Below are 54,200 nucleotides of genomic sequence, written 5' to 3' on the forward strand. Positions count from 1 at the left end.
AGTGCCATATACATAATGCCCCCATAGTTCCATATACATAATGCTCCATGTAGACGCAATATACGCAGAGCTACCAACTGTCCCTGTGGGTGGAGGGGAGGCAGTTGTGAATCCCGCCTGTCAATCACTGCTCAGTGATGATTGGACACTCATGTGCGCAAGATCTATTCCTGGAGACAGAGGGGGCTGGGGGTATAGAAAGCAGCTCTCAGAGCTCTAGCCATGGCCATAAACCAGCAAAAAGGGGTGTGACTTTGCGATCGTTTCTGCTAAGCCATGCCAACTTACTACAAGGCCATGCCCACTTTCAGGAACTTGCGCAGCAGGGCCCCGTGGAAGTATGACTTTATAAACGAGACTGTTGGGAGGTACTGTATGATATACATAACGCTAACTGTATGTGTATAATGCCCCCCATAGTGCCATATACATAATACCCCCAAAGTGACATTTATATAATGCCCCAGGTAATACTCATCACCAACAGCGCATGGAACCCTGCATCGCATCAAACCTGCTGTGTCAATCACATGCAATTTGGATGCTTTTCGTGCGATTGATCACAGTACTTGCATAAACGAAGCCTAAATTGCATGTGAATTGCCCTAGTGTATGGGGGCCTTTAGTGAAACCAGATAATATATTTTTTCATGCTTTGTTTGCATTTATTTGTTTATATTTGTAGTAGCCCACTCTGTATATGTTATTGAATATATTTTCTAAATAGTAATAAAATAAGAATTTTATTTTACCATGAAAAGTGATTCTGTCGCAATGCCGACATAGCAGCGATCTTTTCCTTGACAGAACTGTGACGTAACACAACGGTAGTATGTGGGCACAGGTGAACTAAGTCACCAAACAAAGTCATCACAGCTAAGCAACTATGGGCCCAATTCGGACATGATCCCTGAGTGCCTAAATACAATACTTTGATATGTTAGTACATTTTTATGGCCATCTCCAGTGTAGAACAATATCTTCATATTGTATAATCTGAGCGACTATGTTCAGAGACCAGAAAAAGCATGTGTTTAGATAACTGATATATAGGGCACATACAGTACTCACATATCTTCCTGTATAAGGCTTCATGATATTTATTTATTAACAGTTTCTTATATAGCGCACACATATTTCGCAGCGCTTTACAGAGAATATTTGAACATTCACATCAGTCCCTGCCCCAGTGAAGCTTACAATCTATATTCCCTACCACATGTACATGCACACACAGACATTCGAGGGTTAATTTTGTAGGGAGACTATTAACCTACCAGTATATTTTTGGATTGTGGGAGGAAACCGGAGTACTCGGAGGAAACCCACGCAAGTACGGGGAGAATAAACAAACTCTGCACCGTTAGGACCATGGTGGGTATCGAACCCATGACCTCAGTGCTGTGAGGCAGTAATGCTAACCATTACACCATCCGTACTGCCCTGTTGTTATGATATCATTACAGTATAAAAATTCTGTTAGAGAGTATAAAAATCGCTTTGGACTGGCAGAGCTTGAGGCAGCCAGACTTGAGGGTGCACACAAAGCAGACCCTAAAAACAGACCTTTATATGGGCTTTTGCTTAGGGCTAGAGAGGAGGTCAACCTTTTCCTACTGAGTGAGGTACAACGTAAATATTTAGGTATTAATTTAGCAAGAGACAATCTATTGTTGGACTGTAACTATGGCCCTCTGATGAAGGCCTTGCAACAACTGACAAAAGATTGGTTACTACACAAGGTATCATGGCTTGGTCGCATCGCTGCGGCTAAAATGGTATTATTGCCTAAGCTGATGTACCTCTTCCATACAATCCCGAGATTATTGCCAAAACCTCTATATAATAAAATTAATCTGATTTTCTCCACAAAACTCTAAACCTAGAATAGCAAAAAGCACCCTCACTCTTCCCAAACAATATGAAGGAGTAGCCTTCCCAGATATTGAAAAATACCACTTACATGCTTGTATCCTCACTCAGGCTGCAGAATGGTTTGAGCGGACCGACCCCAAGCCTTGGATTCTGCTGGAACAAGACTTGCCCCAAAATGACGTTCCTCCTCGTGAGAAAGTAGGAAAGGCAGTCCAAGTCACGGTCTCAACATGGCATAAACCAGTTTCCTCCTCCACAACATTCTCCCTACCCTGCCCGGAGTTGTCCCTAACTGCTATCGCTAGCCTAATTCCTGGACTGTCCTTTGGCTCGTGGGCAGCCCGTGGCCTCCATTATCTTAAAGATGTTCTCCTAGATCGTACTCTGGCCCCTTTTTCTGTACTTCAAGCAAAGCACAGTATCCCAATACAGGACAAATATTTACAGCTCCGACACTGGTTGGGTAATAGTTTGCCAAGTCACACAACAGAGCTGGCTTCCCCGAAGCTTTTATTGTCCCATCTCTGCTCTCCTCACAAGAGAAGAGGCATTTCCTGGAGGTACACGCACCTGATATCGGAGTCTAGGAAGGGCAAATTGCCAGCCCAGATAAGATGGGAGGGAGATCTTTGTCTCTCCCTCTCAGGGGAGGAGTGGGACTCCATTGCCTTTTCTTGTTTCAAGATCTCGAGGTGTGTTGGCCACTCGGAAATGTTCTAAAAGTTATCGCAAAGAGCCTATCTTACCCCGGACCGCCTCCACAAAATATGGCCTAACATATCCAGGGGCGGATTGGGAAATAAATCCAGCCCGGGAAATATCTTAAAGCAGCCCTAAACGGGGATGGGGGATCTGTTGCGTGCCGGAGGCGCGCCCAATTTTTTGGGGTGTGTGGCCTAGCAATAGGGGCGTGGTCTATTTCAGTGAGGCGATGCCCCATTATCGCCACTGTGGGGGCATGGCTAGTGGCTCTCTGAGCTGCAGGCTATGTCCCCAGCCCCTCAGGCTGCAGATAGGTGCATGCGCACAGCATCTACTCTGCAGCCTGTGGGGCTGGGGAGATAAAGACAAGGGGTGACAGTGGGACTACCAACTGAACCCCCCCCCCAACACGGGACACTGCCAGCCTCAGGCAGGACACAGGAACATCCCCAAAAAATGGGAGGTTCCTGCAAAAAGCGGGACAGTTGGGAGGTATGTATACGCCGCAGGATTACCTGCAGGAGAAGGCACCCAGGCTAGTAGGTAAGTGCTGGAAATAAAAAGGTTGGCTGGTGCACACAGAGCTGGGGGGGGGAGGAGACGCAGGGGCAGGGGAACCATATGCACTTGATTACATTACACTACAGCAAGGGATGGGACAGCGGCAGTAATTGTGTCTCTCCTCGCTCACCTTCTCGAGTGCAGGGAAGGAGAGAGCCGCCGCCGATGCACAGCCTGCTCAGCTGCTGGTAAAACAAACATGACTGACTGTTAGCAATTCGGCGCTCCCAGTGCGAACAGTAAAAATATGCCCCCACCCAAATGAAAGAAAAACATAAGAATTTATGAAGAACCTATAGCGTGGCCATTCCAAAAAGGGTTTGTGGCAATGCTTATTAGACAATATGCCACATGCTATAATGCACATTACAGAATATGCCACACACTGTAATGTATATTACATATTATACCACACACCATAATGACCCTTACACATTATGCCCCATTCCTTAATGCCCATTACACATTATGCCACATACTGTAATGTCCATAACCATTATGCCACACACAGTTATGCCAAATACACATGCAATAACGTAATGCCAATTACACATTATGACACACAGTGTAGGCAGATCCAGGGGTGGATCCAAAACAAAGTGACAGGGGAGGCACCATGACAGTGGGAAAGGTTATTTGTGTGAGCTCCTGGAACAGTGACCATGGCCTCACAATAGTGTAGTCTCAAAGGGAATGATGTAGAGAGGCAGTGGACAGTGAAAAGGTAACAGAGAGAGGCAAAAGAGTGATGTCTGAAAGAGGCAGAGACCAACAGGAGAGAGAGAGGGAAATGATGAGATAGTGACAGTCCCACCGGGGAGAGGTAGATGTAGATGTAGTGTATAAAGGGGTGATGCCAGGGGAAGGCAATGTGTGACAGAGGATGGCAGGTAGAGGCATTGGATGACAGGAGAGAGAGGTGATAGAAAGAGAGAGTGGGGAAGGAGGAGGGGAAGGAATGAGGGGGATAGAGGGGAAGGTGGGGAGGGAGGGAGGCAGAGAAAGGGGGGGATAGAGAGGGAAATGGAGGGGTGCCGGACGGGGTCCCGACAGTCGGGATCCCGACAGCTATTCACCCGACGTCAGGATTCCGACTGTCAAAAACTGACAGCCGGGTTCCCGACAGCCACCCGCTATTTTCCCTCGTGGGGGTCCATGACCCCTATAGAGGGAGAATAGAATTTTGCCTGCAAGGGGCTTAGTTGCGCTCACAATGCTGTCTGGGTCCGGCCAGTCGGGATCCCGACGTTGGGATAATGACTGTCGGACCCCTATACCACACCCAAATGGAGAGGGAGAGACAAACGAAGAGGATGAGAGGGAAGGAGAGATAGAGGCTAAGGAGGGATAGAGAGGGAGAGAAGGGGAGGAGAGAGAAATGGAGAGGAGGGAGAGATCAGGGGTAAAGGAAGGGAGAGAAAGGAAAAAAAAGACGGAGGGGTGGATAGAGAGACAGAAGGAGAGACGGCGAGAGAAAGATGGAGTTATCTAACATTGGTGCAAGTGTGGTGTGAAGCAGCTTGGGAGGTAGAGGGCCATACTGCCACATCCTAAGCTGCGCTAGACCTCCCGACTTACCTCTGGCTGTGAGCTCCTGGCAGCTTTGAGGGTCAGGTTCCCGCCTCTACATGTCTGCTTCTGGCTCCCGCGAGGTTCAGACTCCAGCTCCCGGCTCTTGATTTAGGTGTCTGCTCCTGGCTTAAACTAGATTTAAAAAAATAATAATTACCTAAATGACAGAGGGGGCACGTGCCTTGGCCTCCAACCTCCGTGATGCACTGATGCTGTTTTCTTGCTGTCTTGACAAAGACCCAGATGGGGTCAAAACGTTGACTTAATTATATGATGGATTAATTAAGGACTCTGTTTTCACTACCATTTCCTGTGAGGGCTCCTTGCTGCAAGTTATAACTCTTGCTAAACCTTTGGATATAGTACAATATATATATTGACAACGGTCCATTAAAGACCGAAACGTTGCCCTAGAAGAACCCGTGTCTGTCTACTGTTTGTGATCTAAGACCTCTGAGTGCCGCTACTGCCCCTCCCCACTGTATCTAGTGCTGCCGCACTTTGGATGGCACCGGGGCCCCATACTGTCTATTACCTCCCCCCGAGAGTGCCAATCTCTCCATTCAACTAATATATATATATATATATATATCATTGAAAAGGGACTAGGAACATATTGAGATCTGTAAAATATATTAAAAGGGGACCAGACTCCCCCTTGCTTACCACCACACCCACCCCACCCAGAGTAGCGGGAGGAGCGCATCCTGGATTAAATGTGCAGTTACAGTAGCACACTTTTTACCTGTGTGCTGGGTGTGCGCCGCTGCACAGCGGGCTCTCTGTAACGGCCAGGGACAACAACAGAAATTATGGGGCCCTATAAACTGTTATCTATGCCGCCCCCCCCCTCCCCATCAATTCCTTCCCATGCTGGAACATAAACTGGACACACTCCCTCCCCCTTTGGTCTGCGCTCTATCACACTGACCCTCGCCCTGCTCTCTATCACATTGACGCTTTCCCTCACCCAGTGGCCTGCGCTATATCACACTAATGCAGTCCCTCCACCTTTGGTCTGCGCTCTATCACGCTGACCCTCGCCCTGCGGCCGGCTCTCTATCACATTGACGCTTTCCCTCACCCAGTGGCCTGCGCTATATCACACTGATGCAGTCCCTCCCCCTTTGGTCTGCACTCTATCACGCTGACCCTCGCCCTGCAGCCTGCTCTCTATCACATTGACGCTTTCCCTCACCCAGTGGCCTGCGCTATATCACACTGATGCAGTCCCTCCCCCTTTGGTCTGCGCTCTATCACGCTGACCCTCGCCCTGCGGCCTGCTCTCTATCACATTGACGCTTTCCCTCACCCAGTGGCCTGCGCTATATCACACTGATGCAGTCCCTCCCCCTTTGGTCTGCGCTCTATCACACTGACCCTCGCCCTGCGGCCTGCTCTCTATCACATTGACGCTTTCCCTCACCCAGTGGCCTGCGCTATATCACACTGATGCAGTCCCTCAACCCGTGGCATGTGTCCTATCACACTGACACACCACCTGCGTTCCATCACACTGATGCACTACCTCACCCCAGGGCCAGCGCATTATCACACTGATACACTCCCTCACCCTTCTGCCTGCGTTCTAATACACTGACGCACTCCCTCACCCTGCACGATATCCCACGACACACTCAATTGCCCCGCGCCTGCGCTCTGTTATGCTGACGAGCTCCCTAACCCTCCGTCCTGACTCCCCTACAAAATTATTCTGACCCTCCCCACTAGCACTTAACCCTCATACCCTGAGGCCTAACTCTTACCCCTCCCTCAGCCTAACACTTACCCCCCTTCCCTGAACCCAACCCACCCCCCAAATAAACACACATACCATAACCCTCACTCTTACCTTTGGAACATCCAGAGTGCAATCTGGTTGGTTTTGGGCAGGCCTGGAGCTGTGGTTGCACAGCAGCCAGGATCTCTTCCCTTTTGGCCAGGCAGCAGCAGCCATCACACCATGTAGCTCCGCCTCCCGGCCGGGTCCCGTTTAGCTCCGCCCCCATGGGTCCGCAAAGCCCCGCCCACCCACCGAGTGGGGGTGCTGGGTAATGGGGTGGGGGGCTGTTTTGGGGACCCCCCTGGTGTTTGGCCTGGCAGCAGCTGGCTGCAGCTCTTACTGCGTGCAGGGCAGGGTGGAAGGGGGAGCGGTGGGCAGAGGAAGGGGGAGCTCTCTGGCTGTCTGTGTGAGGTTGCTCAGTGACCCGCCCCATCAGGGTCACTGAGCGTCCTCACACAGAAAGCCAGAGATAGAGAAGAATGCTATTGGCTGCTGCCGCTGCTGCAGCAGAGCTATTACATGAGGGACTCCTACCTCCGGCCGCCTCCAAAAGCTAGCTACTGAAAGTGCTGCCGTGCTGCGCCCCAGTGGCGCTGGCTCCCACCCCCGCCCCGACTGGGGATGCGGAGGACAAGTTAAGCCACTGCGCCCCCCTAGTATAACTAGATATACACTTACGCATACTTTTCCAAAGCCTTTTATGCACCGCGGGAGGAGCTGTGTGCGCCCGCGCATGCGCACCAGCCCTCCCGCGGCCATTTTAACTTAGGGCACAGCCGAGGCTGGCCGTGGCCATCTTTAATAGGAGCATTTTGCTGCGGCCGCAGCAGCGGCCGCGGACAGGGAGGGTGGGCAGCCGCTACTCCTCCAAAATGTGCCGGCCCACCGGGGAACGGCCCGGTTTCCCGGTGGGCCAATCCGCCCCAGAACATATCCCAATACTGTTGGAGAAATTGTGGACATATTGGAAACATTTTCCATGTATTCTGGTCCTGTCCTCTGCTCCGTCCACTTTGGAGTGATGTTTTTCTTCTAATTCGTAATGTGTTACTGGTAGATATCCCAGCCAAGCCATTGATTGCTTTGTTCCATTTCTGCCCTGGGGGATGGTCTACTGAGGACAGCTATCTGTTAGGACAAATTTTAATTGCTACGAAAGCAGCCATTGCCCAGTTGTGGAAATCCTCTGCCATCCCAACCATACAAACCATTGAGAATAAAATACACAAGCATTACCTGTAATTGCGGACTGCATGTACTCTATAGCACCCTCATCAATGTCTTTGAGGTGGTTTAAATGGGGTCAGTATAGGGAGAAACAACAACAGCCCTTGGCTGTCAATACTCAACCAGATCTCTTTATGCTACACTCACAAAACTCTAGCCATTCTGTTTAATAAATGCGTATATTGAGATTGGCTTACCGTATCATTAACATGCACATTTACTGTGCATTGTGTGGTTTTTAATATTATCTGCTTTTAATTATACTGTCTCTCAGTTATCAATTACATGTTATTTATATGTCTTATCTGGCTCCCCCCTAACCTTTATCCTAACCCCTCTTGTATGTTTATTTTAAAACTTCAATAAAAACTATTATTAAAAAAAAAATTCTCCCCCCGGCTGTGGCATTACCCTGCTGGCTGGTTGGGCCCGGTGTTAGTTCTTGAAATACGAGGGACCCCTACTCATTGAGCCTGGTGCTGGTTTTGCAAAATCAAGGTAACCCCAACTTGCTTGTCCCTGTGATTTTATTAAACCAGGACCGGGGCTGGTTATGCTTAGGAGGGGGGACCCTACGCTGTTTTTTTTTTCACTTTTTTTAACCAAAATCGCACATGTCTGAAAATGCGCTCATTTTCATGACTGAAAATCGCACATTTTCATGACTGAAAATGCGCACATTTTCATGACTGAAAATCGCACATTTTCATGACTGGAAATTGCTCATTTTCATTACTAAAAATCTAACTATATTGCACTTTTTGCCGCAAATTCGCATCTCATTACATTGGCCAAATTTGCGATTTTAAAAAGTGAGATTTGGTGCGATTTTGGGACATGAGAAAAAATCACCACCTATTACATTTCGCCCACATTCTCAATTGCATACATAATTAAGGCAAGCTGCTGCATATTATTTTAATATGCAGAAGCTGCTTGTGTGTCGTATTTGCATCCCATTTTGAATAAGATGCATTTTACAGGGAAAAATGTTGAACAATAATATGTACAGCAATTGCCCTTTTTGAGAGATCAAAGTATTTTGTATTATTAGGGTTAGAAATAATTAAAATGTTTATTTCGTACAAATGTGCTGCAATTATGTACTTGTAATTGATTTTCAACATTGCGGAATACAACTCACCCCAAAAAAATCAAAAATCTCTAATTTGACCTTTGCCGGGCACCGCATTCTTAATGATTGCATATCATTCTTAATGATCGCGATCATTAATGCAAGGGACAGCTCTTGCGATAAGAGCTGTCCCTTGCGATGCAGCGCTGGTGCTGGACTTCCATGTCTGAGACCCGGGACTCCATCTGCACATGTGCAGAGCATGGCGCCGGCCGCAGGGCATGCTGGGAGGGATCTGTGACGGATCCCTCACACAACGCTGCGGTAAGAAGCCCATAGGCTTCTGCAGGGAATACCCAGCTTTTGCTGGCGATTCCCTCCGCAGCACTGCCACTGCAGAGGGGGGACGGAGTATAGTGTATGGGCACCTTAATACTTTAATAAATATACCCCTAGAAAAGCCCAGTAAAATAAGAATTCACTGTTTATACCAATATTTTTTCTGCCTTTTCTACCTTTTGTTGCTGTATATAAAAATTAATAACAGTAAATGTATGAACCAGCCAATGTTTTTTTTTATTATTATTTGTATTGTAGTATGCTATTGTATCTGGCTGGCATTTTTAAAAAAGAATATTCACAAAATGCAGACATGTGTAAAAGAAATGTCCCGCCAATATATTAAATACGCGTGGAAAGTTCCTAGCCGTAACCTTACCACACAGAAACTAAGAAACACAGCAATTAGCATGTGATAAGAAATCATTATTACCACTCAGTAATGGTCAGTCTTGATAAGGCACTTTGGGAGGGAAGACAAGTTTTGCCAGACACTCCTTGTTCAAAATTGAAGCTTAGTTTAAAATAACAGTGGAATACAGTTGAGGCAAAAGTTTTTAAGATACAGAAGGGGGCAACATTAATAAAAATGGGTGACTTTGAGAATAACCATCATTATTCAGAACTTGTGGAAAACGCTGCCCTGGCATGTGGGCATCATGAAAAACAGCAGAAAATTTCCGGTAAGATTAAATAGAGGCTTCTTAATTCTGCTGCATGCATCACGAAAATAATGTGTGCATTTATCTGTCAGTGACGTCTATGCAGTATTGATTGTTCATCAGACATGTTAGAACTTGTATATTAGTTATCTTTGAATAGCTTCCCTACAATTATCTTTGTATTACAGGATTAAGATAATTTTATGTATTACAGGTCGGGTATCCCGTATCCGAATTATTCCAAAAACCGTGTTTTTTGGAATAATTCAATTTTTTTTGTTCCCCCCCCCCCCCCCATCCCTCTTTTAATACTTACCAAGTCATCCGGCATCCATAGCAGGCCTTCAGCATCCTCTCCGGCGTCTCCAGCGGTCCCAGGAGTGCTTTGCGCGAGTGCGCGCGCCGGTGACGTCACCAGCGCGCCTGGGAACTTGCGCAAAGCACTCCTGGGACCGCTGGAGATGCCGGAGACGGTGCTGGTGGCCTGCCGTGGACGCCGGAGGACTCCATGGATGCCGAGGGACCATCGGGGACCCACCAGGGGCAGGTAAGTATGGCTAAAAAAAAATTATTCCAAAAAACTGAATATTCCCTTATTCGGAATGCTCGTGGTCCCGAGCATTTCGGATAAGGGATACTCAACCTGTATTAAGGTTTACCTAAACTAAGTGAAAGTAATTTGTATACGTACTTTCCCTTTTTTATGTAGTTGCAATACCTGATGCTAAGTCCACCTGACTGTAAGTGCTAATTTCACCTCTATATTAAAAGGATTTATTTTACTTCAGCTGTAGTAAAAGGATGGATACATGTGCTATGTTTACATACTGCTGGATGTCCTTATTCTTCTTTAGAAGAAAATACGTAGCCTCACATTTTAACATAAACATATACATGCTTTGTAATACAGTGTATATGCAATCTTTAAATGAATGCAATATTGCATATATTTTTTTCAGTTATTTTTCAGTCCCTGACATCTCTTTCCTTGCCGTCCCTCTCCCTGTCCCTGAATTTTAGCTGAATCGCCATGGCGTAATGTAAATTTTGACTTATTCCTTGTGAATTTTGTCTCAATCCGTGTGAATTTTAGTTTATTCTGTGGCATAATGTGAGTTTTGACTCATTTTGTGTAGATTTTGGCATAATGTGAAGTTTGACTTATTGCATGAGGTATAATGTGAATTATGACTCATTCTGTGTACATTTTGTCTCTGTGGCATAATGTGAATTGTGGCTTATTCTGTGTGGCATAATGTGAGTTGTGGCTCATTCTGTGTGGCATAATGTGAATATTGTCTAATTTATTGTGAAAAAATGTGTAAGGGGCAAGAATAAGGGGTCTACTGTTATGTTTCATAATGTTTATAAGAGGTATATGATGTGGTACATTACACTATCGATATAAATTTATACTTCGACCATTTTATGTATATATATATATATATATATATATATAGAATCACACTCACCCCATCCACAGCAACGGAAAACGGAGCAAAAACGGATCAGCACTCAGTTTCAGGTGAAATAAAGATGAAGTGTATTTACATTACACGTGGTTTTCATCAGGGGTCGATGAAAACCGGGACACCCCAGTTGAAACAGCTGTTGGGACAGCTGTCTGCACTGTTTGTTTAACATGCGTGTAATGTAAATGCACTTCATCTTTATTTCACCTGAAACTGAGTGCTGATCCGTTTTTGCTCCGTTTTCCGTTGCTGTGGATGGGGTGAGTGTGATTCTACATAACCATTTATGGACCTTGCACCGACCTTTCTGCCTACAAGTGAGTGCCGTCTTGCCTATTTCACTATATATATTTATATATATATATATATATATATATATATATATATATATATATAAGAAAACACAAACCTGCACTCTCACTGATAGGAGCCAATTGCTGGGGTGCCATCCAGAAACACCAGTCTATTGCCGATGTCGCAATTACACAGAATAATGGTCCCTAAAAAGGGGAAAATGCCACTCACCAGACATTGCGGAGAAAGTTCAAATTATAGGCGATTTATTTCATAGTTGCCGCTATCGCTGACGTTTCGGTCCGGCATGGACCTTTCTCAAGGCTGGCAATGGTCAAATAACAAGAAAGAGGAGCAAACAATGGGGAACAAGAACACCATGCATGCCATGCATTCCACATGACATCACTTCTGGTTCTGGGTAGGAAGTGATTAGTGCAGAGCCCAAATGTAAATATAATAGCTCACTGTGAATAGACTCAAGCAGTGAGTATGTATGCCAGCCGGTGATGCTGACAGGTGTTATAATGTGCAGGGGGGGGGGGGTTGCAATGGAGTCACGTGGATGTACCATGTGACCGCAGCTGACAGAGGGGTCTGCCTGTATAGTTACCATGGCACTCACTGGTGTAGCAGGTCACCTTGGTAATACACGGCCATACATGGTATAATCATGGGAGTCCTGGCTGAGGGTCTATACATACAGGGACACACAGGGTAGGTAGTAACAAAAGTGGGGAAATACAATTTATTTATTATTTATTTATTAACAGTTTCTTATTTAGCGCATACATATTCCTCAGCACTTTACATAGTATAGTTGAACATCAGTCCGTGTCCCCGTGGAGCTTACAATCTATATTCCCTACAACATGTACACGCGCACACAGACATTCTACGGTTAATTTTTTGAGGGGGAGCCAATTAGCCTACTAGTATATTTTTTGGATTGTGGGAGGAAACCGGAGTACCCAGAGGAAACCCACACAAGTACAGGGAGAATATACAAACTCCGCACAGTTAGAGTCATGGTGGAAATCGAACCCATGACCTCAGTGCTGTGAGGCAGTAATACTAACGATTACACCATCCGTACTGCCCCTACAATGAGGTACATTGAGTGGCATGCTCATGTAGAGTTAAAACATCTATATATACTCACATGTAATGTGCTATTGGAAGTACTATAAGCCTGTTACAGGTTGGATCTAATAGAGAAAAATTGTTCTGCCACTATATTGAGCATAATAGTGCCACACAGGGCTTAAATACCCCTACAGCTGATAGTTTCACGTTAATGAGAAATACTGGATTCTATAGAAGTTATAAGGTAGAGCATATTAACAAACTATAATGAAAAACATAAAGGAATGAAAAGACAAGAAAAAATAAAAAAGTTAAAACTGGAAAAGTGAAAAAAAAAATGCAACTAACGCTATTGTCTTAGAATGGATAAACAGAACATTTTTTGAAAAATTTAGAAAAGTGTAGTAAATTAAAAAAATTGAATAAATCGCAAAACGTGAAGATTCAAACTATATATTCGTAGCGCTAAAGGATCATGTGGTGTTATAACGGAAGGGTGAGTGGGACCTAATAACGTGGATTCAATTGTGGCGATATAATGTTACTGATTTATTTGTGCACTATATAGAGTGTTCTACAAAATTGAATGTGCTTAGAACTATGACGATATACAGTGAAGCTAGAGACTATGAAGTGTGAAAAAATCATGAAAAATTATTTATTAAATAATTAGATCAGTCCATCACTGTCCATGATTTAGATGTTTTTCATCCTTGGGTGTGGGAACGAGGGGCCGGTCAGCATGCTCCTGCATGTGGTGCGACAAAAACAGCCTGGTTTTCTTTCATGAAACCATGTCGTGTTCTTAGGAGTTTCTGGGCAACTTGTAGGTCTCAAGAGTAGTTGTTTCAGATTTGGAGCCCTTCTATATGCCATCATGGGGGACCATTCACCCTAGATTTAGAAGTGGATAGGTCTTGATTATGGAACATTGATGCCGGACTACTTTCTGTGTTCTACTCGACATGTTGTCATAGGTGGTTGTGTATACCATACAGTTTGCTTTAGTGGGTTTAGTGGGTCTCTGCATTGGTGTGTTTGTGTCTAGTTTTTGCTAGACATTTGGTGATGATCTTCCTCGAGTATCCTCGTTCCAGAAATATGCTAGACCTTTCTTGCAGTTGGTGTTCCATGATGGTAGAATCTGAGTTATTCCTTATTACTCTCATGAACTTGGAGATTGAAAGATTTTTTTTTTTTTTTTCCATCAATAAATTTTTATTGTGACAGATTTTTAATATGGGGAACAGAAAAGAAAAAGGGGACATTTGGGGGGGGGGGAGGGAAGGGGGGAGTCGGGTAACAAGCATATTCATTATACAGTGTGTTTCGCTACGCAGAGCGAATAATATATGTAAAGCCTAAATATTACATAAACAAAAACAAACAAGCAGACAAAAATATCTTCTGGTAACATTATCAAATGAGAACAGAGCATTTAGCAAACTAGTCTCAAATCCCCGGTCATATCATTTTCCTGTAGGGGGAATATTAACTGGTAGGGTGAATTAGCCAGGCATATTAGGTTATTCTGAGCTCTCTGGGGTTTCATTTAGGTTAAGCTGACATGGATCCGCTGGGTGGGGAGGGGAGAAATGTGCAGCACCTTCACCTTCTGCTATGTATGTGTGCCACGGGAGCCAACGCATATGGGGGGAGGTGGGTGAGGGGGCAAGTGGGACGAAGTTAGTTTCCATAAGGAAATGATGATTCGTCTTCATAACTACCTGGAGAAGGGGTGGAGGGGAGGGTTGTTTCCAGTTTTGGGCCAGGTTGGCTCGGGCAGCTATAAGGATGTGACCTAGGACATATCTATCCCTAGGGGGGACAGTCTGTGGGTAAACGTGGAACAAAGCGAGGGATGGGTCCGGAGTTAATGTCATCTTCAACACTGTAGAGATCAAGCTAAAGACCTCAGACCAATACTGATGGATTACTGGGCAGGCCCAGAAAATGTGGTAAATGTTGCCTATGCATCCGCATAACCTCCAACATTGGTTAGAGCAGGATGGCCAGAAGGTGTGCAGACGATCTGGGGTTAGATATAATCTATTAATCAGTTTGATGTGCATTTCCGTATGATTTAAGCATCGGGACATTGCATAGGAAGTGTGAAAGATTTGGCGCCATTGCAGGGGAGAGAAGGTCACGCCTAGGTCTGATTCCCATTTCTCGTGGGGGGATGTTTTGGAGAAACCAGAGGGGGTTACCAAGGTTTTATACCAAAAGGAGATGTCGCCTTTAGTTCCTGTCGCGAAAGGTCTGGACAGAAGTGTCTGAGATGTAGCATCTGGGGGGGTATAGGAAGGAAAGAGGGCCTTCCACCAATGTGCTACTTGTAGGTAGTGGTGGTGTTCGGAGGGGGGAATGGAATATTGGCGTTGTAGGGTGGAGAATGGTAACAAGGAATGGGATTCTAACAAGTCTCCTAGGGTGTTGATGCCCAGGGTTTTCCATGAATTTAAATTGAGGTTTGGGATTAATTTTGCTACTGTTGTAATGGAAATGGTGGATGTGACGTTCGCCGAGCCAGATAGATTGACTAGTAGTCCATCCCATGCTCGCAGAGAGGCTTTGGTGGATGGGAGTAGTGGTAGATGGATAGGTCTGGCTTGTTTTGGAATTCTGATTAGATCTGCAAGAGGGATTTGAGGGGTCTTGGCTTGTTCAATGGACACCCATCCTGTAGCGGAAGCGGTGTCCGTGTAACATTTAAGCGGGGCTAGGAGGCACGCTGTATGGTAACTGGCTAGGTCGGGAAGGTCCAGGCCGCCAAATGCCCTAGGTAAGGACATTTTGGAGCGGGCAATTGCTGGGGGTTTTGTCGACCACAAGTACTTTAACAGAATGGATGTGCCAAGTCGTAAGAATTTTTTAGGGATTGTGTATGGTATAGTGCGAAACAAGTACATTAGTTTAGGGAGTAGTGTCATTTTAAAAGCAGCCATTCGTCCCATCCAGGAAATATCGTAGGATACCCAGGATTTAGTTAAGGTAGACAATGTTTCAAGGAGGGGGGTGAGGTTGACATTAAAAACATTGGAGGTATTCGAAGGGATGTGAATGCCCAGATACTTTATCGCTTCAGTTTGCCAATTGTATTTGTAGAGTGATTTTAAATGGGGTAGGTGTCTTGAGAGATTAATCGGGAGAGCGTCTGTCTTAGTAGTATTTAGCTTATAGTATGATGCTGCGCTATAGGAGTCTAAGATCGTGTGGAGGTATGGGAGAGTTCTAACAGGGTTGGTCACGAAGAGCAGAACATCGTCGGCGAAAAGACTTAACTTATGACAATGTGGGCCTATCTGCAGACCGGGGAAATTGTGGTCATTGCGTGAAGTGGTGGCTAGGGGTTCTATTGAAAGCGCAAAAATCAAGGGGGAAAGGGGGCAACCCTGTCTGGTACCATTCGTGATATTAAAGGGATCCGACAAGAATCCGTTGCTGAGCACCCGGGCCGTGGGATAACTATAGAGCGTCAGGATCGAATTGAGAATTCGGTCTCTGAAGCCAAAGCGTGTGAGCACTTCTTGCATATATTTCCAATTCAGCCTATCGAAAGCTTTTTCAGCATCAAGGGATAGGAGAAGGAGATCTTGCTTTTCAGTGAGAGAGTCGATCAGGTTGAATACTCTCCTTGTATTGTCAGAGGCCTGTCTTCCCGGGACAAAGCCTGTCTGGTCCGGGTGCACCAGCAACGGTAGATACTGATTAATGCGGAGGGCCATTAGTTTGGCAAATAGTTTAATATCACAATTTAACAGTGCTATAGGGCGATAATTTTGGCAGAGAGCCGGGTCCTTCCCTGGTTTGGGGATGGTCACTATGCGGGCTTCTAGCAGTTCCTTTGGGGAAGAGCCTAGGGAGGATAGTTCATTAAAGAGGTTCGTTAAAAGTGGAGTTAGCGGGTCTTTGAATGTAATATAGAAGTCAGTTGTGAAGCCGTCTGGGCCTGGCGTTTTGTTGCGGGGGAGGGATCTTATGGCAGAATGGATCTCCGATTCAGACCATGGGGCGTTGAGGGCTTCTAGTTGTTCCGGCTTTAAGGATGGGAGCTGTATATTGTCTAGGAAGGAAGATATTGTAATGTTGGTGGGTTGTGGCGTGGAGGTATTGGAGGAGAGATTATAGAGCTGAGAGTAGTACTTAGCAAATTGGTTAGCGATGTCCTTGGGGTTTAAGAGTTTCTCTTTGGTAGGGGTAATGATATGTCTGATTCTGTTTTTGGCTTGTTGAGCTCGCAGTTTGCGGGCAAGCATTCTGCCCGATCTATTACTAGACAGGTAATATTTATGGCGCATTCTGTTCAGGGCTAGTTGTGTACGAGCTAAGAGGATTTTTGGGATTTGGTTACGGATGTTTGATATTTCCAATTTCAAGGCTCTAGATGGGGCTGTTTTATTTTGGGTTTCTAGCTTCGATAGTTTGGTCTCTAAATCTTTTTGGGCCTTAATGGAACTGCGTTTGAGATATGAGCCCGCCTGTATAGCTGCTCCTCTCGTAACTGCCTTAAGGGCACACCAATGGTTGGTGATAGACGTTTCCTGTGGGGAATTGTTAGAGAGATAGGAATTGATAGCATTTAAAATTGTTGCTTTGGCCGTAGGGTCTTTTAACAGGTGGGGGAAAAGACGCCAAGGCCTCGGGGGAGAGGTTGATGGGTTGGGGCACCACTTCCATGTGGCGGGAGCATGGTCAGACCATGTGATCGGGAGGATATCAACATCTATGGTGTGCTGTAAGGACCATTTATCGCAGAGGATATAATCTATTCTGGAATAGGAGTTATGTACTGAAGAGTGAAATGTGTAGTCGCGGCCAGTCGGGTTTTTTGTCCTCCAAATGTCGTATAAATCAAACTCTATTAGAAGGTTGCGAAAAACTAGGGATGGGCCAGACGTCTGGGAGGGACGGGATGTGGTTTGTTGGGATTTGTCTAACCTGGGATCTAGAACTAAGTTGAAATCTCCTAAAAGTATCAGGGAGCCTCTGTATGATTTCCGGATAAGAAGAAATAGTTTACGTAAGAATGGGATTTGGTTGGTGTTTGGTGCATACAGGGATACTATGGTAGTGGGTTTGTCCTCTAACAGACCTGTCAGTATCAGGAATCTACCGTTTTTGTCAGAGTTTTGGGATTGTAGTACAAAGGAGGTGTGCTTATTGAACAGAATGGCGACTCCGTTACGTTTGAACGGGCCACTTGCATAATAACCGGTTGGGTAGTTCACATCTTTGAACAACGGGGGGTTAGTGGAGTTGAAATGGGTCTCCTGTACCGCAACCACATCTGCTCTCTGCTTATGAAAATAGGAGAGAGCTAGTCTTCTTTTATTAGGGGAGTTTAACCCCTTAACATTTAAAGATAGAAATTTAGGCATTGTGAAGTTGGGAGATATTATGGCATAGCATTGCTGCTGTTATTTTTGCCGTCACCCTAGAGGAGAGGTCGGCTGGGGAGAGGGGACAAGGGGGGAAGGGAGGTACAGGTGGAGAAGGGTAAGCATAGGGAGAGGAAAAACAAAAGGGTCCGGTATATTGGACCCGCATGACTACTGCAGGGGAGAAAGGGTCATGCAGTAGTATGAGAGAGGTTGGGGGGTGGCAAGGCTCGTAGAACGTAAGCCGCCACTCACTATTAACTCACAAAAACTATCCTATTATAGGGAAAGTCTAGTAACTTGAAAGATTATTTTTTTAATGCTGGTGGGTGGGTGCTGGCTAGTAGCAGTGTGTTGCGGTCTGTTTCTTTACGGAACAGCTGGCTGCAAATGGATCCTTCACTTATAGTGACCGTGATGTTCTTGGTGGGTCAACTTAATGGGGTTCACCATGTCGTTCAGAGTGGATACAATGTCATTGAAAGAGTCAAATGTGCCATTCCACAGAATAAAGATATTGTCTATGAACTGCTTGTAAAACATGAGATGTCCAAAGTGTGGGTAGATAAAGGTGTTTTCAGATCTGGTCATGTAGATATTGGCATATGCCGGTGCCAGGTTGGAACCCATGGCAGTGCCAGAGTTTTGAACAAAGAAGGTATCCACATATGTAAAGTGGTTGCATTTAAGTACAAGTTCAGCTAGCTTGAGAAGGAACCCAATGGGTGGTCCATCCTCGTGAGGTATTACAGTATATAGTGAGCTCACAATCATGGTCGCTAACGCTAACAGGATGTTGTCCATTTCCACTTCAATGGCATGAAGTTTAGGCAAAAAGTCTGTGGTGTCTCTAATATAGCTCTATGGAAAATTGGTTGTAGAAAACCTTCGAGGTAGATTGCCAGAGGTTGCAAGAGGGAATTACGGGCTGATATTATAGGCCTCCCTGGTGGGTGAGATAGGCTTTTCTGTATCTTGGGGAGTGTGTAGATGATGGGGCATACTGGGTGTGACACAGTATTCAAAGGTGTTTTTATCCAGCCACCCCTGGAGCTGGCCTACATTTAATACTGAGTCAACTTGGTTTTTGAAGGTTGGGATGGGGTTTGAAGTCAGTTTAGTGTAGGTGGTAGTATAATTCAGTTGTCTGAAGATTTCGGTGTTGTAGTCAACCCAATCTTGCACCACCACTGCTCCCCCTTTTTCAGCTGGCCTAATTACAATTGCTGTGTTTTGTTTGAGACTATGCAGTGCTTCTCTTTATGGTCGCGTCAGGTTATAAAACCATTTGGTGGAGTGTTTAGGGGATATCTCTTGGTCTATAAGATGTATATAAGTCTTACTGCTTGGGTTAGAGGAGGTGGGATCGAACTGAGAGGGTTTCTTGAGAAATGGAGTAGGTAACTCCTGGTCAAGTGGAAAATGTTCCATCAAGCACAATTTTCTGCCAAATTTGTAGAGATCACTCCTGGCATTGAATGTGTTGTGTGGTTGGATTGGTATAAAAGACAAACCCTTTGATAAGAGATTGAACATGGCTGGGGTCAACTAAATTTAGATAAGTTGAATACTAGGTTGGGTCCTTCCTCCTTGAGTACACGTGGCTTAAATCCCCCCTTCCTGGGGTGTGGACAATGTGCTCTTGTGACAGGGGTTTTCTGGGGCTGTATCGCTCTGCCCTAAAAAAGGCCTTCTAGGAGGGTGAGTGTCAGAGAAATCTGTATCTGACACAGAGGCAGAGGAGCCTGTCTCACAGTTGAATTGAGGTTGGCGTGTTTCCCTTCTCTTCCTGGAAGGCCTTTGTCCTCTGTACTGATCTGAATTGACCAACAGCCACTGTGTGGTTGCTGTAGTCAGCAGCGACTATGGTCAGTTTGTTACACTTAAAATAGGGCAGTTCACTTTTGTACAGGTCAATCTGGGCACATAGTTTTTCAATTAGATTGGAAGTTTTTTCCAATCTAATTGTTGCTAGGTTAGTGATGTTTGTAGATCTCAGTATTAATCCATTTAAGCTCTGCCCCCACCTCCTCTATTACCAGGAGTAGATCCTGGGAGCATTTGTTAAATACCCCTCACCAGCGACTACAGTATACAGGGTTTGATCTCCCAATGTTTGGGATATAATTGATCCTAAAACCTCTGGGGATCTGTTTTTTTTATGGTATTCAGACAAGAATTGACTATTTAATTACCGTTTCTTATATAGCGCAGCATATTCCGTTGCGCTTTACAATTGGAAACAACAGTGATTAAACAAACTGGGTAGAAACAAACCAACATAGAGGTAGTTACTACCTACTCGCAAGTTACAATCTATAGGACCATGTATATACTTTAGCACTACAAATATATAGTTTCACTCTTCACGTTTTGCGATTTATTAAATTAAATTTTTTCATTTTTTCCATTTTTAAATAACTCCTATAGAATCCAGTTGTTATTTCTCATTAACGTGAAACTATCAGCTATAGAGGAATCAATCCCTGTGTGGCACTAATATGCCCAATATAGTGACAGAACAATTTTTTCTATTAGATCCAACATGTAACAGGCTTATAGTGCTCCCAATAGCACATTACATGTGTGTGTGTGTATATATATATATATATATATATATATGTTTTCACTATACATGAGCATGCCACTCAATGTTACCACCTACCCTGTGTGTCACACCCGCCTCTGTATGTACAGACCCTCATCCAGGATTCCCGTGATTAAACCATAAGTATGGCCACGAGTGTATTACCATGGCGACCTGCTGCGTCCAGCGATCACCATGGTAACTATACTGACAGACCCCTCGGTCAGCTGCGGTCATGTCGTGTAAGCCCCTTCATCAGCTCCAACCTACAGCAAACAAACACTGTACATGTACATCCAAGTTACTTCCAAGGTTTAGAGGCTGTTCGGATATTTATCTGGGACCATTTAGATCCTACGCTGCTCGAGCATGAATTGTTTATACAACTGTTAGCGTTAACTTTAAAGCATATTTTTTTCTTATTTGATAGGACCTATTACCTTCAGCTTAGATGGTGTGCCATGGGATCATTCATGGCCCCCTCTTTCGCTTATATTTTCATGTTCGAGCAGGAGGATCGTATGTTCCTGGATAGACCTGAGATCAATAGCCATCTATCGCTGTACACTCGCTACATTGATGATATTTTCATCTTGTGGACAGGTGGACTACCTTTGCGGACAGAACTCATTGCAGAGATTAATTCTGAAGACTCCACCATCAAATATACTGCATCTCTGAGTCCTACCAGTGCTCATTTTCTTGATGTTGCAATCAAGATTAAGAATGGGAAGATTTTCTTGATTGCCTTTAAATATGATCTTCCATTGTCTCAAATAATGCGTGTCTCCAGAATTATGAGCAACACTACTTGTATTGAGTCTCGTCTCAATAACTTGATTGAGAAATTTGCACACCAGGGTTACAGCCGCAGTTTATTTGAGAACAAATAAAAGATGTTCTTGATATGCCTAGGGCCCAGTTGTTTACTCCCAAGGTACGGAATCCAGCCAAAGTTTTACCTTGGTCCAGTGTTTTTTTCAGTAAGCAGTCTGGTGATCCGCCATGCAACTAATGCATCATGGCCTATCATTAATTATGATCCAGAGTTGCCAGGACTAAGCTCTCTTAGACTTTTGGCTGCTTTCAAAAGGGGTGCAAATCTCAGGAATCATCTTGTGAAAATAGACATCACTGGAGTGGGCATCCCTAAACCTGTAAATGCTTATTTTAAAACTCTAGGCTACTATAGAAGTTTCAACTGTGGCAATATGCAAACATATGAGTGTCTGCAAGCAGTTGAAAAATCCCCACTCAGAGAAGATGTTTGATATTAGGATTGTTTTCACCTGCAAAACTTCCCATGTGGTATACGCGATTGTCTGCCCGTGTGGATTATACTACATCGGGCAGGCAACGCATCCCTTTCATGACAGAATAGCATTGCACCTCTACGGGCAGACATGTTGACCCACCGGTGCCGTGCCATTTCAAAATGATGGGCCATCCTATCTGCTCACTTAAATGTTTCATGATTGACCATGTAAAAGAATCTATGCGTGGTGGAGATAGGGCCAAGAAGTTATTGTTACTGGAATCCAAGTGGATCTTTAAACTTGGGATGATCTGACCAGTTAAACTGGAATAGTCTAATGTGAGTAGTCATATTTTTGCTGCTCAGTATGTTGCATATAAATCTTTCATATATGTAATTTCATGTTTTATATGTTACCTTCATTTTCTGCATACTTTTAATAGTTGTTTTGTTATAATTTTGTGTCCTTAGTGTAAAGTAGCCCAGACTGTGCAGTGTTGTGGTGCATTTGCAGGCTATTTTGGCGATGACCGGGGAGGGGCATTGTGTCATCTTGTCTCCCCTGTCAGGAGCCCAATGTGCCCATGAGACACATCACTGTACTATGGGGGTTATTTTGGTTCACTCTTTCTGACAAATTCCTTCTTAGATGGACAAAACCATGGCCCTTATTCTGATCGGTGCGGATATATCCGCGTGCGTTCGGCCCGCGTTTTGTTTTGGTTCTGCGCATGTGCAGAGGCGGCTCTGCGCATGTGCGAGCGGGGCGTTACGGCCAAATCCCGCATGATATGTGAACACTCCGAACAGGGGGTGGAGAAGGGCGTGAAGGGCTATTTGGGCTCATTACCATATGCATACGCCCCGCGTTTCATGGGAGTTCCCATGAAAACGCTGGGCGTACGTATGGTAATGCGGCCGTGACGCACGTGTAGGGGGCGGACATATGACATCGCCAGATGTCAGCTGCCCGCCCAGATCCCTGCTTTTGCACGGAAAAATGTCCGTGTGGTCTGAGGTTGCGGGTGTTGGTGGAGCACACGGTCCTGCATTCGATGGTCTGCGACCATCGAATGATGGGGGAGGTTCCCTTAGATGGAGGAGGCGTATTACGTGAAAAATACATGTGCGGTCCGTTCGGGCAGCTTCTTACCGCATACGGACGAGTTGGCGATCCGTATGGAAGGCTGGGTTTCGCACGCACGGTCCTGGCCGCATAATCGGCTCCGGCCGCACCGATCAGAATAAGGGCCCATGTGCACTGCAGGTGGGGCAGATGTAACATGTGCAGAGAGAATTAGATTTGGGTGGGGTTTTACTTCAAAGTGAGATCTATATTGCAGTGCAAAAATAAAACAGTCTGTATTTTCTCTGCACAGAAACAAAATAACTCACCTAAATCTAATTCTCTCTGCACCTTTTATATCTGCCCCCCTGCAGTGCACATGGTTTTGTCCATCTAAGAAGAAATTTGGATGGATGTATTTACTATGTTTAATGTAGTTATGTCCTGGCCCCGGGGCTGCTGCATATTCACATTAATAAGCGGCTATGGGGTCTGTTTAGCCGCACTTCCTGGGTTTTGACATGCATACAGCTGGTTGATTGGCAACGCTGTCTGGGTGTCTAGTGGGCGATGACAGCTTCTGGAGGCGGGGGTGGGGCATGCGGCGGGACCTAGGAGTCAGGCAGTATATATGTATGTACATGTACAGTGTTTGTTTGCTCTAGGTTGGAGCTGACGAAGGGGCTCATACCCTAAAATGTTCTCCTGATCGTTTGAATACCCATTTATGTATATATTCAACTTTTGAGTACTGTTTTTCCCTTTCTGGGATTGGGTGTATATATAGAACATACAGCGGCACTCCACAAATTGAAGGTGTCAAAACATTTACTCTCCAACGTTTCGGGTTGGAATCAAGGTGTACAGTGCAAAAGGTGAAACACAAAAAACATTTAAATACCTATACCTACAGAAAATGTGCATACACACAGGTCCATGGCGTGAGGAGGATGTGTGGCGTTCACCCGAACTTCTGGTCAGAGTGGAAGAGTTTGACTCTCACCTCATTCACCCTGCTTTGTTGATGGGTTATCATGGTATTAACCATGTTTACACTTGCGTATAAAACACCTTGCCGCTCCGTGCATCGGAACTGCCTGTAGACACAAACATAACATATACATATAAAATGACAGTGAAAACAATATATAAAATGCATTCTTAGTGATATAGGCGTGAGAAAAAGACTCCAACTATCTAAATATATAACAGTGATTTAAGATGCCGGTTATATATATATCGGCAATAGTGATTGCGGATAGTGTTAGCACAATTGTGACGTATTTACTCATAAGGAATGTCCGCAACTATAACGCTGTACATCTCTATCAAAGCCTGCAAAATGATCTATTGTAATATTAATTTAGCATATCAGTGCCTAGAAGGTAATAATGTATTCTGGTAGGAAGAATAATAAAAAATACAAAATAAAACTAGAGGTGTCTCAGTATAACAGCTAGCAAGAAAAGGGTAACTTATTATACTATTAGTAATCCTGCTATTATAATGCAGTATTTCAGTCGCTTGCGACCTAAAAAAGGCAAAAATTCATGCAGAATGTCCATAGAAGAATCTTTTTTAAGACCCCTACAGGTGGAAATGATTCTAACAGTAACTAAAGATGTTCATGGTTAACTTTTCATTGAAGCCATGGGGATTACAGGTGTTCAATGTATATATTCATTTGGCTTCCTTTTTGAGGAGGTTTCCTTCCCGGTTGCCTCCTCATAAAGATGGTGGAATACAGTCAATTGCCATATGTCTGAAATCGTATAATTTATGTTCCATCTCCACAAAGTGTCTTGTGGAGATGGAACATTCTAGATGGCGCATTCTTGATGGCTGACCTGTGGAGTGCCATTCATTCCCGCATTGTACTGGTGGTATTTCCAATGTACATCAATTGGCAGGGACACGTGGCCAAATAGACTATGAATGTAGAGGTGCAATTTAATATATATCTGATCTTATATGTTTTATCGTTGGCTGAATTTTGGAATGAGCTACCTGTGATGAAATGGTAACAGGTGGTACACTTACCATTTCATCACAGGTAGATCATTCCAAAATTCACTCTTGCAGTGATTCAATAGTTTTGCTCAAAAAATGTGTTTGAGGCTTAGATCTTCCAAAGTATGCACCACAATTTTTTAAATATATTTTTTCCTCTTTTAAATACCGCCATGGGTTTCACATCCTTAAAGACCTTTAAGGCCTGATTTGTAGCTAATATGGGTCATAGTGCCAAGCGTAGTCTTTTCGGTTGGTATTATGGGCCAAGCGTATTCTTGTCAATCGGTTTTACATATGTGGTTGTATGAATTCAAAACCGACCAACAAGAATACGCTATTAAGAGCCAATAATTTCCATCCAGCAGCTCTTACAACAATTAGTGACCATTTTGGTAATTTTGATAATGGTATTAAATTATCAAAATGTTAGAACACATTGCTGGTGACATTTGCTGTTTAGGAGCTCTCACCAAATTTCCTATTCAGGCAATATTCCTGTTTGGGACATTGTTTATATTTTTTCATCGTCCAAGTTGTATGTGACGTTAACACATACCTCTAGGCACTGAACTTTCTGCCGAGATAGTAGCCGTTTATTGTTTAAAACCTTTATGACATTGATCACCTTGTGGCAGCTGCCACCCATACCCTCTAAAAAGCCTAAAAATCATATGAGACATGTCATTTCATTGTCGCTTAACCCCTGATAAAGTCTGTATAAGATGAAACGCGAAGGGTTGGACTCATTGTGTATCGTCTTGAACCAACAGATGTGGATCATGAAATTTTAATAATTTTTAATAAAAAACATAAGTTTTATGTTTATTAATTGTGTGCATTTCTCCATACCTGTGCAAACCTATGATGAAAACCTACAAGGTGGTGGACTGTACTAGCGCTCTCTATTTACTCCATTATTTATATATATATATATATATATATATATATATATATATATATATAGAGAGAGAGAGAGAGAGAGAGAGATAAGATCTAGTGTGCGCTTAGTGTCGTCCACCACCTTATTAGACAATTTAAGGGTAGACAAAAAAAATTAAAATCATATAAAATGTATTAGTCAATCGGCCAGGGTTTCCATAATCTAGTTCTTCCAAGATACAATGGTACCCGAAGCGTTTCATCATAAATGACTTCATCAGGGGTTATATTATCTAAACCATTGGAGATGGGTTTAGAATTTGAAAGTAGTGTGTCCACGTACTTAAGTTCTTTATGTATATGGAAAAACACTTTTTCCAACAGGATAAATAGATCTCAAGTGGGATCTAAAGATAAAGATTTTTGCCAATGAGTACTGGGTGACAACCTGAATCAATGATTAGACTCCTATGTCTCCAGTGTCTGATTGCCTGGAGACATAGGAGTCTAATCATTGATTCAGGTTGTCACCCAGTATTCATTGGCAAAAATCTTTATCTTTATATCCCACTTGAGATCTATTTATCCTGTTGGAAAAAAGTGTTTTTCCATATACATAAAGAACTTAAGTGGACACACTACTTTTTAAATTCTAAACCCATCTCCGAAGGTTTAGATCAAACGGTGGCCCTCCAGATGTTGTGAAACTACAAATCCCAGCATGCCTTGCCACAGATTTGCTATAAGGGAGTGTTAAAACTGTGGCAAGGCATGCTGGGATTTGTAGTTTCACAACATTTGGAGGGCCAGAGTTTGAAGACCCATGGTTTATGTGGACTCATATATTAACCATGAGGATTATGGAACTGTTATATAATTTACAACTGTTATAAAAATCAATATTAAATAAAACAGCCAATTTGATCCCAGCGATAATTTTGCTAATTATTGGGTAACAAATCCTGTATTAACAGGCACAGGCTGCATTATATAAGTTGATTTAATTAAGTGGAGAAGCCCAATAAATAAATACTTTGAGTACTGACGGCACCTGACCCGGCGGATAAGCTGCTGAGACATGGGCATGGGGTATATGCAGGTCAGAGAACTAATATAAAAAGGGCACATCTCCTGATACTAACAGGATACATACAAGGGTCTCCCCTAATACCTTTTAGCGCAGATAATTATTGAACCTTCATCCAGTCTGTCTGGAAATATATAACAACATGATGATGGGACATCTTAGCGCAGCTTGCAGAGGGATACTTACACTGTGATGTATTGAAAGACATTCATATAATAAGAGCAATTCCAAGCATATAAGAATTGCAACAGTGTAAGCCTCTTCCATAACTACTAAACACTATAAATCCCTGTGGTAACATAACTGCTAGCAAATTGTAACATACTAGCAGCAGAAAGTTACAACTTATAATAAAGGCAAATTGAAGCCAAGTATTATGAAATAAGCTGACACACACACGTTCATCCTTTTCTTCTCATTTTAATTTATTGTACACATCTTTTTCATTCTTTATCACACTTATCATCTTTTAAATATTTCACTTTGAGACAAGGTTATATAGTCTACTTTTGATAAGAGACTTTTTATATTCAATAAAAATAAAAGTTAAATTTTATGAAAATAATTGATTCTCAGTGTACTCTGTAAGATACTTTTTTTTCTTCATGGGTGTTTAGGTCTGACTTTAAGTAGTGGGTAGCACCCCCCAGACTAACCTTAGGGAAGATTTGATCTCCCTAATTTTTTTGAAAATAACTGGGGGAGGAGAATCTTAATGACAAAAGGTACTGGTGCGGGAATTTCTCTTTCTTTGTGTCCATTAGATGCAATTTGCCTTACCTGTCTTTCTATGAATACCCAATAAACTTACCCCACCTTGCTACATCTTAGTTAAAGGTGTTGCAAATTTGTTCGCATTACACTGAAGCCAAAAAATATATGCCAAAAATGATTGCATTCTGCATAGCCGTAGACTTCAGTTAATCTACTGTGCAAGTACTGTAAGTAATGTTCTCATGCACTTTTTTTTATCATTTTATTGAGCTGTGCTTTTCTTCCTTATAAAACAGACAAAACAGTCTGTTTTACTTACTCTGCCATACATCTCTACAGGATCCATGTATCAAGCTGTGATATGCACTTTACCCATTTTTATAGTACTTATTACCACTTTTCACCACATTTGTCAAGAGGCATACCATGGAGAAAGCTGTCCTTGTGTCTTTTATTGCTGTTATGTCTGTTATTTTTTGCTAATTCCACTGCAATGCCCTTCCCTTGTGTCATGGGTGGATTGGGAATTTAAAGTGGCCCTAGCAAAATTTCCTAAATGTGCCCCCTTACACAGTGCCAGCCTGGATATGCACTAGTGGGGGGTTAGGGGTAGGGACTATAGTTAGCAGAATAACAATTACCGGAATGCTAGAGGTTCACAGGTGTGACTCAGATGTGGTGGTTACTTAACTGGCAGGACCAAAAAGCCATTGCAGGAATGTTGACATGCTATTAGTGTCTACACGACACAGAATGCTTTCAGCATTATAAATGTGGACATACTGTATCATTACACCCAACAAATCCGGCTGTTGTATTTCTGATAAGAAACTTGACAACATGCTACAGTATGAATTTGTTTGTTAGACTGTATGCAGTATCCAAGAAGATAGAGATAGGAACACCAGTTACTGCATGAAACAACTCTGCAGATAAGCTTTAGTACAGTTTACACTGAGTATAAAGGAACATTTCAGCAAATAACACCAACAGAATGTGTTTTAAGAGATAGAATGGGAGTACTATGGAGCCCTACATACATATTTTCGGGTTGGGATCGTTTGGTCGAATGCATTATGGTCGAATGTCATTACATCGAATCCATTAGGTCGAATTGCTAAAAGGTCGACATGATTCTAGGTCGACATGGGAAAAGGTCGAAATGATTCTAGGTCGAAAGGTCATTAGTTCGACAGGTCATTAGGTCGACAAGGTCATTAGTTCGACATTGTCTAGGTCGACATTCACAAAGTCGACATGGGGTTTTTCACTGTTTTTTTACCTGAATGTCAACACAGTCGACATGGACACAGTTTAAAGTGCACTGCATCCCCTCGCATCGCTCGCTGCGCTCGCTATGCGTCGGGCACGGTGCCTCGCTACGCTCGGCACACTATTTTATTCTCCCACCACGCCCTAGTGGATGGTAGGGCATGAAATACCGCCTGTCAGCACATGTCGGCTCAAAAAACAGTGAAAAACCCATGTCGACTTTGTGAATGTCGACCTAGACAATGTCGAACTAATGACCTTGTCAACCTAATGACCTGTCGAACTAATGACCTTTCGACCTAGAATCATGTCGACCTTTTCCCATGTCGACCTAGAATCATGTCGACCTTTTAGCAATTCGACCTAATGGATTTGATGTAATGACATTCGACCATAATGCATTCGACCAAATGACCGCATCCCATATTTTCTACAAGTGATTTTAAATAAGTACTACTATTTACTACCTCTAGGGTGTAGCCTGACATAAGAAATACAAATGATCATGCTGCAATCGCAGTCAGACTTGCCAAAGTGATTGTAGAGCCACAGATGCAGGAATATAACTTTTTTTTTTTTAACAACCCATGTCAAATAGTTACCATTCAGCAAAAGTTATTTGTTTGAGTATTTTGGAGATATACGTATTTTTAGTAATTTTTCAATAGTTTTATACACTTAGTTTTAATATTTATTGTAGAGTAATATTGAAATTACAGTGCAATTAACGTTCAAATAAACAAGGAGAAACTCACTTTTATGTTCTGAAAGGACTGAATACAATTTTTGACACAGACAGGGCGGCTTCTTCCTTCTTTCTATACATGGAAAATTCTAATTCCAAACTTGCCAAACTCAGCACAGTCTCAGCTCCATAATAGCATGAGACTGGCTCAATGGTATGAAACTCAACTTCTGCTTGGAGATCCTCATATAGGCCCTTATTCTGATCGGTGCGGTAATATCCGCGTGCGTTCGTGCCGCCGATGTTTTTTGTCTGCGCATGTGCAGAGGCGTCTCTGCGCATGTGCGAGCGGGGCGTACGGCCAAATCCCGCATGAAATGTGAACACTCCGAACAGGGGGTGGAGAGGGGCGTGAAGGGCTATTTGGGCTCATTACCATATGCATACGCCCCGCGTTTCATGGGCGTTCCCATGCAAACGCTGGGCGTACGTATGGTAATGCGGCCGTGACGCACGTGTAGGGGGCGGACATATGACATCGCCGGATGTCTGCTGCCCGCCCAGATCCCTGCTTTTGCACGGAAAAATGTCCGTGTGGTCTGAGGTTGCGGGAGCTGGTGGACCACTCGGTCCTGCATTCGATGGTCTGCGACCATCGAATGATGGGGGAGGTTCCCTGAGATGGAGGAGGCGTATTCCGTGAAAAATACACGTGCGGTCCGTTCGGCCAGCTTCTTACCGCGTACGGACGGAGTTGGCGATCCGTATGGAAGGCGGGGTTTCGCACGCACGGTCCTGGCCGCATAATAGGATCCGGCCGCACCGATCAGAATAAGGGCCATAGTGTTGGCTAATGGGTGACAGCCAGATACTCTCCTCACCTCATTTTAATTTCATCTCCTTTTTGTTTAATGGGCTATGATTTTATTTGCATTTGATAGCATCTGTTTAAGGTCATCACCACAATATCGTAATTCGGTACTTATGTAGTATTTGGGCTGCCGATTTTGTGATTGTATGCCTTACCTTAAGGCATACAATCAGATGCGATGCGATGCGATTCGATGCGATTTTGCATAGGATTCAATGTTAAGAAGGTCCTGTTCATTTCCCCACTATCCAAGTGGGCATAGAGTTGATTTTATATAGTGTGGCGAGCACAGCGAGCCACCGAGCCCGAAGCGTGGTGAGCGAAGCGAGCCCCGCGAGGGGCCGCATATTTCTTAAAAAGTATTCTGTGTCCCCTCGCGGGGCTCGCTACGCTCGCCACGCTTCGGGCTCGGTGGCTCGCTACGCTCGCCACAGGTTTATATCCAACTCCATGCCCACTTGGATAGTGGGGAAAGGAAAAGGAACCCTTTTTCCCATTGAATTCTATGTTAAAATGGATTCAGACCATTTTAACATTGAATCCTATGGAAAAATCTTGACCATCGCATACGATTTGGTCGCATGCGATGCGATGCGATCCGATTTCTAAATCGGACGCCCAGATACTACATAAGTACCCGTAATTCTATTCTATTTCTATGCAAACATCATTTGGTAAATCAACTGTCATATTGTAAAGTCTCTTTATTGAGTTAGTTGGTCTATAGCCCATTGTATAATGTAACCCTTCATGTGTAACTCTCATTATGTTTATATCTACTACATTTGTATAAAGTGTTAATGCTTCAATAAGAAATACATTTGGAAAATACAAAGCAATTATTTTGTATGATAGAGAAAGTAGGGCCACAGTGGCTGTCTAGATGGGACAGTAGGCCTAATTCTGCATGGATCACTAATTAGAGCATTGCACCAGGGCCCCTGAGGACTAAGGGGCCCACTGCTGTGTTGCATACTGTGAACTTGGGTTTGAGTGGAGGAGGGGGGCCCAAATTATAGTTTTGCACCTGGGCCAACTACTCACAAGTTCCGCCACTGAATAATACCCCTTTTACACCAAAAACTCGGATCGGACCTTGGTCTTTGAACACGGGTGTTTCCAGGGTCGGACCCTGGTTCATACCCCATTTACACAGCAATTCGACCTGTGTCATACCAGGGTCTGCACCATTTACACTTGACCTGGGTCAGCCTGCCTTTCCTTGTGGATGTCATTACAAATGGCCTGCAGCAGCAGCAACACATCTCCCCCCCCCCCCCCTGCAGCATCACATCAGCCCCTCTGCACATCATCCTCCCCCCCTGCAGCATCACACCATCCCCCTGCACATCATCACTCCCGTGCACATCAACACCCCCCTGCACATCATCACCCCCCCTGCACATCATCACTCCCGTGCACATCAACACCCCCCTGCACATCATCACTCCCCCTGTGCACATCATCACACCCCCGTGCACATCATCACTCCCCCTGCAGCATCACCCCCCCCCCCCTGCACATCATCACCCCCCTGCATATCTGCATATCATCACTCCCCCTGTGCACATCATCTAAGGCAGGGCTGGGCAATTGCGGCCCTCCATATGTTGAGGAACTACACATCACAGCATGCCTTGCATCAGTTTCAGCATGGCCACATAGCAAAACTAATGCAAAGCATCCTGGGATGTGTAGTTACTCAACATCTGGAGGGCCGCAATTGCCCAGTCCTGATCTAAGGAAACATTTTACAGTGAAATGCATGCAGTAGCTCCAGAATCTTTTTAGGACCACATTCAACTTATCTTTTTAATGTGTATCATTAAAATGTTGCTGACTTATATCTGCATAAAGGCCTTTATTGGTCGGCGGCCATCGAATTATCTCTTCAGTGCTTGCAGATCTGAGACACCTCTATGGGTGCTCGCACACAGCAGCTGCACATGCGCGTAAAAACCTATGCGTAGTCCTGAACAATCGCTCCCACGTGCGAGTGCGTGGGGAACCGATTGAATATGAATAACCCCCAAAAAATTTATTAATATTATATTATAATTGATATTGTGACTTGTTTAAAAAATGAAAAGGGTCAGTCAAGGAATTCCTAATTTTCCTAAATTAACCATATGCTAATGTAAATCTGTTATTTGCTCTTGCTGAGTATGAGCTGGTTTTACAGTTACAGAATTTGATCTTGGTAAATGCAAGAGTACTCCTAACAGTTCTGTGTTCTGCTACTACATAATGTATAGGCCCATGTGTTTACCAGTGGATTATCATCTAATTTCCGATGAGTCCATTGACTGGAGCAAACGACTCTTGACTAAGGCCAGTATTCAATGAGAAAAATTTGCCGTGTTTTATGGCGAGTTTGTGCTATTTTCGCGTTGGAAGGAGCATTTTGCTCTCCAAAAGTGAACCACCCTATTCAATGTGATATTTTCGCCATCTTTTTAAGTGATTTTCGCCGTGTCGCTCCGTGTAGCAATTCTCCATCTTTTCATGGAGAACTGGAATGTGAACTTTTAAACTAAAAGGTTTTTTTTTTAAATTTTGGTGTCAAAAAAATCAGGATTTTTTTTCTGTGAAGGGGCATGTTATTTTTATTCATGTGCTTATAGCACATGAATATATATATTTAATTTAAAAAAAAAAATTTATTTATTTATTTTTTTACACAGAGCAGCCAGCAGGGGGCCGGAGCTCTCGAGCCGCTCATTAGATATTCATATAATCACTGCACCCGATCATTACATATGCACGATCGGGTGCAGTGAATACTAGGTCCCCCGCTGGCTATATGGGGGGGAAGCTTGTGCTGCCTGGGTCCCGGGGAGCCCACCTCCCCTCCACATATTTTCTGGGGCAGCCAGGGAGACTTTAATCTCCCTGGCTGCCACCGTCCCCCGGCTCCCTGCCAGCTCCCTGCCGCGGACGCTCGTCCGCTGCAGGGGTTAAGACTCGCCGCGAGTGGCGGCGAGTCCTAACCATATTGAATAGTGGGAGCAGGAGAGGCAGCGAGCCCTCCGGAACAGGGCAAGTGCATGGCGAGAGAAAAAATCTCTTGCCATGCATGGAGAATTTTTCACGTTGAATACTGCCCTAAGTAAGGCCACGGGTAGTTAGAAGAAAAACTCAGTACATAGGAAACCTACCAAAGCTTAACAGAATGCTTCACTGGCATAGAGCAAAATCTAGATAACATAATGAGCTGGAACACAAGACTGGGTTCAGGGAAGTTTGAAGAGAGGAGTCGGCTCCTGTGCAGCCTTTCTCCCTCTCATCTGTGCAGGCAGCTCAATCTGACTACATTGTTAGCTTGAGTTGCCTGCTGATGCGCACCACGATCCTCGATCCATAGTCCATGCAGAGTCGATTGATAATTGTCCCATCTGCAAATTTGCAGCCCAGCAATGAGTTCTGAATAACCCCCTATAGTGTAGTGCTGTGCATGCTGGGAGCAAAGAGATGGGAGATGTGTCCCTCTCTGGACAGTCTCTCCGTTCTCCCTGTCTTATGTACTACTTACCCAGGACACCATAATGCCCTTCCAGCTGGCAATAGTATGCAGTACCTGCAGTTAACTGGCCATATTGCACTAAATCATGTGATTATATGGGGGGTTGGGGGCTTGAACTGCATTTACATATTGCAAAAGGCACTATGAATGGTATGTCCTGATTTTTAGAGTTCGGGGTGCAGGGTGTCCTGGGTTGACTTTACCTGCTTTGGGGCATCATATTGTATCATCTATACTAGCACTTTTTTAACAACAAATTGTTTTATGTTCTTCTTCCTATGTAACACTCTAAACACATAGCTGCTGCTTCTTGCTAGTGTAATTTGTCATAAGGGGCGAGTTGAGATGTGTCCTGACCGACACTGAATAGCTCAGCACAGATTGCTCAGCACACAGCTCTGCAATAGCGATGTGTGCTGAGCAATCTGTCACTGCCATGTTCTCGATATCGCCCATCGCATCGCAGACCATATCGCATGCGATGCGACGCGATATCGGCCGATGTTCTACAATGGCATACAATTTTAAAATTGTATGCCATTGTATATGGCATACAATGCCATACAATGCGATGCGATTATAAATTGTATAAGCACCCTAATGGGTGCTTACAATGCTTAAATGCACCCCCACGCCACCCCCCAAGTATAAAAATGAACCCGAAGCGTGGCGAGCACAGCGAGCCCGCGAGGGGCGGCGGTATGCGTCCCACGACCTTTTCATACCCCACTATCCACGTCGGCGTGGAGTTGATTTTATAAAGTGTGGCGAGTGCAGCGAGCCACCGAGCCCGAAGCGTGGCGAGGGGACGCGGATACCTTCACAGGTATCCGCGTCCCCTCGCGGGCTTCACAGGTATCCGCGTCCCCTCGCGGGCTTCACAGGTATCCGCGTCCCCTCGCGGGGCTCACCACGCTTCGGGCTCGGTGGCTGGTTAACTTTTTGACCATTTGTTTATTTTATTAATGCATACATATATTCTGTTTTCATGTAGTGGTGATTTCGCCGCGTCGCTTGAGAGATCGTGAGACGCTGAAGAGAAAAAGAGAGGAGGCACAGGACAGAGACACTTTCCAGCAGGATTTTGGGTAAATTATCAAGGGAAATAATGAAATAATTGGTTGCTCCATTTTAAAAGGAAATTAGAAATATGCCTTTTAAGATACAATGGGGGAAATTTACTAAGATGAGTGTTCAATTTCAGATGAGATGTTGCTATGGGCAATTAGATACTATCTATTCTAGAACAGGCATGTCTAAACTGTGGCCCTCCAGCTGTTGTGAAACTACACATCTTGGAGACTTGCATAGTCTCCGTGGCGCTCACAGCACACACTAAATTAGGGAGTGCTTCAAAGATCATTCGATGGTTGGCAGGCACACACACAAGGCTGCGAATGGATGTTTATGCGAAACATCCATTCCCAACGCTGCAGATAAAATTGCTCATTAGCTTGAGGGGGCAGGTGTACAGCCGCACGGCACTACAGGGCTCGCAAAGCAGCAAACTAACGTTGCTTTGCAAGCCAACCAGAATGAGGGCCTTAACCCATTGTGTACTTCATCTGCTAAACTGTCCAGGCTAGCAACTGAGCTGATCTGATCTCACAACAGTTCCAGATTAACGGGTCGACAGTGTCTAGACCAGGCATTCCCATCCACGGTCCTCAAGGCACACCAACAGTGCATGTTTTGTAGATATCCAGGCTTGAGCACAGGTGAATTAATTCGTATCTGAGGGATTCTAATTAAGTCACCTGTGCTGTAGCCTGGATATCACTAAAACCTGCACTGTTGGTGTGCCTTGAGGACCGTGGTTGGGAATGCCTGGTCTAGACAGTCAATAGGTCATCACCAAAAGGTCAACATGCACAAGGTTGAGAGTGACAAAAGGTTGACATGCAGAAGGTTGACAATGACAAAGGGTCAAAATAGAAATGGTCAACACATTTATTTGGTGACATTATAAACATTTTATCTGACAGTAATCTGGGACATATATATATACAATTTAACTGGTATTGGAGCTCCACCCCGGGGAGTAGTAATATCCCCATTCCTTCTAATGTGAAGGAACAGGGGACATTTTTGGAAACAGTAGGGCATACAGTGCCTGATTCAGCCAACATGACACTTTGAAAATACTAAAGATATGCCAGATAATCTTATTGTGTATGTTCAGCATTAGAGGTCAGATATTGCTGTGTGTAATGTATGTCCAAAATTAATGTTAATGTACAGTATCCCATTATTGAGTTGGCTGCAAAGTTGAGTTGAGAAGGTAAGGATGTTTTTTAGTATTCAGCATTTACAAAGTCAGAGCTGAGCATTTACAATTTTTATTTGTTATAAATATATATATAATGCGTGACATAATGTGGGGTTGGCCAAACCAGTCCTCAAGATCTACCAATTGTCCACGTTTTCCAGACAACCTAGCTTATAAACAGGTGTAAGCCGTTACCAACTGTCGCATTTTCAAACATGTGCTGCATTCATTCCTAACTTGACACATTCTGCAGATCTACAGGTAGTCTGGAATACATGAACTGTTGGTAGATCTCGAGGACCAGTGTGGAAAGCCCAAAAATATTGGATAGCATTGCTGAATGACAGCACTAGTGTCATTGGTTAGATTTCAAACAGCCCTCTACAGATGGAGCCGGACTTACCCATCCATAAAGTGTCCCTTCTCGGCACAACGTTTGCTGAGGCTCGTCCAGAATGGGATCCTCATGCATCCCTGTCTCAGGGAATGGCTCACTGAGACGTATTGCTCTGGTGGGCCAATGGGATGAACAAATGCTGCTCCATCTGTATATTATTTAATTTTTCTTCAAAAGGCATAAGTATTGATGCATGTAGCTTCCAGTTCCCAGTCATGTGACAGACCTAATTCTCTTCTATCCCTAAGCCTATTCCTAACCTCTGCCTACATTCTAACCCTAACCTCCAACCCTCAGCCTAACCCTAATGGTAATGACATTATGGTTAGTATGCTGTAGGGAATATACTTTATATAAATTACAGACTGAATGTGAATGAAAATTGAGTTTGTTTATCATATACATTTTGCATCCACTTTAGAAATTATTTTTTAATTTTCAGAAATAAAGGCCAGAAGAAATTCAAAGGAACTGGACGTGGGAGAAGGAAGCAAGTCAAAGAACCAGAGCCAGAGCACGAACCAGAGAATAAATGTGAACACAAACCACAGCTTGAATCACAACATGACTTGGAGTTCGAAAGGAAGTCTGACTTAGAGCCGGAAGTCCCACAAGAGCATATACAAGAACCTCTGGAGCATCAAGAGCCATTTGCACATGTGGCTGAAGATGAGGCAGATGTGACAGTTGTAATACATGAAGAGGATGATGGATACTTTCAAGACAAAACTATCTCCTTTCTAAAAGGTAATATCTTCTGGAATAAAAGTTGGCTTGATATTATACAGAAAGAGAAATTGTGATAACGTGCTTATTTTTGTTCTATTTTATAGATCTATTTTCAAAATAAATGTATATTTCAGTGCAATTTATTATATCCCATCAGTCTCCCTGCACACCACATTGTCCTTCCTCAAGACCTCTGTCTCTTATGTCAAAACCTCATCCTTTTTATAATTGCACAATTGCCAGCACACTCTAATGTAGGACTCACAAACACACACACACCTGTCATTTATACTTCATTTGAAAATGTCCCCAAAGCAAAATCATTATCTATTATGTTTCCTATAAAACTGCCCTAGGGTAAATTATATTATCCATTCAGGCTTTGTGCAAATAACCCTCATTCAGACTTCCAGGATTGATTCTGTAGAAGATAAAAGACAGATTAAAGAATATGAAGAAAGTCTTTCTGCACAATAATGACTGTTCTAGGCATGGATTGAGGTTTACAGATAAAAGGATGAATGACAGAGATTTGGATGAGGTTATTTGGAAGAAAGGATGATAGATGTTAGTTATATGGAGGAATGACATAAAAACAGAACCTCAGGCAAGAGAGGATATTTATATGAAGATTTTTAACCAATTTCGAATGCAGCCACAAATCACAATTTGTATAAAAACTGTGTATACATCACTGTGTATACGTCACTGCTTACATGCGCAAATGGCATGAGTGATTCTAAATCCTACACATCTTAGACCAGATAGTTGATGGCGGTGCTATCACACAGATTTGTCTAACCCAGAATACGGGATGTTTACATAGGAATTAGAATCACCTGTAATTGTTATTAACTAAATTATATCCATTATATATTTAGCCAAGGCAGCAACACAGAAAATATCTGGAAAGTATACATGGTAGAACCCAACAGATTTAAACCTGTGATAGCAGCATAATGTGGTTGCACCATACACTAATCTCCTAGGGTTCAACATTAAAAATGCAGGTTCACTAGAAAATATTTTCCAAAATCCTATTACCTCTTATATAATCAATTTAGAGTTATTGTATGGGTTTGAAAAATAAACTGACTTTATCCTTGCAGAGGGTGGATGGCCAAACTCCCTTTTATTGAATTAATCATTTAGCATAAGTATTGTGTCTCTAAATATGGGAGCATTCATTCTTTCATTTTGCAGTTTCTCTCATGAAATGTAATATTGATAATAAGGTACATATAGATATGCAGTTTGCAACAGGTATTACCATGACAAAGTAAAAATATAGATAATATTCAAGCATAATAGTCAATGAAATTGATGGTTAAAATGTAAATTGTTTCTTGTGTGGACAGAGTAACTGCTGCACGTGCCTGTCCCAATGGCCTCTATGAAGTCAGGGATGGGGAACCTTTGGCCCTCCAGCTGTTGTTAAGCTACACATCCTAGAATGCCCTGCTACAGTTTTGCTATTTGGCCATGCTAAAACTGTTGCAAGGCATGTTGGGATCTGTAGTTCAACGACAGAAGGGGCCAAAGGTACTCCATCCCTAGAGTAGGTAATGCCCTTTTATAATGGTTTCACATTTGTCACAAAATAATTTTTTAACCACATTTCCAATAGTTTATTTTTAAATCAAAGTTTGAGTTTTGAAGTTTGAGTTTTATGGTGTGTACACAGTGAGATTCCCTTGCTATTCGCCTTGAGATTCGAGTGCTATACAATCTTTGCTATCTCTGTACTATTTACATACAATTCATACAATCTATATTCGATTTGCACTATATAGTCATTGCTGCCCTGTCTATCTGGGCTTCGATTTGTGCTGTCACGGGAGTGCGCATCGGGATCGCAAGGTAAAACACCTGTGCGATCTGCATACGATCTGCATGCGATTTTGACTATATAGTCAAAATCTAATGTCAAATCTCACTGTGTGTACACAGCAACTATGTTTAAATCTCCCAAACTGGTAGGTTAATGCTTATAATGGTACCTGGATGGGATAAGTGGGTGGCTAGTGCTGTTGAGTGAAGCAGCTCCGAGCTGATCATTAGTAGCACAGATGGGATGGAGCTGCTAGTATCAACAAGCCTTAAATGTGCCATGCTTTTCTAGTTTTTATTTGTCTACCCGATTGCACTTATAATTATGTGCGCAGTAACGTTTGTTCTGTGCATTATTACATAAAAACATTGAGATTTCAGTGAAATGAAAAGCATTATGGCCTTGTCTGCCACACGTAAGGAAGAGAAGCATTCAATCACTTGACAGTTTCCACAAGACCAAGCAGTTCCAGTAGAGAGAAATCACTGAGTTTTCCACACAAATACTGGGGCAGATGTTACAGGCTGTGGGGCAGATGTATTAAGCATTAACAAGAGATAGATGCAAGGGTGATAAAGAGAGATAAACGTCCAGCCAATCAGCTCCTTACTGACTTTTTTCAAACACAGCCTGTAACATGGCAGTTAGGAGCTGATTGGATGGATGTTTATCTCTCTTTACCACCTGTGCATTTATCTCTTGTTAAGGCTTAATACATCTGCCCCTATGTTTGCTATATTTGTTGTTCCCACACTGATGGTAGGGATAAAAAGCTGCTGTTTAATTGTATACTGTATGCAGTTCTGATCTCACTGTTACCCCACATCCAGCTTATATAGTAGAGCAGAGGTAACCTGTATGTACATTTTCATCTTTTGTATTACCAGATACAGAAGAGGTGGCAGATGTGTATCCTGAACCAGCAACTGCTGCGCCTGAGGATCTGAGCTTTTCTCTTAGCCCTGAAGAAGAACATCAATACTACAATCCACTACTTTAACTTTACCATTATGCAAGCATAGAGTACATATAATAATTATGTGATACATGAAATATATGAATATATTATTGTTTAAATCAGTTTTTTTACTTGTGAAAGATGACAAAAGCAGTCCTATTTCTAAAAATATCATCATGCACCACTCATATAATTTTAATTTAAGAACAAAGCTCATACAGAAATAAAACAGATAAGCTGAAATATACAGTGTGTACAAACTGCACAATAAATAAACATACATTGATAACTTATCCATTTTCACATTTTGTTTTTCAAATCCGATTTTGTACTAAAATTTGAATTTAATTCAATGCATCAGTGAAGAATGTCTCAATAAATGTGTTACAATATCACCATAAACATATATAGAAATATACAATAATATTAGTTAATGATAACAGTAATATTCTAAAAAATTACAAATAAAATAAAATTATAAATAGAATACATAAAAATTGTACATACATTTGTGTTTAACGGGATTAAAGGAATATGAGAATATAAGGTTGAGGATTCTGTAGGAACATACGGCTTTCATAATGTGGTTTGGAAACATTTCCAGATATGTTACTTGACAGAGTTAAATTAAATCAATAAAGCTTTCCCATTATTAAAAAAAAAAATGTTTCGCTTGTTTTGCTTTCTGGAGAGAAGCTTCCAACCAATACATACACATACACATGCTAACACAAAAATAAATAATCTAAATAAATTGGAACATAAAGCACTAAAGAAACAAATTACAGATTCCTCCATAATCATTAAAGAAGCAGATACCGGAGGAGGCCTATTTATACAGGACAGGTGTGATTATATTAGAGAAGCACATACACAACTCAATAATACCGATTGTTGCAAAATTTTGACTCACGATCCCACAATCACTTTAAACAGAATTAACAGATTTATTGGAAGAAGCATTAGAAAGCAGTATTATTACTAAAGAGAAATACTGTTTTATTTATTTCCCACACCCTGTCACTCCCATTTATTACCACCTTCCCAAGATCCATAAATCACCATCATCACCTCCCAGGAGACCTATTAGTTCTGTTGATTGCTTTTTACAACCAAAAGGTGTTGTCACTGAGATCACACATTAAAGACACAACTCAATTTTTGGAAATGATACAATGAATAGCATGGAAAAACAGTTATGCATTTTTGACATTAGAAGTAACTAGCCTTTACACAAACATTCCCCGCCAACTAGGGGCTCAGGCCATGTTGGAGAGGCTGAAAAAGGATGGTGATCTCAATGACAAACATATCACATTTCTAATACATTATATATTTGCTATTTTAAAACACAACTATTTTCTTTATATGGACACTATTTTTTTACAGGTAATGGGGACCAGGTCCGCGCCTAGGTATGTTAACTTCTTTATGGGCCAGGGCGTAGACAAGCTCATTTGGAGGTGGAATACAATGCATCCCTGGTCCTCTATGGCAATTACATAGATGATTTATTTTCCATTTGTGATGGGAGGGCACTTTTAACACAGTCCTTTGTTACTCACAGGAATTCCAACTTCTTTCATCTCACTTTCGCCCTTACCTATCACCCCACATAAATACATATTTTGATTTAAAATTCACAATTAAAGCTAATAGAATGCACACATCCAATTACATTAAAGAAACTAATACAAATTCTAATTTACACTTCCACAGTGCACATTGCGCCACTAGAAAACAAAGATCCCCTAAGGAAAACTCCTTAGAATTAGGAAGAACTGGATAGGATTTAGATAAGTCAGGAGAAATCTATGATACATTCTTTTTTTAGAAAGGGAATATCCCGAACATATTGTACACTACCATTCAAAGGTTTGGGGTCACGCAGATCATTTTGTGTTTTACATGACAACTGACTTTTATTTATCAAATGAGTTGCAAAATGAATAGAACATATAGTCAAGACATTGGCAAGGTTAGAAATAATGTTTTTTTATTTGAAATAATAACTTTGCTTTTGTCAAAGAATGCTTGTTTTGCAGCAATAACAGAATTGCAGACCTTTGGCATTCTAGATGTTAATTTGTTGAGGTAATCTGAAAATAATGTCACTTCACGCTTTCTGGAGCACCTCCCACAAGTTGGATTAGAATGGTGGGCATTCCTATTGTCAAATGTAATTAACATCAATAATGTAAAATTGTGATATGCTGATGTATTTTTTTTTTTTTTATTGTGCATATGAAAAATTGGAAAAAATAAAAAGTAAAAAAAAAAAAAAGAATGGTGGGCATTCCTTGCGTACCAGACGGTCTGGTGACTGTGCTGGCCACTCCATTACAGACAGAATACAAGCTGCCTGCTTCTTCCCTAAACAGTTCTTGAAGTCTGTTATAGACGAAACGCAATGCACCTTCAGTTGAGGAACAATCTGCTGTTTATTCTATACCAAACTGTTGAATAAACATTTAAATAAAATAAGTTTGGACAATTACTTATACTGTATCTGCTTCACTGGATTTCAGACTTGAATACCATTGATTCTGGTTTAACATACAATTTGTATCTTAGGTTTTTGTTCCCTGCCTTCATTGAAAACAGTATTAGTATCATTATATAGTGTTAGTGTGGATTGGAATATATATATATATATATATATATATATATATATATATATATAGAAGTAGTGTTGCGGCTTGGCAATCCAACTCAGTAATACAGCCTCCCAGGTGCCCTCAGGATACAATGGATAGCCCGGTGGTATAAGAATATACACAAACAGCGGCACTCAATGGGTTTTTTTAAATGGTGTATTCAAGCGGTCCAACGTTTCGGGGACTAGCCCCTTTGTCAAGGTTTGTTTTCCTGCACCTTGACAAAGGGGCTAGTCCCCGAAACGTTGGACCGCTTGAATACACCATTTAAAAAAACCCATTGAGTGCCGCTGTTTGTGTATATTCTTATACCACCGGGCTATATATATATATATATATATATATATATAAAGCGAAAAAGGGACCCCAACCGCGCACACCTATATGGTTGCGGCACCTCTGAAGGCCCCCTGTTAGACAGGACCCAAATTGGTTTAGAGATGAAGTAGAGTGTGGTACAGAGTGCGCTACCAAGATTTAATCCACAATTGTTAAAAATATGATAAAATTTAATGACACAATGCCTACAATAGGCAACATAAAATACATATAGACTTTTTTACAGCATGTATTTGTCAATTTCTCTGATTCAGGTTATATCTGTGATGAAAGCAAAGTCCCAACGCGTTTCGTCAGATAGTTGACTTCATCAGGGGCTTACAAGCAGGGTTTGACAATCCAAATAACACTTCGTACAAAACATTAGTTTTATACACACTTTCAAATCGGCATCAATAATTCATGTACGGTATAGCATAAAAACCCAAATGTAAAAACAGCCAAAAAGCTTTTTTTGGGCTGGTAACAATGAACAGACAGTTATTTAGACTCAGTACATGGGGGTTGGTGTCCACCCCAAAAAGCAAATGTGACCACAGTCCAATTTTCCTCCAATAGTATAGGCTTATATAAGTCTGGACTACCGGATGTGCACTCTTTGGATTCCAAAGAGTGCACATCCGGTAGTCCAGACTTATATAAGCCTATACTATTGGAGGAAAATTGGACTGTGGTCACATTTGCTTTTTGGGGTGGACACCAACCCCCATGTACTGAGTCTAAATAACTGTCTGTTCATTGTTACCAGCCCAAAAAAAGCTTTTTGGCTGTTTTTACATTTGGGTTTTTATGCTATACCGTACATGAATTATTGATGCCGATTTGAAAGTGTGTATAAAACTAATGTTTTGTACGAAGTGTCATTTGGATTGTCAAACCCTGCTTGTAAGCCCCTGATGAAGTCAACTATCTGACGAAACGCGTTGGGACTTTGCTTTCATCACAGATATAACCTGAATCAGAGAAATTGACAAATACATGCTGTAAAAAAGTCTATATGTATTTTATGTTGCCTATTGTAGGCATTGTGTCATTAAATTTTATCATATTTTTAACAATTGTGGATTAAATCTTGGTAGCGCACTCTGTACCACACTCTACTTCATATATATATATATATATTTACTTCTTATCTTATAATCCACATTAACCTGAATACATGGAAAAATAGTTGACCACCTTAAAACTATCTTCCACCATCTCCACGTTGCCCTTCGTCTACTTTTCTTCTTACCCACTCTCCTCTCTTTTTCATAATATTTGCTGTGTTAGTATATTATAAATCTTGTTTACTCAATAATGTCATAGCTATCTGCCACATTTTCTGATTGTTTTGCTCTCTCAATATTTTGTTGTGTTCTTTACTAAATGATTATTGATGTTCTATATGATTCATTGAATAAAAACCGTTTATATAAACAAATTATTTGAAATGGTCCTGGAACCACTGATTTAGGCTAGAAGGCATATCAGTAATGGAAAAATAAGGTAACAATAGTCAAATAATAAGGGTTGTTTGACTGGTATTAATTATTTTTGGTTATATTGAAGTATAGGATTGTGCTGCCAGAATATACTATAGCATATGCAGGGATATGGCATGACTAGATAAGAGAAAACTTACAAAATGAAACAACTGATAAAATATTAGCTATTTATATCGATCTTTATCAGCGGTGCTACTCTTCCACGGCCTGGACTCAGTTCCCTGGCCACAGGAGCAAGATAGTGTCATAATATATTTATGATCAATAAGGTACTGTACACATCCAGTGCTGCCGCAAATTCTATTATATACTTTATTTTAAAGCGTAACGGAATATGCTGCGCTATATAAGAATAAATAAATTATATTATATACAGCTCAGACGCTATTTTTGCTTTAATCCATAACCAAGATGTCCACCATTTGTTATTCTGCACATATGCAGCACAATTGTATTTTCTGTTAGAGCACCACAGTGGGACACATACTGTAGCTCAGTAAGACCCTATGATATTATGTACCCCACATCTACCAAACCTGCTTGTATTTGCACCACCACTCACATACAATTGCCAGCAACAACTATCTACTCTTGGTGGAGCCGCTCACTGTGCTTGAAACTCATTTCACCACAGTGTTAGTGAAGTAGTGCAAATAAGAGTTGCAACCTAATTTATGATAATTTTCAAGAAGGTTGTCCACAATCTTAACATAGTTTCTAGGACTTCTGTTACTCAAGAAGCCATAAACGGGATTGGTACGAAATCCCGGCGGTCAAAATCCCGACACTGGAATCCCGACCGTCGAAATCCCAACAAGGGGGTGGGCGTGGATCGCTCACCCTTGTGGGCTCGCTGCGCTTTTATTTATAATTTATTTATATATATATATATATATATATATATATGGGGACCAATGTGATTATTTTTTTTATATGGGGCCAATAGGGTTGTATTTTTTTCTTGGGAAGCAATGTGTTTTGCCCTGTGGGGATCTCATGGTGTGCGTTGGCAATTTGAAAATCTTATTTAGTGTGCTGCAAGATAAAAAGGTTGAAAATCACTGCTCTAGGCCCTTTATATTCACCTACAATTCTATGCGGCCTGTAGCTATGGGTGGATTTCAACATCCTCCACCTTTACCACACTTTTCCTGTGACATTTCATACTGATTATTGCACACTGCTCCAGCATTACTGAAAATATGTAATTCTAGTCAATATTACAACTTTGCCTTCTAGTTAAAGTTTGTATTGCAGCTGGTTGGATTACAGTATTTACTACCATTGTTTCTGGGACATACTGATAGCAGCTTCTGTCACAGAAAAATCACCTATTTGATTGGAAGCATCATCTACTACTTTACAATCTGTTGAATATTATGGTTTGAAGCCTCAACATAGTTACCTCACCAGAAGTGTGGATTCTTCTTTTGATTAGCCTCTGTCACTAGTACCTAAAGAAACTTAATTAGTTTATTATCATTGACTCCTTTACTTTTTATATAGATACATTTCTTTCTACCCCTTCCTTGACGCAGCCCTTTCAACAATGACAGGAGAAGAGAGGGGATGATTTGAACATGGCTTCTGATTCTGAAACTGTGGCCCTTTCCCCGCCTGCAAATAAATCTGTAGCTCAACAAGAGATCTATCTTACTTACAATGATATTGTGTACACCATCAAATCAAGCATGAGACCACTTCTATCCCAAGCAGTCTATGATATTGCATCCCAACTACAATCCATAGCGTAGAAGTTGAACATAAAGTAGGCAATATGTTTCATGATGTCTCACATCTTAAACCTGTAGTCATCCATAAATTGGAGAAGGATACCTATCATTCTATGGAATTAATTAGATGACCTAGAGAACTGGTCTTGCAGGAATAATATTCGCCTGGTAGGGCTTCCGGAAACAATTAGGGTAGTTTCACACACTCCGGTTTTGACCGGACGGCAAAAAGCCAGACAAAGTTTTAGCCGGATGGCAGAACCTTTCACATGCTCCGGTTTTTAGCCGAATAAATCGTGCGCTTATAACATCACATGGGGGTGGGTTAAAACAGTTTGACTGGCATGTCCAGCCTGACTTCCTGTAGGCCCGCCCCTCTCACTTTATTAGCCGGCAGTACTGTGGTGTGTAAAGGCGCCCATTACCTCCACACCACACTGAACAGGGAGGATGGGACGGCCACGGCACGGCAGCCGCCCGCTGCAGTGGTAAGATCTGGCTGCTACCCAGCGGCCGCGCTGTGACCGTCCCGTATGAATGGACAAATAGCAGTCCATTACTCACTGCAGAGATGACACGGCTTTTAATGCGGTTTTGCCATCCGTCGGCAGCCGCATTGTGTGAAAGAGCCCTTAAAGGTCTTGCATTTGCTCACTTTGTATGGAACACTCTTCCTATTCTATTGGCTATTGAAACTGAATGTCAAGAATTAAATATCAAAAAGGTATATTGATTGGGACAAACTGCACACCTACATCTAACTTACCTCGGGTTGTTTTATTTCAGTGTCTTAATTACTTACATAAATAATCAATTTGGCCTTGAGAAATAAGAAATGTATTCAATGGCAATCTGATACATTGTATATTTTTCAAGATTTCTCTTGAGCTATCCTGAGCCAAGAAAGCCTTACCCCCGATCTTGCCCTCGACTGGTGGAAGAACACCGTAAATTTGAAAATTTGCATTGATCTATCCTGCCAAACTTACTTTTTGAAGCACAAAGATGATAAAAAGATAAATGTGCGGGGGGCGTGGCCTGATGGAGGAGCAGAGAGGACGCCATTCTGCAGAGCTCCCTAATAAAACCTCCACAAAAAGGCACCCAGTGGCTATCCTAACTCACCCCCTGCCCGGCATCCACCTTGCCTACCCAGCGTGGTCCCCCTGTAAGGAGACTCGCAGCGCTGCGGAGCCGGGGGTGGGAGAGATCCTACCTCGCAGGTTGCGGCCTGGAGTCCAGAGGAAGCAGCGGCCTCAAGTTCAAGCTGCCCCCCGGCGTTCAGGCTGCACTGCGCGCACGTGACGCACTCCGGAGCCAGGAGCACTCCAACGGACACCCAGAGCCAAGCGGAGGCCCCCTCTACTCCAGGGACGGAGCTCCCCCATAACACCGCTCAGCAGGCTGCCTGGGGAGAGCCCGGAGCTCCGCTGTTATCCATCTCTCCTGCCGCGGCGGCTATTTTGGATTCGGCCGACAGCTGCCTGACAGCCTAGCAGCGTGAACAAGGCGCAGAGACTGTTGGAGGGTTGGAGCTGGAGCTCCCTGCACCTCAAGCTGAAGGTACTGAGTGCCCCAGTTCCCCCAGCCCTATTATCAGCCCCCTGGGTTTGGGATCACCCCCTGGGCACAACCTTCCAGTGGGGAAGTGACCCCTGGTCCCCCCTGAGGTTCCTATGGGCGGGCAGCCTATAGCTGTACAAAAGCACAATTCAGAGGTGGACGGAATCCATCTCTGATTCACCCCCGGCCGTACCACGCAGCGTCGGGGCCGTATAGTCCACAGACCCGGTGCCCGGGACTCCTGCCCAGACTATCCGGTATCTGCACCCCCGAGGCCCCAACTGGACGAAATTCACCTGCCCCACTATACGGCAGTTTAGAGCTATCACTATTCAAGGAGGGATATACTGCCCAAGAGAACTGACACCATATAAAGGTCGGGGTCCCCCCCTCCAACTCCCCAAGGGTCAAAGGAGAAGACACAGTATATACTTACTTGGTGATACAATTACTGAAGGGCCTGACTCAGGAGTATTTACTACACACCTGGACATATTAACAAAATTTCACCACATTCAAGTGCCCACGAACTCAACAGCTTCAAATATAGCACAACACTGCCACCCAGAGGCCTTTCTCTGCAACACCTTCTAATATCAGCTTTTGAGCTCTCACACTTTCTACATAGTCTTCCCATAGTCTTCTACATGTCTTCCCAAATTCGTCAAAGTACCTGTGGGAGCAGGCAAACCCCAATGATGTTCTAAACCGTCTCCATGCTTGTCCACCCGGAGCCTTTGCAGATTAAAACCAGTTTACCGCCTGCATATTGTGCTTTCCACCATGTCCAGGCAGCAGCAGAGTAAAACAAAAAAAAACGCCCAACAGGGCACCATGCAACATCTATCCCACACGGCCTCTGGCCCATCATCAGAATCGCCCCCCCCCCCCCCCCTCACCAATGAATGCAAATGGTCACTCAATATCACCAGACGCCTTCTTCGCCACCAAAGAAGATATCCAGGCGATGATGACGGAGTTTAGTAAAACCCTCACAAATAGCTTCCAACAAATGTTCACTGACTTGAGAAAAGACATATCATCCCTTTCCACCCGCACGACTGGCCTGGAATCCAGGATTGAATCACACGCCAAGGATTTACAAGTTTTCTCTCAGGATATAAACTATCTGTACCGAGAAGTGGAATTCTTACGCGACAAAAATGAAGATCTTGAAAATAGGGATAGACGTTGCAACCTCTGCATTCGCAACATCCCGGAATCCGTCGCACCCAAGGATCTCGATCCATATCTACACCGTCTATTTTACAAATTGGTCCCCACTCTAAAGGATCAGCCCCTAAACATCGAACGGGCACACAGAGCACTTCGCCCAAAACCAAAAGACAGGGAACCCCCTCGAGATGTCGTTCTAAAATTCCTCTAATTCAAAGTCAAGGACCAGATTTCCTTCTCCTGTAGATCGCTGCCCCATATCTTATTTGAAGACTCCCATCTGCAGATTTTCCAAGATCTGGCCCCATCTACTATTATCAAAAGGAGAGAAATGAGAGACACCACCAAGGCCCTCCGGGATAATGGTTATAAATACAAATGGGGATTCCCATTCCGACTAATAGTTGAGGTGAATGGCCGACAAGTCACAGTGAGGGACCCCAAGGAAGGGAAAGAACTGCTCCACAGACTCAATCTTTTCGAAGCAGACACCAGTTTGACCGCCAGCGGCCCCGGGAGTTCCTGAGCCAGACTGTCGCGATCCCTCCAGAAGTTATCGTAAAGTATTAATAGACTGCGTCCCTTAACTCATAGTCTTCTGCTTTCCTACTTACCCTAGGGACTAAGGTTTCTCACAGGAGTAACCAGATGACCCTCTACTGACACTTTCCCTGGCATATTGTCTCCGAGGTGGGGGATGCTGTCCCCAACAAGGCTTGTCCCCTGCGCTTAGGTGCAGTGGTCAAGCACCCTCCCGATCCTTATCCTTACAGTTATAGATGTTTTTTCACTGTCATTCTGTTCGGACTATGTCACTATCCATGTATTCTGTTGTTTGGATATAAGTTCAAATGTTATACAAGTTATTTAACTATTAACAATTTGCAGGCCTCACTATATTTTGGCTCCGGGTGGATGGGCTGAGGCACTGTCTCCGTTCGGCCACCCCCCTCCAATATTAGGGACTACTGCAAAGGTTGGGACTCTCTTTCCCACCTTCTTTAAATTTATATAGTTCACAGTTAGTAAGCACTCCCTATTAGCGGGTCCACTAGGTCCGCTTACCGAGTAAGGCTTACCTGTTATCCCTAAGGACCCGCTCAAGGAGATCCTCGGGCCCCCATCTGAGGTCCCCAGGATTCTCTTCTTCATTCTACTTTCCTACATCCTTTCTATTCTCTCATTTCTATCTTTCTCTCACGCTTACCTCTCTTTTCCATACCCACCCCTCTCATTTTCCCTCCCTTGGCTGCCAGTCTCCGCGGGACGGACGACCGGCGATTTGCACCCCACCAACATGCCCATTAACGTGATCTCTCAAAACGTCAAGGGGTTAAACACCCCACACAAGAGATCCCTACTATATCGCACACTCAACTCACTGCATGGCGACATTGCGTTCATACAAGAAACGCACTTCAAGCACAACGCACATCCCTCACTAGTTTCTAGGCGGTTCCCCACAGTGATATACTCCTCCCACTGCACCAAAAAGAATGGAGTAGCAATAATGATTCGCTCTACAATACCGCTGCAGATTAATACCACTAAAATAGATAGAGAGGGTCGGTACATCATCCTGGTTTGCCAGTTAGGTCCTCATTTCATGACTCTGGTGAATTTATATGCACCAAATACAGGACAGGGGCTCTTTTTTCGAAAACTTTTCTTAGAACTTCAAACGATCCGCAAAGGTGCACTATTGATTGGGGGGGATTTTAACACGGTTATATCATCAGACCTAGACAAAAGTAACCCCACGAGCCAGTACCAACACAGCCACCCCCCGGGCAACCTAAGGAAACACATGTCCGAGGCTGGTCTCTTCGACACATGGAGGGCTCACTACCCGACCTCCAAAGATTATACTTTCTTCTCGAACCCCCACAGAACTTACTCACGTATAGACATGATTATGGGTTGTAGTAGTATATTGCAGTCACTGCTAAAAGTGGACATTCTTCCCAATGTATGGTCAGACCACTCGAGCGTCTTAGCTACTATAGACCCACTGGGTACTCAAAAAGGCCTTCAGACTTGGAGACTGAATGAAACCCTCCTTCGCATACCCCAATTTAAAGATCAAATTAACACCCAGATTCAAGATTACTTTCAATCTAACATCACAGACGGTATCCCCATGCCCACAGTATGGGAGGCACACAAGGCGGTGATCAGGGGAGCGATAATTAAATATGCCACACCCAGGAAAAAAACTCAAAACGAAAAGATCTCCTCTCTCACCTCACAACTCTCCCAACTGGAACAAACACACAAACAATCCCACTCCCCTACCGTTCTTACACAGATCCAAGGGGTCAGAGGGGAACTGCAATCCATCTTAGCGGAACGCACAGAGAAGTCTCTTCGGTACTTAAGCCAAAGATTTTATGAAAAAAATAACAAGTCAGACTCACTTCTGGCAGCAAAACTTAGAGCCCAGAGAGCTTCTCAAACTATTTATGCGATACGTAACGACCAACACACCCTTAGTTACGACCCTGGCCACATTAATGATTCCTTCTTTAAATATTACAAGTCCCTTTACAACTTGAAAGAACCGGCTTCTGGCCCTTCTTTACCATCAGCATTAGCACAGGAATACCTGGACACATGTAACCTCCCCAAACTCTCGAAATCAGCCATCGAATCACTCAACTCCCCCATATCACCAGAGGAATTAACTAGGGCACTAAAAACACAGAAGTCGTCGAAGGCCCCAGGCCCCGATGGGTTTCCTATGTCCTATTACAAATCTTCCTCAGGCTCACTGATCCCACAACTCGCGGTGGTCTTCAATAAAATCATGCAGGGGGAGAGGTTCCACACTGACTCATTGAAATCCGCAATCATTGTACTGCCAAAACCAGGCAAGGACCCTACATGTTGCACAAGCTATAGGCCAATATCACTCATCAATGCCGACATAAAGCTTTTCGCGAAAGTTTTGGCCACAAGACTAAACTCCTATCTTACCTCGTTGATAGATGCAGATCAAGTGGGCTTTGTACCCACAAGACAAGCTCTAGACAACACAAGACGAGCCATTGACTTGATCTCATACATCAACAAGACCAAATCATGCTTTCCTTAGATGCAGAGAAGGCCTTTGACCGTCTTTCCTGGCCTTTTATGTTCCACGCGCTGAGGACATATGGTTTCGGGGGAAGCTTTCTTTCTGCCATACAAGCTCTGTATCACGGACCAAGAGCAGTGGTCTCTACTAACGGCATCACCTCCCAACCCTTCAATCTGGGAAATGGCACCAGACAAGGTTGCCCTTTATCCCCTCTCCTATATGTCCTCAGCATCGAACCACTAGCAGCCCACATCAGAAAAAAACAAGACATTCAGGGGATAAATGTTCGGGGCTCCCAATACAAAATATCCCTATTCGCAGACGACGTCCTGTTATCTATATCTTCCCCACTGACTTCACTCCCAAACTTACAGGCCGCGCTAACACTATACGGTAATCTATCAGGTCACAAAGTAAATAACACAAAGTCAGAAGCACTGGCTTTTCATTTACCAAGCTCCACTATGGAAACACTAGAATCAAACTTCAATTACATTTGGCGCCCTCAATCGATTAAATACCTGGGAATACAGATAACAAAACATTACGGTCAACTTTTTAAAGCTAATTATATTCCTCTTTTAAACTCCATAAAAAAGGACCTTACAAATTGGACCCCCTTATGCATATCCTGGACGGGCCGGATAAATAAAATTAAAATGAACATACTACCCCGGTTGCTATACCTATTTCAAACTATACCTGTGATGGTCCCCACTTCCTTCCTCCGAGCCATTCAGTCTCTATGCGGCAAATTCATATGGTCAAACAAATCTCCCAGATTAAATAGAACCTGCCTTGCGAAGTCCTCGTCCAATGGAGGTCTAGGCCTCCCTATGTTTGAACGCTACTTCCAGGCTACGCAACTGAGCCATGTGGTAGCATGGCACACGCGGGCGGGTGGCAAGAAATGGGTGACCCTGGAAAGTGAACTGGTGGATTATCATTCGGTTTGCTTCCTCCCCTGGCTACCGCTGAAACTTAGACCAGCCTCAGTACTAGATACCCCTGGTGTCCACTCTGTGTTAAAAACATGGGACCACCTAAATAAGAAACTTCAGTTGGCACCCTACCCATCCCCTCTCACCCCCCTATGGCGACATCCAGACTTCCCTCTAGGATGCATTTCGCCATACTCACAACCCTGGATCTCGACGGGTATCACCCGACTCTCACATATAGTAGGGGAATTTGCCCCCCAAAACTTTGCAGCACTTTGTGAAAAATATGATAACCAGCACCTTAGGCATTTTGATTACCTCCAGATATCAAGCTTTGTTAACTCCCTCCTCAAAACTACCAAACCCAGATCACCGCTTCCCTTTGAACGGTTTTGTATGTACAACCCAGAAAGAAGAGGAGCTATTTCGTTACTATACTCCCTTCTGGCAGGCAAACCCCCAGCTAAAGAACCTTTTGAAATTGCATGGGAAAAAGATCTAGGTGTAACTCTGGAGGAAGAAGAATGGATAGAAATAAAAACACAAGTAGCTAAATCCTCAATTAACTCAAATATCAAGGAAAATGCCTTCAAAGTCTATTCTAGATGGTACATGGTTCCCACAGTAATACACCGTATTTTCCCTTCCAGCTCTAACCAGTGTTGGCGGAATTGCGGTTCACAAGGTACATTTATACACACGTGGTGGGAATGCCCCCAAATTAGCTCCTACTGGGACGAGATTTTCTCTCTCATGGGGACGATATTCGATTCCCCGATCCCTAAATGCCCCCTGTCGGCTTTACTTTGCAGACCAGTGGAGGGGACAGTTAACCACAAAAGCAGGCTATGTGGCCAAATACTTAACTCCGCCAGATTGCTGATTGCAACAAACTGGAAACCAACCACCGCTCCTTCCATTCAGTCTGTAATTAACAAAGTTTGGTTTGCAGCCTCCATGGAGTATATCACTGCGCTGTTACATGACTCGGTTGGGAAATTTGTGTTAATCTGGACCCCTTGGTACGTACACTTTCAGAGGCAGATTCCAGGTGGGGTGT

At 43.2% G+C, this 54,200-nt stretch overlaps 1 protein-coding gene across 1 annotated transcript; it reads left to right on the plus strand.

The window, feature by feature from the left end:
* Positions 1 to 9,593: 9,593 nt before the first annotated feature.
* Positions 9,594 to 40,458, plus strand: LOC146072386 (uncharacterized). Its single transcript, XM_083179647.1, has 4 exons — positions 9,594 to 9,817; positions 34,976 to 35,069; positions 37,090 to 37,394; positions 40,095 to 40,458. The coding sequence occupies exons 1-4, from the start codon at positions 9,724 to 9,726 to the stop codon at positions 40,205 to 40,207; spliced, it is 606 nt and encodes a 201-aa protein (XP_083035773.1). The 5' UTR covers positions 9,594 to 9,723; the 3' UTR covers positions 40,208 to 40,458.
* The last annotated feature ends 13,742 nt before the right edge of the window (positions 40,459 to 54,200 follow it).

The sequence above is a fragment of the Crinia signifera genome, chromosome 1, assembly GCF_055691185.1.
Source record: "Crinia signifera chromosome 1, ASM5569118v1, whole genome shotgun sequence".
NCBI classification, from domain to species: domain Eukaryota; kingdom Metazoa; phylum Chordata; class Amphibia; order Anura; family Myobatrachidae; genus Crinia; species Crinia signifera.

Coding starts and splice junctions, on each gene's coding strand:
- LOC146072386 (XM_083179647.1), top strand. CDS start 9,724: ATGGGTGACTTTGAGAATAACCATCATTATTCAGAACTTGTGGAAAAC. Junction 9,818..34,975: donor AAAACAGCAGAAAATTTCCG/GTAAGATTAAAT, acceptor GTTTTCATGTAG/TGGTGATTTCGCCGCGTCGC. Junction 37,395..40,094: donor AACTATCTCCTTTCTAAAAG/GTAATATCTTCT, acceptor TTGTATTACCAG/ATACAGAAGAGGTGGCAGAT.